The sequence below is a fragment of the Wolffia australiana genome, chromosome 20 (genome assembly GCF_029677425.1).
Source record: "Wolffia australiana isolate 7733 chromosome 20, ASM2967742v1".
Taxonomy (NCBI): domain Eukaryota; kingdom Viridiplantae; phylum Streptophyta; class Magnoliopsida; order Alismatales; family Araceae; genus Wolffia; species Wolffia australiana.
Genome location: NC_135854.1, coordinates 103,229 through 170,903, shown reverse-complemented (window position 1 = coordinate 170,903; position 67,675 = coordinate 103,229). Strand labels below are relative to the sequence as shown.

Here is a 67,675-nt window from a genome sequence, read left to right as displayed (position 1 = left end):
TTGTCGCTTTAGATAAAGCAAACAAGAAACATATCAATGAATAACAGTATTTAAGCTTCTGAGTAAGTTCCTAATTTTGATTTGAAATTCCAGAACACCAAGGCCTCCAGAAGGATAAACTTTAAATTCCCTCTTTGAGTTAAATCTTATGGTCATATACCAAATTCTAACTGAAATTGCATTTTGAAAATATCATAGATTTTATCAGATTCTGACTTTAATCAACTTAATACTAAAAAGTTTCAACAGATATTGATATACTCAATTTATGGTTGAACTTATGTCGTTATAGATTTCAGTTTAATAAATCAAATTTATAAACTGATAGCCACATAATCATTCTAGATTGTGACGAGTATGAATCATCTCCATAGGGAACATATCTTGGAGATTTTATTCTCTCCAAATAGTAACTAAGGCGGAGAGACGAAAGGGTGATAATATTTTTTTGAGGTGGGGGTGACGGTAAAAAATTAGAGGTGAAGGTAGGGTGACATGAATAGGGCTAATGGAAGTGACAGAGTGAGATAGACACATACATAGGTGTTAGTTTAGATGGCCAAGGAATAACCTAAGGGGGGGGTGAATTAGGTTCTCTATTTATATTATATTTTTATTTTTAATTACCCTTGGATTTTTCCACTTAAGAAATGAGGTATGGGAAATGGGAGACAGTTATTTTTTAAGACAACTTAGGCTAATCCTTAATGATGTTTGGGGGTATCCGTCCCAAAGTGATGATGTGCCCTTACCAAGTTTGTGTGAATGTCCCCAAAGCAAATTACTTGGAAATAGGGCTGAGCAAGGATACCAAGAAAAAAGAAAAAGTCGATGAAGCTTTGTTGTCCTCAACCCCCAAATGCTTCCACGGAATGATGTTGCTTGATCTTCTTCAACTTGGCCCCCCAAAGCCTTCTTCTTATAGCCCCCAAAGCCTTAACCTGAGCGATCACAAATATCTAGCAATAACAGTATATTTCTGAATAATATATTCTCCTCAACGACACTTAGTATTGATGGTTACTTAAAATAGTATTCAAGATAAGGACCAATTTTAAGTATTTCAACAAGAATACTTTTATGTCAAAATTTTATTAATTCAGAGATAAAGATTCATGAATGTAATTATGAATTTCCTTCAGCAGTAGCTCCTTATTTGTGGTCATTCTTTCTTCAGTCCTCTTATCCTCCACGTTTTTCTTTGGATAAAATTCTTGATTCACATTTGACCTTTGATGCTTAAAACTCCAATATCTTTTTCAATGCTGCACCAAATGCAATGATTCCACCTTAAACGGTTTTTTAACACAATTTCTCACATCTTTTATCTCACATAAAGTGTTCAAAAATAAATTAGATGAATCTCCAGAAATCAATCTTTCGATGTCCTTTGTTTACCACTTGATTCCTCAGTGTCCAACTTTAAACCCCTTTAACTCTTTTCGAACTCAACTAAATGAAGCGATTCAAATTTCTTTGATTTTGTATGGATGTTAAAATAATTCATATATTGAAAAAAACTCAACAGCATTATAAAACATATCCTAAAAATTATAAACTTATCATATGGTCGAGGATGTGCGAACTTCGGATCCCAGCTTCTTTTCTTTGAATCTTGAATACCCCACACCAAAAACCACGATTATAAGTTTTATGAAATTGGATTGATATTAGGAACAAATGATCTCAAGAATTCTCAAAAACTTCTTGAAAATGGCTCCAGGAATCGAGAGATCTCTCTAGCTTTTGGATTGCAATTTTCCATGGGCAAGGAGAAGGAGGATTGAAATTAGGGCTCAAAACTGCATTTATGGACTTGGAAATGATAATATTTCAAAAGTTCAACAGTAATATTCATTGATTATGATTAAGAAATATAAAATAATAATCATTTTTTTTTATTTTTTTATATTTAAAATTTTTTCATCAATTTGAAATACCTTTCAAGAGTTAAGAGCAAAAACTAGCCTTCATGCCAAGGACTTGAGATTTAAAATAATATTAAACTTTTAGATATGTTACCACATCATTCAAATAAAAATATCACTATTGGATACTAATATATTCATGTAATTAATTTTCATTAAATCATCAATAAATTCAGCCTTAAATACTCGAAGGTAGTAATTAAGATTTTGAACAAGTTATTCGACAAATCAAATGAAGACAAATTCACATAAATACCTGAACAGTGCTAAAAACTATATTTATCTTCGTATCATAAAATTAAAAGTCCTAAATACATGATTTGACTTGTTCAGTGCATGGTCAAACTAAGTAACCTTTTAATATATCTAAGGCTCTTATTTTATCTTCACATACAATCAGTCAACTACTTGACTAAGGGCCTATTGTGCTTTGATCAAAACCCATATTGACGCATGCATCACTTTGAACATTCATCAAAATACACATTAAAGTATTGTGTTAAAAATACCCTTAAAGCTTAATCTTCAATAGGGAATGATGTGGATGTAGTGGATGAGGAAGAAGAGAAGAAGGTAAAATTAGGAATTTTAGATTTTGTGATTAGATGAAGGTGACGAGATTGAGATCTGAGGCAGAGGTGGTAGGATGAGATGATGGAGGATGGTGATAAGAATGAGAAACCATTGTAAAGATATATATCTAACTAAAGAGGTGATGATGAAGATGAAGATATATATCTAAGTAAAGAGGTGTGAAGGAGAGGAACCATTGTAAGGAAAGACTCTAACCTTAGATCCCTATGTTCTTCTCGAATCAGTACAATTTTTTGAAACCGTTCAGCCTCTTGACTTCTCTATTGATCTTCTCCAATTACTCAAAACACCAAGAATGCCTTGATGGATCATTGAAACCCTCAATCTCTTTCAATCAGCCTTTATAGGAGGAAGTAAGTTCAAAGATAATATTTATAAAAATCTAGGGCTAATTTTTTTAGATTCAACCATACAGATGGATAAAGGGGAGAAAGACAAAGCTTACCTCAAAATTTCAGCATAATCGACCTTTTGGATCGTTGGATATTGATACTTGAAGTTGGAAAATTGCAAGTCGTTGATTTAAACAAAATAATTCTCTTTCCTTATCCTCATTAGCTCCACCACATTAATTTTAGGGTTTTTATTTTGGTATTAAATGTAATTATTGGCCATGATTATTCCATGGCATCCTTTTGTCTCACCATATCTCACTACATGAGAAAGAAAAAGGAATAACAGTGTACTTTAAATAAAAATAATACTAAACAAAGGGTCATGTGATGTTATGTTATAAAAGGGCACTTTTAAGAAACCCCTAAAGGATGATGGATTTCTTGATGCCACTTGTTCACATTTATCTTGTGATACGTCAGGTAAGTGCTGCATTATGTTACCTGACAGAATCCTATTAAATAATTAAGTAATATTATTTAATAGGATTTCCTCAGTCGCCACATCACATATATTGCAAATCAAACTGCTCCTTTTTATTGGGCCATGTCATCACTACATATAAAAAATTAAGAAAGGCGTCAAGAATTAATGCTCATTGTGGCATCGCTAAATGTGATGCCATAACAGCATATTTTCAATGATTCGCTTATACTAATCACTAATGAAATTCAATGATTGGTTGATTCAAATCATTAATGAGGATGAATTATTAGTCTCCATTTGACAAATTGAACAGCAATGCGTGGCACAGAGAATTTGGAGACTTCAAATATTTAACAAACTGATATAAAATCAACTATAATTCCAAAAAATAACAATAAATATATTTTAGGAAAAATGATATGTTCATGAATATAATGTCAAAAGTTTAGGAAACATCATATTCCCACTCACTAAATAATTTTTTTCAGAATATCAGGTCAGGAAAAATTCCTAAAAGTCAACATCGTTCTTAAAATGGATTTAATCATTTTAGGCTTGATAACACATATATCTAACTAATTTAGTGCAAATAAACATATAAATACCATCATAATAATGTATTAAGAATGTGTGCTATTAGATACACATGAAGAGATACTTAAGAAAATTTGAAGAGATGTTTGATCGTATTATAATTGTGACTTTGATCAATTCCAAAGAAGGGGAAGAATGGTGCACTAGGGGGAAGGGGAAGACATATGCGAGAAAGGAGATGAAGAAGAGAGATGACAGGGATGATGAGAGTGAGGAAGATGATGAATGGTCGCTTGGAAGATGGTGTGGAAGATGATGATGTGAGGAAGAAGAAGAGGAGGTCCAGAGTTGTGTCTGAGTTATAGCTGAAAAACTTATCGATTTGCAAAAATCACACCTGGATTTGACCAGCATGATTCTTTGCACATTTGCTTCTGGGTGTCACAACCCCCCCTATAATGTTAGAAGTCCTTGCTGGAATGAAAAATCACCATTGAAATGAAAGAAGCCTCGTTGGAACATTGAATGCCATTAAATTTATGTTTATTGCTAAATATTTTCTCAGATTTTGCACATTCAAACTACACATGGATTTGGGTGATGTGTAGTGCAGTTACACTACAGGTGTGTGGTTTCCCATTGGAACACTTGAACCAGACCACGCATCACAGGAATTTTGCGCCAGTCACATGAATAGCGCTAGCCTAGGTTAAATTATAGTATTCATTAAATCGGAAGTCCATGCCAATTTTTTTAATTTTGACTTTTCAGAACTTTTAGATAGTCGACTGTAATGTTTATGTCTTTGCTAAATATTTGGATTATACTGGGACCATCAAATCCTAGATGTTAATGTTTATCAATAATTGTCCATGTTCATGTAACTTTTTCCTAAAATACTAAAGAAATAATTCATTTAGTATAGAATTAACCCTAAATTTATTTTCATATTTAATATTTAACTATGAATAAAGTGAGTTTGTGAGGAGTGTTATAAATTTAACAGAATTATGTCCCTATTGTAACATTACCAAAAATTAGGATTAATCATGCTTTGTTCATTTTTTAATATTTATTTATTACATATAATTCTGATGTTATCATTAATAACATACTCTGGAATAGTTTAAAGTCATTGTATATTTACTTTTATTTCAAATTTTTTCTATATATCTTCTCAAATATCTCAAATATTGATTTTTTATAATTTATCCTGAGTTTTTAAGGGTTGTAAATAGTTTTACATTTAATTGGATTTTATATTTCATAGCCATGTGTTGAAATCCACTTTATTTTTTATGGAAAAAAATAGGCCTTTTACTTTAATGGTTGGTAAATCGTATATTAATGTTGTCAAAGTCCTTGATTAAAGAACATTTTTCTCAAAATTATATGTTATTTGTTAATGCTTTTACATTCCATCAAATCCTTTAACTTGGCATGTTCTGAACAAAAACAATTTTCTTCTGAGACTTTATATTTTACTGATAATAACCTGAGTCCATGATGACTCATGTTTATTTTGATGTCCTTTAATACTTAGTTTGAATAAATTTTAGGCATGACATTTTTCATTTTCTCAATGATCATAAAATAATAAGGTTTAGCTGACCTGTAGGTTTCAGTTTGATTAAAGTTTGAAGTGATTTTATGGAGAAGAAATAGACCAGAAAAACTCATATGTAGTCTTTAGGATATTTATGTATTCTTTAGTACATTAGATCAGAAAAGTTTTGCTTTTTATGAACACTACCAAAAACCTATCAATGTTCTCATCTTCTCCATCACACAAGGATAGGTTACATGGGCCACCCTACCTTAGGACTTTAGTTCCTGTTATATTTAATTGAGTCTTTCACAAAATCCCATTAGCTCTATAAGTTCCTCTAATACTGAACTATTAATAGTGAACATCTAAGACAATATACAAGTCTATTTAATGACTCCATCAGCTCGATAAGTTCTTATATGTTAGCCAAATATATTAACTATATCTTACATGTATAAAAACTAATGTCATATCAATTTAGCCCAATCAACAGTTTAAGTCCCCAGCACATCATATGATGTATTATATTTATCAAGATCCTTTATGGAACATGTCCATCAGCACGTCCATGTATGCATAATGTAACATCTTCTCAACTCACCTGACTGACTTTGAGCATGTTCAATGTCAAATCCTAATTAGTAATTCCAATTGGAATCATACATTTATAAATCCTAGATCAACTTTCTTTTTGTAGTTTTTTCATCTTGAATAGGGACTTCCTTGCACTGTCGTCCAAAAGCATGCCTGTATCTTCTCATTACTTTGGGGGATGATACAACATTTCACACAATTATCATTCACTTATTTTTTTAATAGCTATTAATTCTTTGGAGTCCCATGACTAGATATTCATAAGACAATACTCAAACACTCATGATGCCTCAAGATATCTTTGGTGTCTCAAGTCTACGGGCCACTTACACAATTGTGTCATGAACCAACCTTCTTTATCAAACCCTCTTCCTAAAGAACATCCACTATCCCTCCTACACTTGTCTCCACACTAATGGTCACATGATCAACCCATGATATGAGCCAGGCCATATATGCTATTGTGCCCAAGTATTTTAGTCTCCTTATTAAATATCATAAAAGTTATCAGTTTCCATAGTATGATCTTTTATAAACGAAGACTTTAGTATTAATGTCAGACAGATTGTAATGAATAATATGTGCAATGTTTAACTAGCTTAAAACCCATATAACCGTGATTATTTTCATCTAAGTCAGGATATTTATTTTTTATGAATAAATTTGATAATTTATTTGTGAAAGACATAAATTGATTGAAATGAAATAAGATTCATTGGGCAGTGGAGCTTAACGGGCCAAAGAGGAGACAAATGAAGATGTTTGTGCTGAGCCATTCCTTTTTTGTCCTAGTTCTTTATCCTTCTCATGTGAGTAAATTCCTAGAGGTTATTATAGGAGATAAAATGGATCATTCTGTTAGCTGATAATCTTCCTGGGCGGCATTTCCATCTAGCGATGGATAACACAACTGGAGGAAATCTTCCTGGGCGGCATTTCCATCTAGTGAAAAAAAATTCCCAACTTCCCTAGGTACATCTCCTTCTACATGGAGTATCTTACTAATTTGAGCTTAACAGGTTATTTTTGGTGATGAACTTTACCCTTTTATAAGTACCTTATCTTTTATAAATTAAGAAGTTGTTTTTATTAACCATTTAAATGCAATAACTAAATGCACATATACACTTACTTTTTCACAACTCTCAATCTTTTGTTACAATCAATTGAGTTCTAAAATCATGGATAACGCATAATGATTCTGGTATCAATTTAATAACAGAAGTCAGTTGCATGTAATTGAATACACCATTAGTGCATTCTTAAACATTTTAATCCAATGACTAAAAATACACATAAACTGAGTTTATCAAATAACTACCATTTTTTTGCTACAAGAAATTGAGTCCTAAAGTCTGGATAGCACCTACTGATTCTAGCATCAATTTACCTTCAGAAGTCAGTTACAAGTAATCTAATGCAGTATTACTTCGCTCAAATTATTCTAACTTGAGCTTACAGATAAGTCTTTGGGTAAATTATAGAACTCTCCTCAAGCGAGGAGTCACTTCTTCCCTCTTTAAGATGCACCTCAAAGTCGTTGTCTCCCCCTCATCATTATATTTATAATGAGATTTGACGTGGGTATTCTTCCCCTCGTTAGATTAAAAATATTGAAATAAGAATAATTCATATTTCATAAAAAAGAAAGATATAGGGATAGTCCAGCAAGAGGGTTGGGTCGACCTGGGACGAGGCTGAATCGACCCAACCGAGGGTCTCGCGTGGTCGACAAAACAGAACCCAACCATTCGATACGGCCTAAAGAACCATTCGATGCAAAAAAAAAATTCATCTCTGTCTCTGTCTCTCTCTCTCTCTCTCTCTCTCTCTCTCTCTCTCTCTCTCTCTCTCTCTCTCTCTCTCTCTCTCTCTCTCTCTCTCTCTCTGTCTCTCTCTCTCTCTCTCTCTCTCTCTCTCTCTCTCTGTCTCTCTCTCTCTCTCTCTCTCTCTCTCTCTCTCTCTCTCTCTCTCTCTCTCTCTCTCTCTGTCTCTGTCTCTCTCTGTCTCTCTGTCTGTCTGTCTGTCTCTCTCTCTCTCTCTCTGTCTTTCTCTCTGTCTCTCTCTCTGTCTCTCTCTCTAGGACTTTCTATCGCCAATTTGTCATCGCCATCCCTGTCGCAATACCCCTCGCGCCATCGGGATCGCCATCGCCGACGTCTCCCAGCCGCCGGAACGTATTTCATCAGGTAATACTCTCCTACAAATCTACTTCTCTCGCCTCCAAGAAATCCTTGCACGCACCTCAAAACCAAAGAATCACGGCCATTTTAGGAACCGAAATCTTACCCCATAGATGGTGTAATGAACCGCAGAAAAAAAAAAGGAACAAAGATGATCTGAACTCGGGGCGTCATCGAGTGGGGTATCCGATCATGGAACTCGAAGAACTGATCGGCGATGATCACATGCTCGTTCATCTGCAGAGAAATGCTCAAAATACCACCATCTGACGGCTCGATCTCTGCGGAGATCCAGATGGATCTGAAAAATCGCGACTTTCCTACAAACCACATCGACCCGAGGATTAACCAGGATCCAAAAGAGCTCTAGTATCTCCTCTCATCATCAAATAAGATTATCTCGACGAAAACTCTTGTTTTCAACGTTTCGATTGCATGAGGCGTTCGTTTTTCTCCCAGGAATAGCATTGAGAAGCATGTTCACGTCCCCGGGGGAGAAGAACAAGGCCGGAGGGTGCAGCAGCCATGCAGATTAGATCGAGCGTGGGAGGAGACGGCTTCCGGGTGAGCATCTCGAGCCTGCCCAGCAACTCGAGCCAGGGCTCGGGCGCCGACGAGGGCGACTCGCTCGGCGACGTCTACGTCTGGGGCCAACTCTGGAGCAACAATGGCTCCTCCGACGCGCTCCTCCCCCGTCTCCTCGACTCCGACGTCGTCCTCGACGTCCAGCACATCGCCTGCGGCGCTCGCCACGCCGCCGTCGTCACCCGGCAAGGCGAGGTCTTCTCCTGGGGCGACAACGGCGGCGGCCGCCTCGGCCTCGGCCACGACGCCGACTGCCCCCGCCCTCAGCCCGTCGAGTCGCTCGCCCTCTCCCCCGTCGACTCCGCCGCCTGCGGCGAGTCCCACACCTGCGTTATCTCCGCCTCCGGCGATCTCTACACTTGGGGGGACGGCCGCTGGGCTCCCAAGAGAGTCCTCTCCGACGAGCTGCAGGGCCTCCAGGTCCTCACCGTGGCCTGCGGTCCCTGGCACACCGCCCTCGTCGCCGGTGGCGGCCGCCTATTCACCTTCGGCGACGGCACGTTCGGCGCGCTCGGCCACGGCGACCGGCGCAGCGCTGCGCGCCCGCGCGAGGTCGGCGCGCTGGCCGGGCTGAGGACGTTGCGAGTCGCGTGCGGGGTCTGGCACACGGCCGCCGTCGTGGAGGCCACGTCGAGAAAGCTCTTCACCTGGGGAGACGGCCGCCAGCTCGGGCACGGCGACAAGGACCCGCGGCTGCTCCCTTGCTGCGTCTCCTCCCTCGGCGACTACAGCTTCCAGCAGGTGGCCTGCGGGGAGACGATGACGGTCGCGCTGACTACGTCCGGCCACGTCTTCGCCATGGGCAGCCCCCGCCACGGCCAGCTCGGAAACCCCCACTCCGACGGATCACTCCCCTGCGTGGTTCAGGACAGACTGGTCGGGGAGACGGTGGAGGAGATCGCCTGCGGAGCTCACCACGTCGCGGTGCTGACGGCGAGGAGCGAGGTCTTCACCTGGGGCAAGGGTGCCAACGGCCGGCTCGGCCACGGCGACACGGAAGACAGGAAGACCCCGACCATGGTGGAGGCGCTCCGAGACCGGTGCGTCAAGAACTTGGCCTGCGGCTCGGACTTCACGGCCTGCGTGTGCATCCACAAGTGGGTGTCCAGCGCCGACCAGGCCCTCTGCTCGGGCTGCCGCCAGGCCTTTGGCTTCACCAGGAAGCGGCACAATTGCTACAACTGCGGCCTCGTCCACTGCCACTCTTGCACCTCCAAGAAGGCTCTCCGGGCGGCGCACGCGCCCAACCCGAGAAAGCCCCACCGCGTCTGCGACTCTTGTTTCGTGAAGCTCCGCGCGGCGGAGGCCGCGGCGGAGGCCAAGCGCCACCCCATCGCGCAGCGGCGGTCCGTCGACCTGCGGGAGAGATCGACGGCGACGATGGCGACGAACAGGGAGACGAGGGTCTCCAAGGCCTTGATCGCGCCGCTCGTCGAGCCGCTGCGGTTCTTCGACGCCGCCAAGGCCGCCAAGCAAGCCGCAAGAGAAGAGTCTTCACCTTCATCGCGGGCGGCTCCGGTGCAGTCGCTGCTGCAGCTCAAGGACATGTCCATCTTCGGCTCGATAAGCGCGCTTCAAGCGGCGCTGAAACCCGTCGCCACCTCGCCGTCTCCCCCAGCATCTAGATCCACTTCGCCGTATTCCACCAGGCCCACGTCTCCCAGACTCGGCAATCCCGTCTTCCCCAAGAGCGCCATGGATAGCCTCAAGAACTCGAACGAGCTCCTCAACCAGCAAGTTCTCGCGCTTAAAGCGCAGGTAAACTCTCCACAATTTTATTTTATTTTATTTGTCCTTACGTTAGCATGACCCTTTTTATTTATATCAATCAAGAACCAATTTCTTTGGCGTGTGCTCAAATCACAGGTTAAGACGCTGAAACAGAGGTGTGACGCTCAAGATGCAGTGATTCAAAGATACGAAAGGAAGGCCCTGGAGGGGATGTCGGCGGACGAGGAAGAAAGTTCAAGACTGACGTCTCTAGGCATTGTCAAGTCTCTAGTGACTAAGGTATATTTACGCAGCAACATGTTTACTTGGATAAATAATTCGAGAATCGTCTTGAAACTAATATGAATATGCCTGAGCCCATCTCCCCAAATTTGGTTTTCGCAAGAGAGAAAGTAGAGGTACACGATACTCAAGAAATCCAAGTGCACTCATTATCTCCAGTAAAATCAAATTTGTATCAAATGAATCAAATTCCATAATTTGACGTATTCATGCATATCAATATCTCTCGCAGAGAAAAGATCCCCTCGATGAAGACGTGGTGGGAACTGAAACGGGCATGCCGACGACTACCGCTGAAGAACATGGCTTGAAAATCAAAGAAAGTACGTCAAGTAGAAGACCAGAGTATCACCATGGTCTCCGAAATATCTCCCATGAGGGGACGAGGAACGAGGAAACGAAAAAATATGATGAAAATTCGTTCTCAACCCCAAATATCAACATCGGCGCGTTCGTTGGTTCCTCACCCGGAAGCCCAACGGAATCAAGAAGCCCGTCTAGAAGCCTGTCGGCGTCTCCGTTCTCAAATCAACATTATACTACCTCTAGACCTGATCATTCGGATACCAAGGAAGGAAACCAGAGAGACAACATAGACACTGACCCGGGGTCGGCACCCAAGAATGACCTCGGAGGAGGAAAGGAAATTGTGGAACAGTTTGAACCAGGTGTATACGTCACGGTTATCGTACTCCCAGATGAGACGAAGGTCTTCAAGAGAGTGAGATTTAGGTACGTTCATTTTTATATAAACTAGAATAAAAATCCCCGGGAAGGAGTTCATTACCTTTCTGTAAATTATCTTTTAAGTGTATGGGGTAAGTTTTTTCAGCCCTCGATCATTAACCATTCTACAGTAATATCTAGAAAAATATAAGCCCACAAAAACAACGTTTTTTCTCCTATGATTTTATCGCGCCTAGGATTGTGCAGATTACACCGAATTCCCTTGCGTTTTTTTATGCCGAGTAAGCCCTTTTGGTTTGATTGATTTTCTCGCCATTTACTCGATGTGATTTTCTCTTTCGTATGTTGCGGACTATAAATGGATAGTAATGTCTTAATGTTCTTATTAACCATCGTCAATTCACTTGTTTTGGCTTATTTAGCCAGTCCTGGTTTGTCTTAATGTTCTTATTAAACATCTTAAATATTTTCAAGTAGCAGGACCCATTCCTTGAGAAGCCCACAGACAAGCTAATGTTCGTCAAGCCTAATACTCAATGATCTATTTTTTTATTAACAAGTTTTTTTTTAAATTATGAGCAAAAAACGTAGGAACTTGTCTCTTAGGAATGATCTATATTTTGTATACTTGGTCGGATTAAACAACTATTCAAGGTTGAATTATCTCACCATAGTTATTAATGCAGCCGAAGGAAATTCAGCGAGCAACAAGCAGAAGACTGGTGGAAGGCAAACCAGGACAGGTTCTTCAAACACTACGCCCGCCCATCCACGCGTAGTAATGGAGCTTTATCTTCGTCTAAGGTAGCCACTTCAGGGGCTGAGGGTGATGATCCCTCTCAATCCGCAGCCTAACTTTGCCATTAATTGATTACTTTTAAGGCCACATACCATTAAATTTATTCATATGTTGGTAATTATTACCAATCTCTGCTTCATGGAACACGAGGGAGGATCCCAAATATGAGCATTATTGCATTTAAGCATAACTGAGCCCTAAGAGATAAAAATTGACGATATATAAGCCGCGGCAACGAACAAGATCATGGCAGCCGGTACAATATGAATATTCTACATTACATTATGATCCACCAGCCTACTATGTAGTCTTAACTGCTACCGTAGCAACACAATATCAGAAATAAATTTATCTAATAAATCGTGTTTATGTAAGAAATAGGTTTTGTGTCCACTTTGTATTGCGATCCACAGTATAAGAAGAGCCAAAGCCCTGGGCTAAAATCACAAAATAAAAATAAATAGTAATTTGAAAATAAAATCATAACACTTAATGTTAGATGGATTTTACTTTATTTATTTAAAATATTTTAGTGGTTTAAATATAAAAATATAAAAATCTTCTTAAACTTCAAAAAATACATGACAATTTATGTTATTGCTAACTAGTTCAATTAGATTTTTCTTAGGATGATATCAAAAGAAACTCTAAGAGGCCAGTATTTATCCAATGCTTGATAAAAAATACACAAATAATAAAATATATGTGACCTTGAGACATTCAAAGTTACGACGTTCAAACTCTACTAAAAAAACTTTGATCGACATGGAAACAACATCATTTATATACCACTCTTTAATATTTGTAAGCACCTCTTGCTTGGATCATACACATATCTATCTCTCTCATCCTCTCTATTCTCATACATTCCTCAACACCTAAAGCCTAAACACCTTAGTGTGGATTCATTCTCTTAATCACCACTCAATTAACTAATCAATAGAAAATGAACTTAGTTAAAGACTTAAATTTGAGCATACATGACACTCACCTATTCAAAATATGCCATTAGTTAAAACAGAAGGACAAATATTCAAGTCCAAGTCAAAAACAATGAAGACTCCATTAGAAATTGAAGAATGCATGTGTTCTATTGTATTTTTGTATTTAAGACTCTGTAATCTCTTGTATTGTTTCATTAAACACAAATCATTAAGTATTTGTAAAGATCCCCTTAATTGGAATGTTTATACTTAAACACTTAAGATAGCTATTAGGCCAAGCACATTTCTTTTGTAACCAGTATGTAGACATGTGATGGATATTATGTGGCTGATAATCCGATCACACTTCCATTTAATGTTTTAGTTTATCAAAACAAATAGGTATTCCTTATTATTATCGTGTGATGTTTATGATGAAGTCCATAAATCAATGCAACTACTTAATAAATTACAATGAGATAATAATATAGTTGTCACTCTCTAAACATGTACTCAAAATATTTATATTCAAAGGAGACTTGAGATGGACATTAACTCTAGTAAGAATATCACTACCTCATCCTACACAAAAGTATAGCAGATCCTATGGCCATTAGTGTAGAGATGCTAAATACTTGCGATGACTTCTCTTTAGGGAAAGATTTCACTCAATGAATTTTTATGAATGGTTGAATGTAATTATACCCAAATTTCAATCATGTTAGTTCGTGGAATGGTTGTGTAAGTGGTCAATAGAATTGAGGCACCAAAAACATCTTATCAATGGACTTATGTTTCAACTATAACATACAAGTCCCCAATCACTGGATCCATACTAGTCTTAGCTCAAATATACCAAGAAGTATATGAAGGTGATACAGTGTTCCAGATGGGAATCGCCACACTTGATAAAAGAGAATATTCACTAGATGAAGAAAATGCATTAAAATCCTAACCAGGAGACTCGGGATATTAGAGAGGATGTCATCCTATGATATCTATTATGTAATAGTAGTAACTAAAATGATGGATTAAGTTTGGCATGTAAACATAGCCTAAATAATTTGGGAGTCTCACAAGGATGACGAATTATACATCTGCAATAACCAATAATGGTGAAGGTTCCATGAGAGAGTTCAATTACTACTATATTTCTTCTAGAGTACAATTTATAGCTTGATAGCCCATGGGCTAGATATTTAACCTATCGACTGGGTTAAACTGGTCCTTGAGTTATTAATATATATTCCAATAAAATTAATTAGTAAAGTTGGTCATTAAATATTTTTGGGTCATTAAAATTATTCAGTAGACTTATTGATGGGCCTAGACGGTCATAGACAAAAGATCAATGGATGTAGATGGATATAGATATATTACAAGGGATTTTAAGAAATGTTCCAAAAAACTATACATAAAGCCAAACCATTTTAGGCACCCATGCCATGCAAATCTAAGCACCCCCTCCTATTTTCTTGTCTTCCTAATGATGATAATATGAGGCCATCAAGCAGAACCACACCACCATGTTTTTATTTAAGATTGTTGAATAAATTATTAGTTCATTATAATTCAAATGTGATTTTTAAAATAAATTTCATGAATACATACAATAACCTAGAGAATATGATGACATCATAATACTGTAATCGTGTGGTCTTTAATCATGTATTCTAAATATTCCTATTCGATGGATTATTGAGATGGGTATTAAATTATCTAGATAGAATAGCACTATCTGATCCTACTTATATGATAAGTATGATTGATCATGAGGTTGTTAGTATGGAGACACTAAGGACAAATGGTGGGTGCTCTTTGGAGCAAGACTTCACTAAATTAATCCGTATGATTCAATTTACATCAATCTGAATGGTACTATACCAAAACGTCAATCAGGTTAAATCATGACATGGTTGTATATATAAATGATCTGTTGACTTGAGATACCAAGGATATATTGTGGATGGAAGACTATATTTTGACTACAGCTTACGATTCTCTAATCATCGGATTCAAATGCGTTTTAGATTGAAAATAGTCAGAAACCCATGCAGATGATTGTGTGGTTAAGATGGGATCATCCACTCTCATTATAAGGGGAGTTTGACTCAAGAAAGATGGTAAAGCTAAATCCCTATCCACGGTAGTGAGGATATTAGAGAAGATGTTCTCCAATGATCTTGATTATGCATTAGTACTAACCAAATTATGGAATAGGGCTTGAAAACTAACCATACCCTAAGTCATAGGGGAGTCTCACATGTACAAGGATTATACATGTACAGTAACCAAAGACGGACAAGGCTCCATAAGAGAGTTCAAAGACTACTCTATATCTTCTTGAGCACTGATAACACCCTGAATTATGTGCTTAATTCAAGTAATTGGCTCAATTGTATCCATTTAAAGAGAGTAAAATAGGGTTCTTATCATATATTTACATGTTAATTACTTTTCCAAGTAAATTCTGTTTTTTCCATAATTTTATGTTAATCTATGAATTTTATTAAATTTATTCAAGTTTGGAACAACTCTATTTAAATGAAAATAGAAAATTTAAAAATTAATTTTAATGATAATTAATGTGGGAATGAATTACAGAAATTTCTAGAATTTTCTGCAATTTTATTGATTTTTTTGGTAATTTTTTTGAAGAAGAAATAAATTTTTAAATGGAAAAGATATAATATAAATAAAATAGTAGTTTAAATTAATTTCTAAAGGCGGAGTGACTTTTCTGAAATTCTGGTTGCAAACAACTAATCAGATGCACATTACACGCGTAAAAATCCAATAAAAGTATTTACTGGGTATCGAATTAATCGTGATTTTATTTTTCTTAGGAAAATATGGAGGAGAGAGAAATTGGATGGGCATATTTGCAATTACTTTTGATCAGCATTGTGCGCGCAAATAAAAGTAGGGGCTTTTGTGCAAAAGTTCAATAAATTGTTTTTGCGGGGACACGTGGCCAAATCTCGGGCCGACGAAAGAGAATCTGACGACTTAAATGTGATCTGTGGATGCATCGTTGGAGGGCGGTAAGTGCACTGCCTGCGCGGTGCATACAAAGATGCACGCATGGGAGGTGACGTGGCAAACGCAGATTGGGTGAAGGAGGTAAAAACGCACAGGTAAGTGCATTCTGAAATGTACTTCATTGATTTTTCTCTTTCTTTTAATTTCAGGAAAGGGGGTACGTGGAACGTCGAGAGAGGATGTGCAAAAACAAGTATAAATCTTGCAAGCCAATCGGGAAGCGACACGCGATTGCATGTCATGAGAAATTTAGATTAAATAAATGAATATTGATCCAACGGCTCTGATTGGTCAATATTCATTTATTAATAACTTTTAATCCTGAAGTCGGATTGAACTCAAATTTTCATGGATTTTCTCGTATCAACTCCTCTTTTTATCGGTATGATCATTCAGATCAAGCCTACGTTGACAGATAAAAATTATTTATTTATTTGGGGTAAATTGGCAATTTTTATCATTTATCATAAGTATAAAAGCAGGAATTTGAGTTGAGGAGGTCATTTTGGAAGGGGCTCTTTCATTGTTGCAAGACAGAGAGGAGAACGAGCCTAGATCATTTGCATTTGGTATTTTTTACTTCATTGTAGTTGAATTCTAGTGTAATTTGGATTATGTGTTAGTGAATTTTTTGATTGTGCTGCTTGATCTTGGTCTGAAATTCTAAATCGCTTGGCTTGATTGAATGTACAAGCCCTTATTAAGAACAAAAAAATTAAAAAAAGAGAATAATTCTGTATAAGAATAGATTAAGTTTATAAAAGGTAGTGATTTAGTTTGGATATCAGTTCCAACAAAGAAACAAATTATCATCAAATATTCTCTTAACCGCTCTATTTGACTCCTTTGATCCTTTTTATTGGATCAAAGAACGCAATTTAGAGATCCTTACTTCTTTTATTGTTCCCTCTCCTCTACCCTCTTTTCTAAATTCTTTATCTAATTAGAGTGATGTCATCTTCAGTGAAGATTAAATTAACTCTAATTAGGGTCAAATTATTCAAGTCGATCACTAATTGAATTACCTTTCTAGCTTCTATTGGACGATACTTATACTTATCACTACACATCATAAGTTAGGGTTTTATAATTTTTTCGTAAAAGCTAATCTTTAGAACGATAAGGGATTTAAATTATATAATTCACCCCTATTTTTGACTTATCAATTGACGTCGTGTAGCTTGGTACCACACGGCTTTCAAACTTAACCTATGGATTGGATTAAATCGATCCTCAATTAATCAATCCATATGTTGATATAATTAATTAATAAGGCTGGGGAATAAATGTTGGGGACCTGAAGTTATTAACTAGGACGATATATGGGGCTAGAGGGTCACACACATAAGACTAAAAGAACGTTGAAAGATGTACTTTATTTTGAGGGTTTTTGTAAAAAAACTTTATTAAGTATAAATAAGAAGGGCACCTAGTTTAGCTGCCCAGACCAAGCGAGATCTGGGTGCCCCCCCCTTATTTCTCCTCTACCTTTTACACTCATTCCACAAGTCATTTTTGATGGTGAGAAGAATCACATGATCTTCAAGAATAAGTGGTGAACAAGGTGAGGAGATCCAGTAATCTTCTAGTCATGCGGATAATGCTGGAGGCCGAGCAATTGATCAGCTTGAAGAAATTCCCCTAGGAAGCAAGTCAAGGGTAGAAACAGTCCCAAATCGTATTCAATGCAAAACAGTTTTTAGAGGTCATTTATGAAATGATCTAATGCTTCCCCTGCTGAAAAAATGTTTCACACATAAAAAACCATAGCCCTAAAATCTAACACCCAAAACCTCTCTCCCTCAAGCGTGACTGGATGGTGTGAAGATATACTAGATCTTGAGGAAATATTGAAGAATTTCAAGAGGGCATCCTTCATTCAAGTGATCACATGGATACATCTCGATTTTCGGCATGTGAATGACTTGAAGAGACTCTTATAATGAGCTAAGTGGGAGTGGAATTATTTCCACATAATTGGTGAGATCATCTAGGGTTTAAATTATCAATTCTTAAGTGATTTCCAATATTCCACTGCAAGAAATATGATGTCAAAAAGTTAATAAAAGCCTTAAAAACCTAGAATACGTTTTGTACTTGATAATACATTATTTTTCTATTGGAGAAAACCCTTATCTGAGTGGCGGCCATGCATGTATTCTTTTGAGTAAGAGGATAGTTGTTTTCATAGTCCTAGAAAAATTATCGATATTGGGTTCCGCGTCTATGATTGACTAATGAACCAGAATTATGGTTGATTTTTTCATACAAAAATATATTTATTTTTATTACAGGCATAGAGCAAGTAAGGGTTGAACCCATAGGTTTTGAATAGGGGAATTTGAACTGTAATTTAATTTTTGGGAAATTATAGGAATTTCTTGAGAAAATTCCTTATTTGATACCATAGATGGTTCTTTAACAACATCAGGTGCTAGTTGATAGTAATGGCATGAATGGAGTAAGTGGGTGAGTTTTACCATCATGGATTGTTGCAGGCATGGCTGTAGACACGTAACAACATAGGATGTTGACTTTATAATAACTTGGGATGACATAAATGGAGTTGGATATGCTCTCTCCAGCATCTGATTTGTTGTTCATATGCGTGATGGTGGAAACCTAGGCTATCAGTGATGATAACTTATTTTTGAAAAGGACAAAGAAGAAGATTCCACTAACATCATCGCCATGTGCCCAATAGGCTGAGTGGTGTTTTTTTGTTCTTGAGTCCTGATATGAATATCACACCTTCAATTCTTCAGTTTTTGAATGCATGACTCTAACAGGATTTTTAATTTTGTTAATCGTATTTATGAATAAGATCTAAGGGTGGTGATAACATGCACTTTTAATACATTAACATAACAATAGTTACATGTTTATTTGCATTAAATTTATCACATATGCATGTTATCAAACTTAAAATGATTAAATCTCTTTCTAGAATGATGTTATAAATTTTCTGCAATTTTATGTATTTTTGGGGATTTTTATGATGATAGATTCTGAAATTATAATTTTCTAAGTCAGAATATGATTTTTTGGAATTTTTGACATTAAATTTGGAAATATAAGATTTTTTAAGTCAATATATATATATATATATATTTATATGTATTTTTTAGAATTTATTTTTTTAAATATGGATTTTAGAACTCAATTTGAATATCTAATTCAGCAACGCCACGTGTCCCTGCTCGATTCGACGAACGATAACGAATCACAGCTTACAATGATGATTGGCGACAACCAATCAATAACTCAATTAATGATTGGTGTCAGCCAATTCTTTAGCCGAGTAGTCATGGCATCACGTTTGCCATGATTGCATTTATTATTAATTTATCAATTTTTGAATTTTTGAGGTCAAGGGAAATGTGGACCAATAAACAAACAAGACCTTTTTATTCAATATATGCACGCATGGACGAGGCAGAAAATCTAACTTTTTCCTTTTCTTCTCCATTAAAAAAACGCCAGGAGATGGGGCCACACAACATGACACCACGTGTACGCATGGCCCACACATGTAAATGTGGCGCTCGTGTGTCAGCCATTGATTGGATTAAAAAAAGGAAGAAGTTGATGTGACAGTGCGTCATATTCGTATTATTTAAATAAATAAAATAAAAGTGAATCCTAATAGATTTATATTATTTAAATATTTTTACTTACTCATTCTCGCACTCCTAACGACGTAACGATTTAACGAAAACAGAAAATGAGGAATCGTCAACAACTCTAGCGAGGAGAAAGAAAAACAAGGGTTAGGATTGCTCCAACTTCAAACGGCGATATCGGACGATCTACAGCTCTGATTGAGTTGAAATTTTCAGCAATGCTTCGTCTCCCCTCCTTTTTCAATCCATACCCTCCGATCTATAAATAGAGGCCTAGATCACTTTGAAATTTATTGTGAACTTTCTTCCTACTTGTGTGGGCTGATTGAATGATAGTGAGTTTTGAGATCCATCAGTTGTGTTCTTGGTGTCCTGGGTTTGTATGAAGAAGCATTAAAGAAGAGGGGGAGCTTACCAACACTCACAAACCTCCGTGATTTGGGTGGAACATAAGGATCTACGGTAAGCATCTTCGCCTTACGTTGCTCTTTTCCCGACATCATCGTTAGTTTAATTAGGGTTTATTATTATTTTTTCACCATCATTTCACTGCCATACATATCCATTATCTCGTCTCGCAATCTACCATCACATTGTTCACGCACTCAATCACTATCATATTCATCACATTTTCTACCTTATTCTCGCAACATGTCTCGAAAGTCTACTTTTACTTCCTCTTTTTTCTTTGATAATTTTAGGTTTGAATTATAACTATCTCCCTTATTTCACTATCTTGCTTTTTACCTTTTCTTCTTTATCTTTATTTGCTTAAAGACCGTTCCCTATGGAGACGATCCGTACTCATCACTAGCTAAATATTCCTAAGTGAGGGTAAATATATTTTTCATTGAATAATCTCAATTACTTACAACGAACTAAAACCCTAAATTTGAGATTATCAGGTGGCATTTTGACAAATATGGGAAATATATTTTTAATTTGAGACCTATATAGATAGAAAATATTTGGACAATACTACCTTTAAAATTTCAACACAAAATTTCATTGGGATGGGTAGATATGACAATATGAATTTGTAATAAGCACCATATCTATTGATATTTTCTCTCTTCTAATTGTGGATCACCAATGTAGCACATGATCGTCAGATTTTCTAAAGATTTTATATCATAGTTCAAATGTTAGTGCATTGTTCAGTTACGGGCTCACATGTTTTCTGAATTTCCACACCAACTTTCCACTTATTAAACCATTTTCTCACCTTCAAAAACAATGATCCGAATCATCATTTGTCATGAGTACATGCAAAAAAAGAAAAAAAAGAGAATAACAATGTGAATACATCTAAAGGTTCTGTGTATACATACACATTTTCCATCATCTGTGCATGATATTATAATAAATATATTTACTCATGAAATTTCATATCCTTATGCCGTTAATTCCAACACATAAAGGTACGCTTCTTTAGGAAATGAAAATAAGCCAAGTCACACTAAGAATCTCAAAATTACCAAGTAGCCTAGCATTTAATGCAAAAAATGTCAAAATTATTTCATTGTTCCTGTGAGAACATTCGTCAGCTTCATCTATTGCAAACAAAGGTGGACGCCTTTGAAATGCATGTAATGCTAAAAGTTCATGATTCACATCCTGCCAACTGTCCCTTTGACCCTTAATTGGATCAAATCATTAATTAATTTGGCACTATGATTCATCTTCCAAAATGATTGGCTGTGCCAACAATATATGTTCCATTGAGTGGGAGAAAAGTGGCTAAAAGAGACATCTACATGTGCCGAGCAGATATTTAAACTCATAAAAATTAAATTAATTTATTAAATCTACAAACATCTTTCCCCATCTCTAAACTATTTTTTTAAATTATTCATCACAAAATTCTTGACAAATATGTCAAATCCTAGAAAAAATTATAAATTCGTTTGTTAATTGTAAATAAATATTTTTCTGACTAGTAAAATTAATTTTTTGATGAATCTAACATGAGAACATTGTTTAAAAATAATGGAAATTCCAAAAAACTTATCATGATCCTCGATTAATTCAAAAAATAATATATGACTTGCAAAAAATGATTTCTTAATGAATCTAAAGTTAAAAAATCTTTCAATCAAACATCATTAAATCAAAGTAAAGACTTTCTCCTATTTATGCTTAAGAATAATTTTTTGAATAACGTGTAAACTTTGAATTATATCTTCTAAAATCAAAATGAAAAAGTTCACCTAACACTCTAGGCCTATGTATCAGTGTAGTTACTGTATACAATTCCTTATAACATGATAATTGTTAGGTTATCATGAAATTAGCGTGTTTTATACATTAAAATTGTATTTATGCATTTTATGAAACTTTAAATGGTTAGATCTATTTTTGGAGTGATATTATGGTTTTTGGGGATTATGGTATTTTTCAGCATATTATTAATAAATTAGTTTTTTGGGGAATTATTTTGACAATAGAATCACGGAGATAATTTTTTATATATTATTTTGATTACTTCAATTTTATTTTATGAAACTTTTGCAAGGCTTTCCCAAGATTATTTTCTATCCTTCTAGGTGTTGCCATAATCTATTTGAATGGTGACAAATCATCACGCTACCTAATGATTATTACCGCTAATTTTTTTAAGAATAATTTGAAATAAATTCTTTTATTTCAATGCATTTTAATTCTTTTAACCCTAGGAGTGGATCAGGAGAAATATAATTTGAAATAAATTTTAATTAATTTTATTGCACAGAATGAGAAAAAAAAATTTATGTGTTAGTTTATACTTGACGAGTAAAATGACAGTGGATATGTGGCTTTTCATGATTGGGAGAAAATGGTGGTTGTGATAATGTGGTGGACATAAACCGTGTTGCCATGTCATGTGTTTATGTTGTCAACCATTCCACATGACTTTTCAGGGCAAATATGACATGTAGCAGCTTGTAATTAATTGAAAGTAGGACATGTCACCATGGCACTACAATCCATGATGTCATCATGTGTATATAAAAATAATCTTCATACAGCTTTTCCATGTATTTTGTGCATGACATGTGTCCTTCTCAAAGTCTTTAATCATGGATGACATGGAAAATAACAGCCATTGGTTAAAAAAATTTTAAGCTCATGAAACTATCAACAGATAAATCTGAAGGGCAGTGGAACTGATGAGGAGAGAGGTAAGATTTAATCAGATAAATGTTTGGGCTGTCCTAACTACAAAGCTTGACATCTGACAATGAAGAAGATAGATCAAACTTAAAATTTGAAGGCAGCTTCATATTTATCCCCTTTTTCCATCTGTGCCTCCAGATTTATAAATTGTGCCTAACTCTATAAATATCATCCTTAAAATTGTTTCTTGCATTTGTAGGCATTTTTTAAAGAAAGTAAGTTTTAAAAATTAAGCATTTTCATGGTGTCTTGGGTGTATGAGGAGAGGCAACAGAGAAAAGGAGGAGCTTGCTTTCACTCACAAATCATCATTGTCTTGGTGGAACATAAGGATCTAGCATAAGTGGCCTTACCTTTTATTACTTGTATCGATCATCATATATAGATTTAGAGTATAATCCATTTAATTACATCATGTGCTTCCAATTTCTATCATGTCTTATTCCTTCATTTCATCATGATGCCAAGTTGCTGCTATCCCTCTAGCATAAATATTCATATCCTCATATACTGATTGATATATCTATATATCTTCTTATCTCATCATTTTTACTCGATCTTTCATGTTTCTCTTTCTTACTACCTTGCTTATGTTACTATCTAATATCAACTATCCTTCATATTGAACATCGTAATCTAATTAAAAATCATTTATTTCCTTAGTATCATTTATAGTTCTAAAGTATCATTTTTTATTTGATCTTGATGTTCATTGAGCATCTCTTGAGACTAGAGACAGTTATGAAGAACTTAGGGCATACATTGGTTCAAGCAGGAGTGCAGATGATATAATGTTGGGTTATAGAGACCTTGATTTAGATGAACAACTCAAAACGATCCTTAGCAGAAGACTTTAATGAATCACAATGGCATTAATAAAAACATGAACCATAGATTAATAAAAACATGAAGTCCTTGTGCGAGGAGTATTGTCTGAATTGGTGATGCCATAGATGATAGTTCCACTTTGTTAGCTTTAAGCTTACAAGAGAAACATGGCTAGCGACACCTTGCATAGAGGGAGGATAATGTGATCTTTTTCCGCGCATGTGTCTTTATTTTACAATGGTATTGTTTGACCTATAGTCTTCATGACCAGACTCTTCATGCTTCAATATCATGATAAAACTATAGAATGAATTATGAAAATAAATGACTTGTACATAAATAGCAAAGATAATGATCAAGAAGATGAGGCACATAAAACCACAAAAGGTGTATACGTCTACCTATCATGCATCCAGGTGGGATAAATATCCTCAAGCAATTGAGATGTAGCTCTGCTCATTTTCATACATGCTAGAATAACCACAAAAGGAGTTCAGTATATCCTTTTAATTCATAGTATTTTTTCTTCATTAGTTTATAGAAGTATAAATTTTAAATTATCCTGGAACTAATATTTTCATGGATCTTTTAATATAAACGATGTATTGGTTTAAATATAGTTTATAAAGTTATTCCCATTGTTCAGGCAATGTCTGAATGACGTTGATTCATTTATCGTGAATTCTGGATTCATTTTTTTTATTTTATTATCTTTGAAAATATAAGTTCCATATTCATATTTACTGGTCGTGTGAGTTCTGAATTTTTTATATGGCTAGAAAACTACAAGTACATAAAACATACAATAAATTTAAATCAAAATATAGCATATATATATTCATTTTGACATTCTTAGGATGTTATCAAAACCATATGGCTAATTTTTTAAACATATCTTTATCATATAAGCTATGCAATAAAGTATTTTTAAAATAAAAAACTAAAATGTCCCTAAAAGCACATATCGACTTGAGAAATCATGCAAGTATTATAAAATAATATATTAAGGAAAATAGAGCCACAAAATCCCAAAAATTAAGTGATACCATTACCAGGAGATGTGTTTCTATATTTCATTTTTTTATGAACTCACATTTAAGAGTTCTTCCTCGCATGGATTTAGAACTATCCTCTGAACATCATAACCTGATATAACAAAATTTTTATTGAAGTGTTAAATATGATAATTTTACTAGATTTTCCATAGATAAAGAACTACAGAGTCCAAGGCTTTAGTTCATCTTCAAAAATAAATAAAAATCTATTAAAGTCACACAACAATAACTCTTCAAGATGATTACACTAAATAATTAGTAACATATATCGCTAGGATCTTAAATATTATTTATTTACTAGAGACACTACCGACCAAGTTTCTATTGGAGTGACCGGAAATGATTTTCAGAAATCCAAATGGTTTCATAAAGACAATACTAAATATCTTTGACTCTCTATAGGAAGTAGCTTCTACATCTACCAAGTATCACAACCCACCTAGTAGAAAAAATACCTTAAACTTAGGCTAAAATCATTTGCAAAAATAAAAAAAATATGAAAAATAGAAACATAAGTATTGATAATGCATATAGTTGTCACTTGTTGGAGATTCATCAGAAACGTATCATGAGTAAGTAAGAAGATCACTTAACGGAAATGGAGTGGTACGACAGAGTTAGGTACCATCCTGAATTTACTCAGGTATATCAGGGACAGTGACTGCTTTATTTGACATAGTATTAGGACCGTGGAGACAATTTTATTGATCTCCAGATTTAGGTCTATTCCGCTGATGAGTATAATGGAACGGATACGGTTGTACATGAGTAAGTGAAGGGACAGGTTCTACCGGTGGAGATTCCGGAGGATCCAAAGGGGGAAGATCTCTAAGAGAATCATCAACAGACTCCGAGTGTGGAATTTCAGTACCTAGTGAGTCAAGGGGTGATAAATACGTAGGCGAGGAGGATACAATTCGTGAATTATTATCTTCATCATCATTTGGTTTAGAATAATAAAATTTAAGTTCATTGAATGTAACATCTTTGGAGACTAGAATACGTCTCGTAGGGGATAGCAATTATATCCCTTTTGTGTATTAGATTATCTGACAAACACACAGGTTAAGGCGCGAGGAGATAACTTATTCGTCTGATGTGGATGTAGGGGAACATAATATTCACATCCAAAGAGACGTGGCTCAAGGGGGGATTGGAAACGTGTATTTGGATAATTTATTAGCATCATTTCTAAGGGGGTTTTCCCACCAAGGATAGAAGATGGTAATCGATTGATAAGATGAACGAAGTGCATAGCAGCTTCACCCCCAAAATGTTTTTGGAGTATGGCTCAAGATTGTACGGGCTCTAACTTTTTCCAAAATATGTCCTAACTTCCGCTCAGCTACCCCATTTTGTTGACGTGTATATGGACATGAAGTTTCATGAAGTATACCTTGATCATGAAGCATATGCACTATATCAGAGTTGATAAATTCATGTCTGTTATCAGTCCGTAACCTTTTAATTTTCCCCACAAACTGACGATGAACCATAATTAATAAGCCACAGATAATATTAGGTACTTCAGATTTGTGTCTCATAAGGTGAATCCAGGAAAAAATGGCTCACACCATCGATAAAAATCAAAAACCATTGGAAGCCATGAAGATCTGAGAATGGAGCTGGTCCCCATACATCGCAGTGTATTAGTTCAAAAACTTTTGTGGCATTATGGAAAGAAGAGGGATACATGGTGCGCTTGTGTTTAGCCAATTGACAGACATTGCACACTAAGTTATTCATGTTCAAATGAGTACATAAAATCAGGAAACATGTCTTTCATACTGGAAAACGAGGGATGTCCTTATTGACGATGAAGAAGCCAGAATTATTCGTCGCTAGTAGACGCTGCAATCAGAGTTTGAAGAGAAGCCGCCGAGGTCCCATGTCGCTTGCATAAGTAGTAGAGGCCTTCCGAAATTCTAGCTAGTCCATGCTTCAGGCCCACCACCTTGTCACAAAGAAATAAATCAAGGCCATCAAAAATTCATTTTTCTGATGACAATTGGGCAAGAAGCTGAACAGATAGTAAACTGATGCATAACTTTGGAACATGGAGGATAGAGGTAAGAGATCCTATTGGAGCAACCTTTATGCTACCAATGCAACTACGGGAAGTAGGGGTACCATCGGCTGTTTGAACCTTCTGACTACCAGTGCAAAGCTCATAGGTTTTAAAAAACTCTCGAGAGGGAGTCATGTGATTAGTGGTTCCCAAGTCGAGAATCCATACATTAGACCGATGATCCAGCGCTCTAGTTAAAGTATAGCATAAAGAGTTACCTGAGTGAGCAAGAGACATCGAACCAATAATTCCGGTTGTAGACTTCAATAGACTCTTGAGTTGAAGGAGTTCCTCTTTACTAAGATTAAAGTTTTGTTCCATAGATACTGTTTCCTTTGGCTCAGTTACTTTGGGTTCTTCACCTGTCAAAATAACGTTATGACTTTTGCTCACTTGGTTTGTCACCTAGGCAGGTCGACCATGAATTTTCCAACATGTGTCCTTTGTGTGACATGAACTTCCACAATGACTGCACCATAGATGATCCTTGTCATCTCCTCGAGGGGGTTTTGGCTGGAATACACCTTGATTACCCGGTCCAGATTGTTTTTTCTGATATGTCTTAGATAAGGTGGAAGGTTATTGCACATCACATGCAATACTCCCAGTCAACCCATGGTTCTTCCCGAGTCTTCTTTCTTCTTTGCACACTTTAATCACCGTATCTTTGAAATTCAGTTTACGTTTGCTGTTGAACAATTGTGCACGGAAGGATTCAAGCTCTGGTCGCAGACCCTTAAGATAACGATAAATTTGATCTCGTAGGGTATAACCATGATCCACTGAGTTGCTAGTAGGGGGCCGATAAAAATCAATCTCTTTCCATACTGTATGTAGTTCGTTAGCATAAGTTAGAGCTGTGCGATTTTTTGCATAAGTCGCATGGAGTGATCAACCTGATCTGCAATGCGAGATTTGTCTTCCCGCATTGAGTAGTGTTTGATAACATGATCCCATACATCTTTGACAATGTCAAAGTCCATGTAATGTTGACTCAGATCCGGTGACATAGAGTCTAACATCCAGGTAAGCAAAACATCCTCCTCGCAATGTCATTTTCTGATAGGATGAATCGGATTCTGCCAATGGGAGCTCTGTTAGGTGATGGAGTTGCCCAAGTGATCTAAAGGTAATTTGAATGTACTTAGTCCATTGGTATAAATTGTGTCCCGTAAATGGATTACGGGGCATAGTAACTGGGAGATGAGTGTACCATCTCTCTCCTAGATGAAACTGTCCACCACTTGGACCAGCATTAATCTCATATTTGGCTTCTCCTTAAGCCATATAATTCAAATGCTATGATAGGCAAGAACAGTAAATTCAGCTGGAATAAATTGGAACATCGCACCTGGTTCAGAAGAATGTTGTCATCCAACCCAGCTCATAAGAATAATCACAGATAAAGGATCGCTGTCTTCGAAGTCGTCAACGTCCAGGTGTCGTCATTGTCATCAACGTCAATGGAATTCATATCCGTCAACGCGTATCATCAACCACTTTTGTCAACTTCATCGCCTCGTATCCCCACTGATACAATACAAGCGGTAATCTTTCAAGATCGCCTTCATCTCAAAATAGGGCACCAGTAGTAAGCCGCCCAGCTCACCAGCAGTTACAATCAGCTCCGTCTCGAGCGAGATGCGTCCAGCGGTAAGTTGCTGAAGAGGAAACTCAGTGAGGAGAAGATTCGGCCAACGGGAAGTCGTCGACATCCAGGTTTACAGATCTTTCTCCTTCCGACGGTAAGATGTCAGATGTTCACTCGAGATCAAGAAAGCTCTGATACCGTGCTAAGATTCATGTACGTTGGAGAGAGTAGAGAATAAGAGAAGGTACAAGTAGAGATCGGCATTGGTCGTCCGTCACGTCACACGTCACCATGACGGTCACGTGGCGAATGACATGATGGTGACGGTGACGTATCAGAGGGTCCGTGACGGTGATGGTGACGGTGACGGATTGCCCGTTACGGTGACGGTGTCGGTGACGGGGTGGTTCGGACGAGTGACGTGACGATTAATCTGTCACGGATGACGTCCTTGATGGAATTTTTCATACAATTATAATTTAATATTAATTGTGTGCTAATGATCAAATTGTTTAAAATGAGATGTATGGTTTAAAATGTTATGATAATAAAATTATGGACCTAAAATTTCGAATGTAGATAGTTTATAATTTAAGGTATTGATTGAAATTTTAAAGAATTTAATGAATTATTTATTCACAGAAAAATGGGACATTTATATATTTTTTATATGCAGGTTGGCAACTAATTTGTTGAGGCTTGACAGGGGATGTAAGAATTTGTTTGTACCAAGTAGTTTATTGGCAGTGAAATTATGGACTTACAAACGCAAAGCCCAGAAAAATTGAAAGTCTTATTTTTACATTTTTTAAAATTTTAGTTACATTTGGAAAATAATTAAGAATTATCCTACTAGAGGAATTTAATAAATTTATATTCTGTTGGAAGAATATAGTATTTACTATCTTATGGTTTAATATGTTAGGATACCAAAATTGTTGACATCATATAAGTAACCTTAAATTTAATTGCTTGGTTGGGAATTTAAATATTACCGAAAATAGTTTGATTAAATCTGATTTTTTTTAAGGGTGTGAAATAACTAATGTAATAATTAACCTGTTGACGCATTCGTCAAGAAGTCATATTAATATATTAATTTACTAATTTATTGAGCCATTTTTTAACTCAAAAGTGATAGATAGAGGATATAATAAATTTATATAACAATTGTGAAAATGCCAAAATTTAGAAAATGATTATGAAGAAGGAATCTGTTTTGAAGTTTTCTTGTTCTCATAAACTGATTGAAACAGATTTAGAGAGAGTCAGAAAGTCAAGTCAGTAAATTTGACCGAGTGAACACAGTATTCTTGTTCTTATGGGGAGTTGGCGGCGCTATCAAAGAACCGCGGTTGCCGATCTTGAAAGACAAAAATATCATTTTTGAACAAAGACGGCGCATAGACTCTGTAGATTAGGTCCTTTCCGAGGGGCATGGTGCTGAAAAGAAAGACGCGCCCATTTGCCGTCGACCCACCTGAAAATGCACGCAGAACGTTGACGTTGAGTTCTTAATGATAGACGGAGTTATACAGAGAGATTAAAAAGAAAGAGAAAAAAAAGAATCTCCATTCTTCTCATTATCTCATATGTCAAAGCTAACACGTTGAGTTTTTATAGACTTTTCAAGCCTTAAGACAGAGACGAACGGTAAATAGAAAACAAAAAAATTCACTACCTTCTGGATCAAATTTCCGATCAGATTGATTGAGGAATGCTTGGATCATGCATTACTCTATGAATAATTAACAATTTCACTTCTAAGTTCACTACATTATAATAAATTTAACATAAATCCTTGATATCAATTTTGACAAGAATACGTAATCGGCTAGAAGTAACTTATGATGTCAATTTTGAAATGACCGTTGCTGAAAAATTGACGATGCTGCAAAAAAAATGACCACCAGACCGATGATCTTGCAAAAAAACTGACCATTGGTTACGTTGCAAAAAAATTTACCACAGCTGAAAGAAAATAAGACCAAAGACTTACACTAGTCTTCATCGTTAGGAAAATCTTCCCCCCTATCTCCATCGCATAGCTGACTATTCTCGACACGTAACCAACACTTCACTGTAGCCAGAAGCTTGATGCTTTCAGCACTAAGACGTGCTCGTTTGAAAGTGACAACTGACACGTCCGGCCAAGAATAAACGTTCTGCTGGTGCACTGGTTCACATACTGAGAGGAATTCTTGCGCTAGTGTAGAAAGCGGAGGAATTGGAGGCGTATCTACAATCAACGGAGAGGAAGGACAACGAGACAGCATTGGGATGGTGGGCACGTATTGGTGCATGAACCTACCCACGGCTTTCTACACTAGCGCCATACAAGCCCTTAGGGCGACGAGAATAATAGGCACAAAAAACTGGTATCTATTTCATAGAAAACAAGAGAATAAATACACAGAGCCGTGTAAGGGCGAGTAGGGTGTATCATGTGATGTACTCAAGTGTACGCTCTAACAGTATGTATTGTTTATTATTTTTACTTTCTACCTTTTAGTTTTACATACACTGTAGTGCTTGTAAGGAGTAATGAATTGCTTAAGACTATTTTATCTATTATTATTTTAGAAGTATTTTCTTATCATAAAATCAATTAAATTAAATCATTTAAATAATATTTACGCCCTAAGTGGAAATATTTAAGCTCATTTCTCATTACAAATAATCACTATATAGACAAACTTAGTTGAAGTACGAAGATCTGAACTAATTTTTTATGTAATGTAGGACAAACGTGGAGGAGAAATACCCAAACCTAAATTAAAATACGAATTCAAAACTCAATAAGTAATTAAAGGTCTTTGGAGGAACTAAAATCCTTTAGGTTCTGTGTTGTGAGCACATGTGTGGCCTCGGAGGAGAATAATGGGGATGCGTTTGTATCTTGTGAGGTACTTGGAGAAAATTTGTTTGGAATCACATGAAAGTTGAGCAGAAAGTCAAATGTTCATTGGGAGAGGCATACACAGAATATTCCATGAGTAAAATTGAATGCTATATTTTCATCTCTCACTAAGTAGACATAACTTTGTGTGAAGTAAGTACATGATATGTATATTTGTGAATACTATATGGAGAGTATAATATATCTACCTTATTCAACACAACATACCTATAACCACTAAAATAGCTTAGAGGCAACTTTACTTATAGAAAAATATGACATAATGAGGCCTCAGTGATGCATGGTTCCACTCAAAACCACAAGGTATTTTTCATGTAATTTTCAAGAGTTTGTAAATACTCAAAACCACATTTATTTTCATCTTCTTTCATCCACTAGGACTTCGAGCAAGTTGCTTTCATCAATGGTCTACATTAAGGTTTCTTATTTACTTTAGAGGAGAAGATGAATCAACGAACGACCAAGGTTCTAATACTTTGAATGTTATATTCCGTATAGAGTTCTGACTTTCTACTGTTATCTTCCTTTGTTGAGTTATGATTCACCTTCTTTGTCCCACTAGGACTTTGAACGAGTTGTTTTCATTAATGGTCTACGTTAATGTCTCCTACACACAGGAGAAAATGAAGCAACAAACAATCAAGGCTCTGATACTTCGGATTTTCATGCTATGTATTTCATTACGCTGTCGGACACTTAAGATTAACCAAAAACTTGATACTACAACTAATGGAGTACCACATCTGCACCAAAATCCTTCCATTTCCCTTGAATCAAGAGATTATAGGGACGATGACACGGAAATACAAGGTTCATTTCCTGCAGTCCCTTCCTCAAAATGAACACCTTAAAATACGCCTTCGACCATGAAGGCCAGCAAGTTGGGTTCATCACATAATCATAAAACCCCCAAAATTCACTACGATATATCAAGCTCCAAATAAGCAGGATATAATGAACACATCACGGAACCTTCAGGTTAATACACTGCTCAATTATAAAGAATTCTTAATCTATAGGAGAGGAGAGGATGTAAGAAGAAATTGTACCTTATTGAAAAAGAAAATTTTAACCCATTCTCGCTTATTGAAGTAGGTTTGTCTTTTGGATTATGGGGAGTAAGCAAAAACACTGTACCCGAGAAACATTTAAAGAACCTTCATTCTTACTTGAGAACTGCCTCGTCTAATGTCATCTGGACCCTCTAGAGAGAGAAAAAAGAATTATTGGGGGATAGGCGCAACAAAAGATTACTCTCCTCTCTCAACGCCTTGCTTTCGACAGCTCTGGATCCCTGAAAGAAATATCAATGGCGGCAATGCTTAATTAAAAGGAACATCAATGTTGGAGATCAGTCATCTCAAACCGTATGACAATACATGAATCAACTATTCACAAATCCAGAAAGAAATAAACGAGAACCCACAAGAATAAATAAAGATTTACTAATAAATAACACACCTTCGGACATGGTCTAAGATGACGAGTCGAGGTCCTGGGGGGATCCCAACATCTTGAAGCGCACTGAAAAAAAAAGGTTTTTCATTATATATCTCGCAATGCTTTGATCCAAAAGCGGTTAGACCGTCTTAAACAGTGGGTTGTTCCACTTACCTGTCAGTCAGTAATGGGAGGGTCGCATCTGTGAGCATCCCTTTCCTGAAGTTCTTCTCGTACCTGTCCAAGCCAAGTCTAAGAAGCATGCTCCTTCCTTGATTATAATAAATATCTTCGCTAGAGCTTGCTCCCTTCGGCATCATCTCTCCAAGCTACGTACAATGGAGAATAACCATAATTGGGATCATAATCACAATGTAAAACATAAAGTTTTTAAGCAGAAAATCGATTCTGTAATGACAAATATGATACTCTATTTGTTTACCTTGTAGAACCCACCCTGAATGAGGGCGAAGAAAGCCCCAGTACCAAGAGCAGACGCCACATTTGGCCCACCAGGCGAGCTCACCAACGAAAATGTGAATCCAGAACCGAAAGCCGCAGCCATGCTAAATACATAGTAGAAAGTTATCAATCTTTAACTGCTCATCCCAGGACTATGCACTGATATTTGAATGTTCGGCTAAAGTAGGCTAAAAATCGACAGACAAAAAAAACCAAAAATCTAGAGACGAGGTTCGCATTGAGGACATTTTCCTTTCAAGATGAACATTTCGGATGGCCCTCTAATTTATAGATACATGCAAATATATGTCAGAATGCAAGAAGGAGGATTCATGAGGCAGACCTGTTCTGGATATCATCGACACCCCTTATTCTTTTCATAGCAGTGGAAATTCCTGCGTTGACACCAGTCAGGACGGCAAAATTTCTAGCCTGTGCCAGAGGACCGCCAGCCATGCCCTGCAAACATTGATTTCACAAATCAAATTACACCAGATCAAGCAAGAGAACGGCAATAGTGCACTCATTGTAAAAACAAAAACAGCCCCAATTCAGCGGATTCAACATGCGTTGAAAGAGAATAACGGCACTTCTGCCGGGCGCGGCATGCTAGAGTTAATCAAAATAGCAAAACTAGAAGGACAGGGGGGAGGCGTTATGAGCACCTCGGGCTGAAGAAATGGGTTGGGCGGGCCGGTGTCCATGCCGGGTGCGCCGCTCTTGGCGGCCTCGGACTGCAAATCCTTACTGAGCGTGCTGATGAGGCCGCCGAGGACTCCGCCCTGTATAGCGCCGAGCCCGGCGGTGATGGCGGCCTCGACCGGAACGGGCTGCAGCGCCATCCACGCCTGGAACCGTTCCTGCTTCTCCGTGATCCATTTCTGCGCCGCCGCCAGCGGCGACGCCGTCGAAAGAAGCGCAAACGGCGGCGAGAAGGCGGCGCCCGCCGCCTCTCTCTGCTCGTCCCTCCTCGCCAGCGCCTTCCCCCCTCCTCCCATCTTCTCGCTCTTCCTTCTTCCTCGGCCGAGCTCCTCCCCTTCCTCCACTACTACTCCAGATAGCGCTGAGAAGTGAAAAGCGAGCGAGAAGTCTGATGATTATTTAAAAGAAAACCAGGGGCGTAAACATAATATAACTTTTTACAGGGGAATCAGGCAACTCTAGAGTGCCCTTGGGGGGCTACTCGTCATTAGTAAGGTTCGGTACGGGTAACGGATGACAGAAAATGGACGGTGAGAGCGGGCCTTCCGAGGTCAGGACGGATGACGGAATCCGTCCCCGACTCTTTCTAAATCCTGCAATTTTCCTAAACGTACAAGAATATTTTTTATGTTAACATCGAACCCTAAAAGAGATGAAATTTTATAAAAGTGTCCGAGTTTAGGGTTTTAGTCTGCTTCGAGCCTGGTCTGGTCTATTTCTCCCCAAATTGTCCTCTCTCCCTCTCTCTCTCTGTCTTTCTCTCTCTAGTTCCTGGTCGGGGAAGGAAGCGGGAATGGCGTGGAGGGGGCAGATTACGCGAAATTTGAAGGAATTGCGGTTCCTCTTCTGCCAGACGTCGCCGGGGAGCGCTGCGACACGGTAACTGCTGCTGTGGGCGGTGTTCTCTATTTTACTTGGCTTCTTGCGCGGTGATTGAAGATGCATTGGCGTTCTTCGGGGGATTGCAGGGAATTTGTGAAGAATCATTATAAAGACCTCAAGACGATCAACCCCAAGTTCCCCTTTCTGATTCGGGAGTGCAGTGGCGTGGAACCCCAGCTTTGGGCCAGATACGGTAAGAGACGCGCTCCCGTTGCTCATATATTGAACAGTATTTACCCTTGATCTGATCGGGTTTTGGCCAGGTTATTGAAATTTTTTTAAGTGCGTCCCGATTCTGGATATGAATTCCTTTTCAATTGTAGAGATTTTATGTATTCTCCGTTGCCATTTCAACCGCGGATTCTCTTTCCAAGGAAGTGATCCATGATTTTTCGCCGATGAGCACCAAAATCATGTCTTTCGTGTTTGATCGGCTCTCTTAAATGAAAATTAGACTATCAAAACCTAGAATTTTATAAATCTTTGTGAAGCAATCTCAAAGATGAGATCTTGCATACCTGGTTCATGTCCACGACTTCACTGTGCAAGTCTCTCTTTGGTCCCAGTAAACAAAACTTGTCTGTTCTTATCAATCTTCTATGACTCTAGACTCATTAAAGCACAGGTTCCTTGCAGAAAAGCAAACCATTTCTTAGCTCTCTCTCCCTCTCTTGCAGAAAAGATGACATCTCTGCCTTTGTTACATGAATAGCTGAATTTTCTGTAGATGAAACTCCTCATTTCCATCTTCTCTTTTTAAAATTGTAAAGTTGGCATCTCGTGTTTCATAAATCATATGCGTAGCTGTCAATTTCTAAATATGTCTTCATTTTACTGGTGTACTATATTGTATTAAATTGTGCTTCCAGGATGTTTTTCCCGGTGCGTAGGTTCTCATGAATTTGGACTCTAGGAAGAATTTTCCCCCGGAAAATGCAAAAAAACACTTCTGTCTCTGTTTTAGTAGTCCTCAAATTCGAGTGGTAGACTCGTGGGAAGTAGGAGAACTCATGCAGAGTGGACTCGTGGAAAATGGAACCATGATATGAGAGAGATGATTGAAGTATGTTACGATTCCATTTTAAATGTGTTAATTTGGGTTAGGATTGCATTTGCGCAATCACTAGAATAATTGCGCTGCCTATTTTTCTTGAATAATATTAATTCCTTTGCTGTTCTCTTTGTTTGTCGTCAAAATTATCACCTTTGAATAACACTTCTTGCCGAAGGAGTTTTGTGGAAATGATATCGCGATCATGGATTTCGCGATTCTTTTCCTTTTCTCAGACCTGCAGATTATGGGTCTCTCGTTTTTCCTCTCTGCCATTATCTCTCTCTCTCTCTGTACCTCTACTGTATCTTTCTACCAGCACTCTCTCTGTCTCTCTGTACCACTAGTGCTCTCTTTCTACCAGTTTTCTCTCTCTGTACCACTTCTACTCTCTCTTCCTACCAGTTCTCTCTCTCTCTCTCTCTGTACCACTACTACTCTCTCTTCCTCTCTACCAGTACGCTCTCCCACGTAACACTACTCTCTCTTTCTACCAGTCCTCTCTCTTTTCCCCTACAATACTCTCTCTCTCTCTCATGCTATTTCTGCTCTCTCTCTCGCTCTCTCCCTATATCCCTTGTCTCTCTGTCTCTCTCTAACCCGGTGGCTGTGGGTAATGTTGAAAGCAGACATGGGGGTGGAACGATGCGTCCGGCTGGAGGGGCTGACGGAGGCACAGATCGAGGGCAAGCTGGAGGACCTCGTCAAAGCCCCCGCACCACCATCCTAGACATCATCATCATCATCATCATCATCATCATCATCATCATCATCGTGTCAGCCATCTCTCTCTCTACCCTTGGTCCCCCAACAACAAATAAGTGCGCGCGCCGCGGAGAAGAGGAGAAGATACTCTCCGACTCTGGACCTCTTTTTTCACTACCGATTCATTCATCCCCCGCCACTCATTTTCCTCTCTTTTTCTTTTTCAATCTCCGTCGGTAAAATAATATTTAAGTACCAAGCCGAGCTGGAAATTGTGCCCAAATCTCGCGGGCAGCACAAGGCCGCGCTTCTCTCCCTCTCTCCGTCTTTCGACCTCTCCCTCATTCCAGTTTCCAGCCATGTCCGCCGCCGTGCCCCCCTCCGCCGGCGCCGGTCTCCGCCTGCGGCCCGCCGCGGGCGGCCGTCCCCGGGTGGTGGGGCTCCCCCGGCGCGTGTCGTGGGGGGGCGCGCGGGGGGGAGGGGCGGTGAGGTGCTGCGCGGCGGCGGGGGGCGGCGCGCTGACGGCGGAGCTGCGGGCGGCGATCGACAAGGTGGTGGGGTCGAGCAAGGTGGTGGTGTTCATGAAGGGGAACCGGGACTTCCCGCAGTGCGGGTTCTCGAACACGGTGGTGCAGATCCTGAAGCAGTCGCAGGTGCCCTTCGAGACGGTGGACGTGCTGGAGAGCGCGCTCCTCCGGCACGCCCTCAAGGAGTACTCCGCCTGGCCCACCTTCCCCCAGCTCTACATCGACGGCGCCTTCTTCGGCGGCTGCGACATCACCGTCGGTCAGCCCCCCCCCCCCCTTCTTCATCCCTATCATCTCTCTCTACCTGTCTCTACATCCTATCATCTCCCTCTCTATTTCTACATCCCTGTCATCCATCTCTTTACCTCTCTCTAGCTGTCTCTACATCTCATCATCTCGTATCTACAGAAGCGTTCAAGAGCGGGGAACTACAGGAGCTGCTGGAGAGGACCATGTGCTCTTAATTCCTTGAATCTTCTCTTCCCGGTGAGCTATATTTCTCTCTCTGCACATCCATGTCGTTATTCCATGGATAATGAAAGATTATTTCTACGGTGAAATGGGTTCATGGGTTTGATCATTTCGATCACGATGTGGGAATTCATGTATCACGGTTTGCTGAAATGGGTTGATGCATTTGATGACTTCGACTTGTTCTCTCTCTTGGACTCTCGATGATCACGATGATGTCGAGATTCCATGGATGATACTTACGATGAAGAAATGGGTTCACGGATTCGATTATTATTTAGACTCTTTCTATGTCTATGTCTCTCTCTGCACGTTGATATCGATGTTGTATTTATGCTGGTGATGATGAAACTGGTACATGGATGGTCGATGATTTCGACACATTGCCTGCTGTTCGGCTATGGCTCCGTCAACATCATGGAACATACATCTTATCATGGTATCATCAAAATTTGTGAAAAAGTTACTATCAAATTGGATGAGCTTCGCCTCAGGAAAGAAAAATAAATATGGCCGAACATCAAAATCAAAGAATAAATTGCAGACCAAGTAAGATCAGAGCAGATGAGATCAGATGAGAGCTTGGACGTTGAGCTGCTGCATCTCCCGCAGTCTCCAGGTGGGGTGGATGGCGCCTTCTCCGAGCTCCTCCACGTCCATCAGCTGCATGGCCCATGCATAATACACCGTCTGGATCGTATCCTGCAGCCATCCATCCATCCATGCCGGTGACAAATGTCATATTTCAATTCCAAGCATATGATATCAAACATTTCATCACGTTTTTCATTCATTTCTACTGGTTTCCCTCACCTCGCCTCCTGCGGTGATGGCACCCTGTCTGTCTCGGACGCAATAAATCTGCTGGGTCTGGAACTGAAAATGTATTTGAACTGGTTTATTAAGAACCGCAAGTTCATGACAATCAAGGTGATGATGATGGTGATGATGATGATACCATGCATGACGAAGAAACCCGCTTAGGTCAATTATTATGATGGGAGAGTATCCCATCATCGAAATTCAATGGTAAACTTTAGAGAAAGAAATCTAAGTAGAAGATAATTATGGCGATGATGATGATCATGATAACGATGTGAGATTAAGAGGCTGGATATAGCAACTATTATGATGGGTGATGATCCCAAGTTCATGATGATGACGGCGATGATGAAATTATGCATGACGAAGAAACATGCTTAGAGCAATTACTATGATGAGAGAGTATCCCATCATCAAAATTCTATGTTAAACTTTTGAGAAAGAAATCCATGTCAATGACGACGATGACGATGATGATGGTGATTATGATTATGATGTGCGATTAAGAGGCTGGTTTGTGGCAACTATTATGATGGGTGATGATCACATTAGCAAAAGTCAATGGGAAATTTTTTAAATAGAAACCCAAATTGTTAATGATGAAGTAAAATGAAGAGGAAGGCTTTTGATGATTACGGCAACTATTATGATGGGAGAGGATCCCATCATCTTTGTCTCTCTGACGTCGACGTCTGATATATGCAATATCTGCGCAAAAACCCGCAGAGATAAATAGAAGTCCAAGCCAATGATCTTCAGACGCCTGTGATTTGATAAAAATGGAAGAAATGATTCAAGATACTGCAACACGTTACCTTGCTATCGAAGAACATTCCCTGAGTTTCATAAGCCGCCCGCTCTCCCTTGCATCTCTCGATCACTTCTTTACAGCAGGTCTCTTTTAATTCATCAACTTCACCCTACAATAGTTTTTTTTTTAGTTTTAATACGTCTAAACTACTCTAAACATTCAAGAGATCGAAATTAAAATACGATAAGATAAACGATTTTACTCAATGGGCCGTCACAATTACTACATTTTATTGCATTAACCAATCACCTTCAAGTAAGCCGTGAGCGTAGATCGGACCATTTCCTGCACGTCTGCCACAAAATCTGGCAACGAGAAATAACTGCCACGTCGAAAATCAAAAAACAAAAAAAATTAAATAAGCTAACTCCTAAACATAGGGTAGATAAAAGGAAAGCTTTTTCTTAAGCAACTTACGGGTCTCGGCGACGTATCTCTTTGAACGACAATGCAGTAGATGTTTCCCCAAAAACGGAGTCACCCAGGCTACATTTACAAAATGACGACGCAGTTATTTCATCTCAAAAATATATCAAGACAGAAATCAAGAATAAAAATCTCTAGTAAGGTGACATAGTCAAAAAGGTATCCCAAAGTGTTAAATTAGTCAAACAAGTACCCGAAGAAGGAATTATTTCATTTCAAAAAAAAATATGACGACAAAATAACGAATAAAAATCTTTGGCAATTCGACATACTCTAACAAGTACCCTAAAGTGTTAAGTATCACCAATAATAAAAATGATAGAATGCTAGCCTCAAAAACCAAAAGTCAAAAATCTTCTATGACATCCAACGTGTATTAATAACTCGCGTAAACTCGTAAACCCTGCATCCTTAGCACTTCACCCTAAAAGCTCAAGTACTAACCCCAAAACCCTATATCTTAAACACTAAATACTAAATTCTTAAACCAAAACACAACTAATTATCAAAACTCAACTAAACATAACTAAAAATCGTAAAGCCCAGAACCTTAGTACTTAAATAGTAACTCTAAATGCTTAGTTCCTAAATAGAAATCCCAACTCTTAAAATTTCCCAATAATCTGCAACACCAAACTACATTCCTTGATCGATTAAGCATTGTTATCAAATCCAAAATAAACTCCGCAACTCAAAGAACTCCAATTTGAACGTCATTTATGTTAACATAAACCCATAAATATCAACGTGTCAGCAAAAAGAAAAAGAAATGAACCAAAAAAATCTTACTCTTGAATTTTGTGGACCACAGGATTGTCGCTTGTCTCCCATCGGTCCCGCACGTCATCGGCAATCTATTTAATGCATGCCACAAATTTAATAGAATCGTGTAACCAGGACAATAGAAAAGATTGCCAGCAGCTTTTACCTCCTGTCCTTTTGAGACGATGGGCTCACTCAACCCACTAACCCGTTTGAAGACAGGATGGCCTCGCATCTGCAAGACAAAAAGGGAGAAGAAAACGGCTCTCTTGACCCATCGATTTCAGGTGGAAAACACGAACATCAATCAAACTTACAAGAAGTTGTATTTATCCGACCTTCTCTTTAAAAGCTTCCCATTTCTTCCCGAGTCTGGATTGTTTCGTCGGCACGATCACAACATCTTTTCTTAAGCTGATCTCCTCACCTGATGATGGCGAATGCGCAGTTTGCATTCGTTTTCTTCTACTTGCCGGACTGCTGGTCAGCTCATCCTTCACCGTATCATATCCCTTTCTTGCTAGATCAACGACTTTTGCCTCTTTGAGCTTCTGAAAGGCAGACGAAACCATCGGGGATACAGATGAGACGGCAGATCTGAAGCGTCCAAAGACCGAAGCCTGCTGAGAACCCTCTGCCGTACGATTTCCGCCATCCCCATGATCAGGATTGTCTCCAAAGCTAGACGAAGAGATGGACGCTCCAGATGACTCTTTCTTCCCCAAGCCTAAGGACTCTTTCACCTGATCCGTATGTAAATTTTTTTATAAATTGTTCAACAAAAAAAATTTATAAAAACGCTAGCATTAGGATTTTTAAAAAGAATTCGATTCAAACCTCCTCTGTGGCCGCAGAGAGCTTCTCTTTTGCATTAGCCGAAACCTGAAAACGTATCATGTATTACTACATAGGAAAGTTCACCCTGTAATTCCTTCGCATTGGAATCTTTTGAACAGAAATCAATCAACAAAAAGACCAGCAACTGGAGAAAATGCAATGGCAAGAAAAGTAAACAAACCAATCAACCAAAAAAGTTTGAATGTGCGAGTAAAATAATCCTATGGAAACTTCTGGGTCCGCATAATAGTTGAGTTCTCAGTCTGACCTTCTTCGTCGTAGCTTCGGCATCAGCCCACAACCCATCAACCCGCTCGTAGAGTTTCTCGGATGTTTCTTTTGTTCTGCATTCCACAATTTATCATTCCCTCTATGTCAGACCCCCACTTTATAGCTCTTAGCTTCACATACAACTGTTCTTTAACTATCAGTGAACTCACCTTACTCTCAAATCCTCTTTGATCCCTCCAACCTTCTCGTTGAACTCTTTGAGAGACTGCTGGAGATCCTCGTTGCTGATCCGGTGGCAAAAACAAAAAAGAAACAAGAGCACCAAAAAGTTTAGAATCCGAGAGAGAAAAGGCAGGAAATTCAAAAAAATTCAGGACATGATCAGTGCCTTTTAACTTCTCCCTTCAATCGCTTCGAGAATTCGTTGAAGATGCTAAATTGCCGGAGACCCAGCGGCTCTTGAGCGCAGCTTCCCAAGTAGGGCCTTCTTCCTGCTACCTAAAACAGGAAAAACAGAGTACGCGATAATCGCCAATTCTAACGATAAAGGCACATATAGGGAGTGGGTTGGAGTCAATAGAGGCAAGAGCAATCTCGAAAGCAGGAACAAAATTAAAACAATATGTCGAGCTCAACAAATTCAGGGTGCTCGATCGATTAACCCAAAGCCGAAATGCGAACAAAAGCTAGAAATTGTAGTTCTTCTCCACGCGCTTCTCCAGAGGACGGCGGAATACCTGGCGATAATGGTGGAGAGCTTGAAGCTGTTGCTTGGCTAGGAGGACATCCCGGACCAATTTTCGGCTACCCATCGTCGAAAACCACAGCCCAGAGCCGAGACCAGGGAGAACGACACAGAGAGGGAGAGAAAGAGGAGACGGGTAAGGGGAGAATATCAGGCGAGAGGGGCGATCGTGCGTTCATTGCTACAGAGCGGAGTGCTCTCGAGGGGAGTTGATTGCTCCATGCCCAGTTCTTCCTGCGCGAAGCCTCGCTGTCTTCTTCCTCAAGCTTGATTGATTATGCATCGACCCTAAAACCCTAAATTTTGGAAGACAGAGCCCTGCTCTTCTTCATCGAAGATTTTACTGGGGAATTATCTTTTGTTATATCCGCGGAAAACAGAAAAACAAATGACAAAAAATAGTAGTGTTTTTCGAGATTTAAATAACGTAATTTTTTCTGAAAAACTTGTTATCTCCTGTGTTCTTCATCTCATAAACGATTTCTTGTGAATTTTCATTACAGAAACAAAATTATATTTTTTAATATAACCCGAAAGAGAGGTGTTTCTTTGAAAAATAACTAAAATAATTACCACCAAAAAATCCAAGTCTCCTATCTTCTTCATCTGATTAATAAATTCTTCTGAATTTTCATGATTATATATTTCCCAATATTACGTGAAAGACAGCAGTTTTCGGGACATAAATAGCGTAATACCGCCAAAAAACTTGCCATCTCCTATGTTCTTCATCTGATTAACGATTCCTTGTGAACTTTCTTGGAAAAAAGAAAACTATGTTTCCACTATGGGAAAAGAATCCGAGTCTCCTTTATGCTAGTAATTAACGCTTTCTTCTGAATTTTCTTGGTAAAAATAAAACAGGAAATCGTACACTTTCAATAACTGGAAAATAATATTTTTCCAAGATACAAATAAATATTATATTTACCGATAGAAACTTAAAGTCTCCTTCTTGATGTGGTCAACGATTTGTTGTGAATTTTTTTGGTAAAAAACTAAAAAATAAATATAACCGGAAAGAGAGAGAAAACAAAAGAAAGCATTTTTTGGGATGTCATAACATATCTATCACCAAAAAATCCCATCCTCCTTCCCTCTTCATCACATTCTTCATGAATCAAGGATGAGATGGAGGCCGAGGTTGAGGTCGGAGGAGATGGAGACGAGGAGAGGGCGGACGGGGTGCCACGAAGCACGGAAGACGCGCTTCTGGTGGGCCTGAACAGATTGGGCCGGCCCGTGGGAGCCAGCCCGGATGTCGAAGATGTGGAACCGAGGATCTGCTGAGCCAGAGCTTAGGTAGAGCCCGTCTGGGGACCAATCCTGGCTCACAAGTGCCGACTGAGACTCACTACTCTCTTGCTTCCATCCCAACCACTGGACCTCTCTATCCCCTCGTCCCCTCACATCAAAAAGCCGAATCTGCTTCTCCGCCAACCTGCTTCTCCGCATCAACACCAACAAACATGATGATGACAAGTTAAAGAGGACCGACAACCCAAAACCTTAAACCCTAAACCTTTTAAATACAAGAGACGAATTAGAAGGCCAATGATACTGAAACCTGAAACCCTAAACAACGCACGATGCTAACAAGACGACTGCATACCCTAAGCAAAGCATGCTGCTAAGTAGAAGACTGCATACCCGAAACAATGCATGATGCTAACTTTAAAAATAAGACACTAAAAAGAAGACTGAAAATCCTGGATCCTACACCCTTATAACCATAAAAGAGAGCAAGAAAACTGACCCTGTTTGCACCATGAAAAGGTTGAAGTCAGAAGGGTTAGGCAGCACGCTCAGGCACTTGGAGTCAATCTGGTGCGTAAACTCTCTCCTGTTCACGGCCGCGTCAAAGGAGCAGATTCTCTTGTCCAGGCCCACCGAGAGGACCACCTTCTTCTGTGCCAGCCCCGCGACTCCCATTACAGCAGCGGAGTGCAAGTTCTTGTGCAGCTCCTTGGGCTTCCATTCGCTAGTGGCACATCCCTGCTGCTTCCAAAGAACCACGGCATGGTCGCTTCCTCCTGTTGCAAAGGAGATGTCCACTGCACCAGGGAGGAAGCTTATGTTGTTTATGATCCCCTTGGAGTGAGGTCTTCCCTCCAAGAATTTCACCTTTCTCTGCCAAAATGCAATCAACACGAAAAGATTCACAATCTGTACACCAACCAATCTCCAACTTTTGAATCTAGAATGGAATTCTATTGAGACCAAGGATCAACAAAGAAGTCAGCAACCAGTATTCTGATTATTCTGTTCTCTCGTCAGAGGTGAAAACAACACAAGTTAATTTGGAGGCTATCTAATTCATGGCCGACAGCTTAATCATATCTGTATAACTTCCACAGACTCTCCTCCCTGAGCTTACAGACCCAAGGATTAAAAAATAAAAATCACAACTTTGGACCACACAACACATGGAAAGCAAAACTAGCATCAAGAGACATGATCCTTACATTTGATGACGCAACATTCCAAACGGATATCTGAGCATCGGCCCCATCAGCCGAGTAGGCAGCAAAAAGACAGTCTCCATCAGGATGCCAAGCGATGTCTTCTGGCCATCTCCTCTGCCCAGGCGATAGGCAGTCTGTGCTACAAACCAGAGAGGCGCCAGACCTGAAATCAAGAGCAAACAAATTCATTTGTGGCTTCATAACCTGGACAAGAAGTGGTACATTCCAACTAATACAAAAGAGTAACAGATGATCTTATGTTCTGAAAAACTGGGCGTTTCAAAATCATAGGACCCGGAATAGTTTTATAAAATAAAAAGCTATCTAAAATTCTTAGATCTGTACTGCAACCATGATCATTATATCATCTATAGTCACACACTAAAGGCATTCATACCCCACAATGCTGAAGGTAGTGAGGATACGTTAGATGATACGTTTGTAAACAGGACATAAAGAGGTCCCAAGAAGATCTGAGGAAGAATCCTCCCAAAATTTTAAGAACACGTGATAGAAGGATTGGAGGAAGGTGACAAAGTTGCCATCGTAATTGTCATCATCATCCACACAGATCGTCACTGTCATCGTCATTCTTGTCATGGATAAATGATGACGACAATAACTACTCATTATCCTCCTCCGGCCTACCGAGAATTGAGACACAGTTGCATTTAGAGCAATAAAAACTTAGACGGAGCCATAGTTCAAAAAAAAAAAAAAAAACTTAGACGGACCCGATTTGTATGAGCCAGTATATAACTGACTGAGATGGTGACGATTGAACAACTTCTGTGCTTTAGGGTTCTGTCTAACCCTAATCAGAAAGGTCGCAGCGGTGTCAGGAGGAAGACAAGGCAGATAGTAAAAACAACAATAAAAAAACATAAAACGATAAAGATAACTCATTGTGAGAAATTTGCATGGCTTTGAACTACCGATTCAGCTCCTCGTTGACAAAAAAATCAGTGACAACTATTGCCCATGATCCAGTTGGGCATGATACAACGCTAAGCATCAAGGGGAGGCAGCAATTAATATTAGAAAAATTGGACAGTGTCCCAGCATTTTTACAAGGGAAACTCAAGACATTACGATTTCACAATCTACCACACAAGTTGAGGTTACAGAATCTTTATTACTCATCTTAATAGTCAAATGTGATTTACGAACTTTCAGACCTCATAACAACATTCACACTCTTTGTGTATATTTGATAAACGCCCTTTGCGCACTTATATGTCAAGGAAGAGAAAGGCAAACAGCCTTTCACGTGTGAAGTAATCCGCACGTGCAAGAATTTGAATAAGGCGGGTATCCGAATGGCAGGAAAGGGATATAAAAAGAGTAGAGGCCAGCAAGAAGGGGGCATCGACGATATTGCGGAAACACTCGGTCGCTTCAGGAGATTCTCCCGTGCCAGGACCGCCGATCAGGCCGTCCAGTCCTCGGCATTGAACATACTTCTCTGAGATAATATCTTCCATCTCTCATCTCATCTTGTATTCTCTTCTCGCACTGGATTGTCTATGATCGTTCTTGATAAACCCTCGGCCCGGCGAGTTTTCCTGTTGAATCTACGGATATTGTCGTTTCACTGATCTCAAGTGTGGATTACTCAGTGGATTATGTTCCATGATTGAAGCATTGACAAGGTTCCAACAATATTATCATCAGTCTATTGCATCAGATTGATTATAAGCCCAATAAGGCTATATTTCTATCGTGTGGGATTCGAAGCTAAGAGAGAAGAGGTTTTTTTAACTTCACCATAGAGGACTACCTGCCGTGAACTGATTAATCCCGCTAAAGAATGATGAAATTCTACAAGGTGATACTAACCATGGCATCTTGGAACTGATAAGATCCTGAATGTATGCTTGTGTGGGGGAAGGGAATAGACGAGGGGGAGAAGAGATTCGCAGGGTAGAGAGGAGAAATGGGAAGGATCTAAGGAAGGGTAGAACGGATGAGGCAGGGATTGACTGGGGATGAGCCGCCTGAAGACGCTGTGAGGTAGAGACGATCACGAGGATGGGGATCGTAGAGGGAGAAGGAGCTTGGACATAAGAAGAGAGGAGAGGAGGGAAACAAGTTAGCCACAAAAGATCACTTCCAGTCCGCTCTCCTAAAAGGAGAGCTGTGCTATTTAAAGGAAACATGGGAGGGGAAGGGCCTTGGTGCTTTAACGGTAAAAAGATGAGGCTGCCCCCAACAAGGGCCAGGGATCCAATCAAGAACAACATTCAGATTGACTTTGAAAAACATGGCCAATATCTTGTCCATTGATAGACACTAGTCAAGGACGTCATGCTCCACACACACAGTAAAGTAACTGTTAATCATTCCTTTTTAGTACTCAATTCTTTGAAATCCATCTCTACCTCAAAGACTCCAATATCTAATTTTTATCACTGGAAATCAGTAGATATGCAACCCTCATCCGCATCAGACGGCATTGAAAATTCTTAAATAATCTATCGGTGAGAATCTCTAAGAAAGGAATCATGATACGAAGCATACCCAGTACGCTGTAGTTTCCACAAGTTTACAACGCCATCCAATGCACTGCACAATCCAAAATACACAAAAGGTAAATACAATGGATCAACAAATGCAATGTGACATAAAACAAGCGTGTCTCAAAATACTGTTCTGCGCGATTCAAAAATATAAAACGGCCACTATGATGGAGAGCTATTCAACAGAATTCAACTCTAGTCAGGGATAGTTTGCCTGATTAAAAACTGGGAAAACACGTATCATTCTTCAAAATATGCTCTCAACGCTTCATATTTATACAGCATGAGGATTTTACAATAAATGTTTTAAAGATAGAATATAGCTTAAGAGAATCCAAAACAATCAAAGAAATTATTACTGAGAGTGGAACGCGCTCAAAGCTGAAAACAATTTTAAATGCAGGCTTTGCGGCCCAGCCAGATTAATGGCAGATATATCGTGGTAAATCCATTGCTCGACATTGCGGCCTATAATTTTCAGGGAAAACAGGTCCAGATATTTAAAATCTTTAGTCCAGGAAGACCCTGAAGAAGGTGGCAATCAATTGTTTCTCATATATGGAGCTAATTCTTCTCTAAATAACCGCTGGCAAGGAAACCCAAAGGAAAGAGTTGAATATTAAACAAACTGGTAAACAAGAAGAGGCTTTGGCTGGGTTGTACAACTTGTGGCCAATAACAGGTGACCAAGAATAGGTAAGGATACACAGATGGAAGATCATGTCATGTGTACATAATACAAGAAATCGTACGTCGTGGCAAAGAGTTGATCATCACGCTTGTTGATCTCGAGACACCTCAGCTTCCTCTTATGCTGACTAGAAAGCAGCATTCCCGACTGTATACGGATCGGCGTCGCCGCGGAAGAACCGCGCACTGTAGAAATCAAGTCTCTATGCTCCTGTTCTGCGCATTCTTAACACCGATACAACCAAAAAACAATGTAAAAAAAAAAGATGCAAATTTGAGTCATCTACGAACGCGCCGAATGAAGATGATCGTACCCATGAACCAGAATGACAAGATTTCACTAGCCCAGAACGAAAAAAGCTCACCTCGCATCCGCTTCGGAATTTTAAGTTCACCGCTCCGCTCGGGGCTCGGCGTGTGAGAAGCCAGGCGCTTAGCCCGGGAAGAAGAGGCATCAGATTGAGAAGGAAGCGGCCGAGGTGTGACCCTGGTCGGCGCATCAAAGGACAAAGAAGGTTTCGCAGAGGAAGAGGGGCCCGCTCGAACCAGCATCCGGCCCTCCCCAGACGTCGGCGCCGCCGCCATTGGCCTCACCGCGGGAATGATGAGCGGCGGTCTAGATTGGGTCGGCGGCTCCGCGCGAGGGGCTTGCAACCGCTGGGACGGTCTCATATCAGAGAACCGCAGGCGAGACAGCTTCGACTGCGCATCCTTGAGCTTCAACGCCGCCGTCTCGAGCTGGAAGAAGAATCGATAAAATCCGACGCGAAGTCGAGAGTTGAAGATCGATCAATCCGCCATTGAAGAGATTCGAGGGAGGAAGCGACTACCTGGGATTCGAAATCCCGGATCTGAAGGTGGAGGCGCGCCACCGTAGCAGAGTAGTGATCGACGAGCGCGACCAGCTTCTTCTCCTCGTCGTCGTCCCTCACGGCGGCGCTCGCCGGGGGCGACGGCGGAGCGCGGCCGCGGTACATGGAGCTCCGCCGCCAACGAATGGCGGGAAAAAACAGTATCTCAAATTAGTTAAGAGATAGGTTAAGAGATGGCCGCAGGGCGTGGGGCCCACGTGGTTGTTAATTCAAGTAATTAACAGTGGGTTGGTCTTTAGGTTAAGCGATAGGCGAAGGGTGTGGGGCCCACTCGATGTTACAGGGCGAGATTTTGGACTCGTCGGGAACCGCGCCATCTGACCGTGCTCTTTAACAGCAGTTTGACCCAAATTTCTCTTCTTAGCTCGCTCTTCTTCTCCGATTTCCTCTCCTTCTTCGATTTCCTCTTCCGTCTTCTTCTTCGATTTCCTCTTCCTTCTTCTTCTTCGATCTCCTCTTTTTCTTCGACTTCTTCGACTTGTTCTTCTTCTTCTTCTCTGTATTTGGGAGATGATGGATGAGGAGGAGGGGATGAGGTGCACGAGGCATGGGAGGGGCGACCCAGAGGGAGGGATCTGCGCGCTGTGCCTGCAGGAGAAGCTGAGCCGCCTGCTCTCCGCCGGCGGCGCCGCCAGGCCCTGCGCGCCGCAATCCCCGCCCTCCCCCACGCCCGGCGCCGAGCCTCGCCCAGACTCCCCCGGCGGCGCCACCCGACCCCGGACCGCCGCCGCGACGGTGAGATTTCTTCCCTTCCTTCTCTCCCGCCTCGCCGTTTCGAAGACGAAGACGAGCGCGAAGAAGACGGCGAGCTCGGCGTCTGGCGGCGAGCAGGCGGCGAAGAGGAAGGGGCGCTGGCCCTGGCTCCGCGCGCCGTCCTCGGCCGTGTCCGACAACCGGGAGAGGGCGTCGGGAAAGGGTGGCTGGGGCCTGGAGAGCCAGGGCTCGGGCCGGCGCCTCGCGAGGTCTCGGTCGGCGGGGTGCGGCGTGGGGGGCGCTGGCTCGGGCGAGGGCGGGCTCCAGCGGGTGGAGTCCCAGCGGGAGTACCGGGCCGGGGCGGCGGTCCGAACCCGGGCGCGGGGGGGCTGGGGGCTCCTGGCGCTGGCCACTCCCGTGCGGGCCTTCCGGGCCGCGGGGAGGCACCGCGGCTCGGGCCCGGTCGACGAGGACGGTACGGAAGGATGATGATGATTATGTGGGGTTTTCTTTTGGTTGGAAGAGGGCTTGTCTTCCCTTTTGGGAATACTAAGCTGCTTCCTCGGCAGCGATGTCAGCAACCGGAGAGATGTGGACTTGTCTTGTGGAGAGAGAGAGAGAGAGAGAGACCGACAGAGGGACAGACCAGAGTGTAGACACAGAAGAGTTGCACGTTTTTGCTCCCCCCGGAACGGCATTATTGACTGTCTCTCTCTTACTCGACCTTGGTTTTGTGGCTTGCGTCAGAGTCTTCTCTCTCTCTCACTTTCGCTCTCTCTCACTCTCCTTTCTATCACTCTCGCCTTTCTCTCGCTCCATCTTTCTTACTCTCACTCTCTCTCCTTCTCTCACTCTCTCTCTTTCTTGCTCTCTCTCTCTCTTTCTTGCTCTCTCTCTCTTCCTTTCTCTTTCTCTCACTCCCCCTTTCTTTCTCTCACTCCCTCCCTCTCTCTCTATATCCGTCTCTTTCTATCTCACTCCCTCCCTCTATCTCCCTCTGTTTCTATCTCACTCCCTCCCTCTCTCTATCTCCCTCTGTTTCTATCTCTCTATTAGGCATCGGGGATCGGATCGGATCGGATCGTCCTAATCTTGATCAACAGATTTGAACGAACAACTGCTGATTCGAACAATCTGATCGAATCTTTCGCTCGGACAGACCCTTTTTTCGTGTTAGATCAAAAGTTTTGAACGAACAATTTGGTTCGTTCGTGTTTGATTGCCATTTGTTCTACCTTGTTTGAACAAGTTCGAACAATTTCGAACAAATGGCCAGCTGCGCCAGCGACTCTCCTCTCTGGCGGTCGCTGGTGGCCGCTGGCGCCGCTGGGGGTCATTGGCCGGCCGCCGCTGGCAGTCGCTGACGTCCGCTGGCCGAGGCTGGGGGCCGCTGACCGGCGCTGGGAGTCCGCTAGCCGGCACTGGCGACTGCTGGCCGGCGCTGGCGGCCTCTGGCCTACGTTGGCGGGCGCTGGCGGCCTCTGGCCTACGTTGGCGGGCGCTGGGCGGCGATTGGGCGTCGCTGGCCACCGCTGGCGCCGCCGGATTCGAACATTCGATTCGATCCGATTTGAACAACGTGTTCGAATCAGATCTTATTCAAACATTCAATCCGAACAGCCATCTTGTTCGAACAATTCGATCTGAATAGACGTGCTGATCGTGTTTGGATCGGATCTGAAGTGGACAGATCGGTGTTCGGATTTATTCGTTCGAATGCCCGATTCGATCAAACATTCGAACAATCTGTCCAAATCCCTACTCTCTATTTCTCTCTCTCTCATAGTCACACACACGCAAACTCGCACAAATCACCCAAGAGGAGTGACGGCCACGAGGGGCCTCATGGAAAAACCCAACTTGCCATTAATAGACCTGCGGCTCTTAAGTGAATCTCGGAATGGTCTATCGAAGTCTTTGAAAGTTTGAATGAGAAACCTATCTAAGGAGGATCATAAGTCCATGAAATGACAGCATTAAGAACATAGGAAGAGAGACAAGAACTCCTTTCCGATTCATCGGCCAAGTCTTTCCCCTCCAACTTTTGCTTTCTTCCAGAACACTTTTTTTCGTCTATTTAAGGGTCTCTTTGGACCAAACAACACATGTTGAAGACTATCCTAAATTTTATTACAACTTGTGTCCGGCTTAGTATTTAGATGTCCGATACCCAACATCGGACATCCGAAATCCGGAAAAAATCAGGATGGTTTCTGATACCGAATATTGGATATCGAACAGATATTGACATTCGTATATAAAACGGATATCTACTTTATGTAAAATGGATATTGTGACGGATATTGATTAGTTAAGGACGAGGCGGATATCGGATACAGGATATCAGATTCAGTGTCCGGATATCGAAAACTGATAACCGGATATGTTGTGGTTGGAATCTTGTAATCCCTTATGGAAGAAAATCAGAAATATGAGGGATCTATATCATACAAGTAGGGTTTGACGGTCCTGGTCGGGTCCGTACTTTTAACAAGTACCTAAACCTTACTTAAGGATAGGTCTGGTTTCAGACCAGTCTAGTCCGGTCCCGGTCCTGTCATGTTGACTAGTCAAAGTCAAAGAACAAAAAGTCAAGATAAAAAAAATGGTATGGACTTCTCATCAAAGGGAAATTTTATTGCAAAGTCACTTATGAAGCCCATCCTGAAAATTGAAAAGAACAACAAAAAAAGAGAAAAGTAAAAGAAGATTGAAAGAAGAATAATTGAACAATAAAAAGAAGAATTAAAGAAGAAGAAAGAAAGAAGAAAAGGAAGAAGGTAAAGACACATAATGAGAAATAAGAAAATCAGGAGAAAGAGGAAGAAGGAAAATACTAGAAAAATGGCAACAAAGCAGAAAAAGTAAAAGAAGACTTGAAGATGAGAAAAAGAAGAATAATGAAATAAGAAGAAAAGAAGATGGGAAGAAAAAGAAAGAAGAAAAAAATATGAAGAAGAAAATAAAAAAAAGAGAAGAAAAAGAGAATAAAAGAAGAACGGATGGTTAGAAGAAGAATAAAATAAAAAGACAAAAAGACAATGGAGAAATGGAGTGTAAGGTGATAGAAGATAGAGAAAGAAGCCGGTAAACCAACAATGAAACAAACTTGACAGAGTTGGAGGGGAGAAAGAAACTAGGATAAACCAAACATTCTCCAGATTGGGAGCAAGAAAGATGGACTCAAAGAGTGGGAGAGAGAGAGAGAATGTGAGAGTGGGACAGAGTGAGTGTGTGTGTGTGAGAGAGAGAAAGACAAGAGCGTGAGAGAGACAACGGGAGAGAGAGAGAAGAGAGCACATGAAAGAGAGAGAGAACAAGAGAGAGAGAAGAGAGCGTGCTAGAAAGAAACAAAGAGAATGGGAGAGAGAGAAGAGAGAGTGTGAGAGAGAGACAAAGAGAATGGGAGAGAGAGAGAGAGAATGAACGGGAGAGAGAGCATGCAAGAGAGAGAGAATGGGATAGAGAGAGAGAGAGAGAGCGTGCAAGAGAGAGAGAGAATGGGAGAGAGAAAAGAGAGAGAGAAGAGAGAGAGAGAGTGCGAGAGAGAAAGCGTGCGAGAGAGAGATAACGGGGGAAGAGAGCGTGCAAGAGAGAACAAGTAAGAGAGAGAGAGCATGAGAGAGCATGAGAGAGAACAAGAAAGAGAGCACGACAGAGAGCATGAGAGAGAGAGCACGAGAGAGAAAGCGAGAGAGAGGGAGGGAGAGAGAAAGTGAGGGAGCTAGAGGGAGAGGGGGCTGGGGGAAGAGGGAAAGCTTATATTATATTTTTATTTATTATTATTATTTAATCCAGTCCCGGTCCAGTTTGACCATTGAACCAGATCCGGCCCGACTAAACGGGTCCCGGTTGGGTCTGGACCTCCCGGTCCCCCATCCAAAAGGTCAAACCCTGCATACGAGGTAAATTATCTCATTGAAATGTTAAAATGTCGTGTTATAAAAATCACAGGATTTCTACTACAATATGAATTAAAATGGTAAAAAACTACATAAATTATATAAAGTATATCATATTTTCTACATTTAAAATTTATAAGATTTCTATACTCACACTTATCATGCTGGAAAATTCGAGATACTAATGTAAACCATTATAATAATTCAAGATACCAATCCCATTTAAGTTGTAGGATTTTATTCCAACAACCAAGATTTGGCCACGTGGCCCCACCATAAATCACTTTCTTTATGTTTTGCACAAAAGTCCCTACTTTAATTCGCCTGCGCAAATGGACACTGCCCAAAAATAATTGGAGATATGCCCCTCTGTTTCTCTCTCCTACATATTTCCCTAAGAAAACCACATAAAAATCTAAATTGATTCGACAAGACCCGTAAATATTTTTATTGGATTTTTATGCCGGCAACGTGCGACCGAGAGCTTTTTTAAGCGCATATTTGCAACCAAAACTTAAAAAGAGTCCCTTCGATTTTAGAAATTACTCTAAAATCCTATTTTTCTTATAATTATATCCTTTTCTATTTAAAAATTCATTTCTTCATCAAATAAATTCCTGACAAAGTCAATAAAATTCTAGAAATGTCTAGTAAATTCAATAATTCATCCCCACATTAATCAACATTGAATTTAATTTTTACACCTGCCATTTCCATTTAAATAGAGTTATTCCAAGTTTAAATAAATTCCATTAAAAGTATAAATTAACAGAAAAATTATAATAAACTCAGAATTCAATTGTAATAACGATTAACATTTAAACATATGATACCAACCCTATTTTACACTCTTAAAATGGATAAAGTTGTGTTAATTACTTGAATTAAACACCGAATTTAGGGTGTTATCAGCTTAGTTGTTAATTTAATCTGAAACTAGATAATAATTATAGTAGTTGTAAATCTTAGGACATTATGTTGAAAATTTTAGGAACATTATTCATTAGGCGCTAGGTGGGTTTATTATTAGGAAAAATAATATGATTCCAAGATTAAATTGCTTATTAGTCAATTGGATTTGAAAATAGATAATAGTTATAGTGGTTATAAATCTTAGTCTAGTATGTTAAAAAAATTAGGAACATTAGATGTTAGGTGGGATTATTAGAAGAAAAAATATTATGATTTTTAGATTAAGTATCTTATATGTCAATTTAATCTGAAACTAATATATTCCATTATAATAATTTGACATGCTAAAATATAAAATTTTAATTCTACATTTCCTATATGGAGAATTACGAAGTGGCATGTATAATTATATTTTTCATCTTTCATTATTAACCTGTAATACTCCATTATAATACGAATTAAACTAGTAGATAACTACATGAGTTATATAAAGTTTATAATATGTTCCCCACACTATGTATATTTCTAAATTTTAAATTTTTGTAAATTTTCTATACTTCTAACCCCAATTATCATGCAGGAAAAATTTGAGATACTAACATATAATGTTTAATTTTACATACCCTACATGGTTTAAGTGATGTTAGAATTTCAGAACTATAAAATGTTAAGAAGATTGACATAGTATTTTTGCAACAAAAAAGCCTCTTTTGTAATCTTTCGGCCACAAAATACGCCCTCCGTTATAGTATATTTTTCTCCATGAGTCCATCAAAGGTTTGTACTTACTTGGTCATCACCTACATAGTCAAAGACAATAAATACAAATTTTGATGGTTATTTAAAATATGCATTACATGGTCAGGGATATTAGGGATGTGTACCTCGACATGATGCAGCGACCCCATCTTCGCCATCCTCACCATCCCAATCCAGCTGGACATCATTTTACCATTGCTTATTGTCTGCACATGGTCAATACTTCACAGTGATGAGCGTTTCAATGCTTATTGGTGATAAACGTGCTCTCTTCTACGTGACAAGTTCATGCCCTACAGAGAACATTTGCTTTGCGTGAGCACTCGTTGCACAAATGGACAATAATTCTCTTGTAGTTGAGTCAAGTAAAGGGAAGCGTTTTGCCCCTGTACTAGCCCACTAAGATAGTGGTGTAAAAACTCCCTCATCAGGCATGACTTGTGCCAGATATTGACATAACTCATCTAAGGCTGACCTCGCTGACGCTGGTTTACGTTGGACTTTTTGCATAGTGCTCTATAGCCAAGAGTCCAACTCTATTCCTTTTGGGTGATCTATTCCAACGGGACTAGCCGTTGCATGTGTTAGCCAGTCACATGGCAAGAGAGATCGTATATAGGCAATTGTTGAATCTTTGATGCTCTCACCAAGCATGGATCCTTTGTGGAATGGGTCCATTAATTTCGTTGTAGTGATTGATACATTTGCCCACAGGACTTCTGCATATTGCACTAACATTACATTGCATCGCCTTGTACGCTTAGGCCATGTTGGAGCGATCTCCTTTATGCAAGCATCGAACACAAGAGAAGAAGGTTCCCTCTTCAATTTGTTGGACTACATCATCCATATGTTGTAGGAGACCTTCGATGATGAACAACACATCACATATGGCGGGCATATCTATCCGGGTGACATGAATAATAGAGATGCAAAACCGCCCAAGAATGCGACAGAGTTCTTTCACCAACTCCCATTCATCCTTCGACATCTTCGTTGACTTCCCTTTTGTGCTAAAACTCTTTGACACTTCATCAATCACATCGTGTTTCTTCACAACAGCAGATAACATAGTATATGTGTTGTTCCAACGGGCCGGACAGTCCAATGTGACCATGTTACTATCTTCACCGCCAGGGTCTTCTTCATACATGTTGGTATACTCCTCTCATCACTGAGTAGAGCTTTGAATGCCAAGCAATAGCGTATGCACCTTCACTACTGCATCTATCAAATATAACAAACAACGCGATCCATCAGTGTCATCGGTCCCTCAAAATATATCTCAATGAAACCTGTCCTAATTGCTATCAAACTAATCAGCGGTTCTCCCCACATTGCTTTCTTCGGGCACTATTGCGTGGGCTGAAGGAGTGGCAAAGCTTTTAATTGCCTCTTGAATGACAAGGTTAAATATGTGTGCGAGACACGGGACATGTTGCTTGACGCTAAACATTGGGTTGATGTTCTTTATCTTCTTCACAATCACTACTAACATCCTCTTATTAGCGAAGGCGTTATCAATAGTCACAACATAAACCTACATAAATATATGTTATGTATAAAATCATTTTTCTAACTTAAAATAGGGGTTTGTTTTCGAATGATGACCTTTGGACGTAGGCAAAATTATTCCAGGATCTGGACATTGATGGATGTCATATTCTCCCCATCGTGCTTGCCGAGCATCTCTCGGATGGCAAGTACTCGCTCCCGGTACACTCACTTCTCGTCCACCCAATGAATGGTGATGTGATAGCATGCATTTTTAGTACCTTATATGATCACATTTACATGTTTATTTGCATTAAATCACTCGTATTTGCAAGTTATCAAGCTTAAAATGATTAAATCTATTTTTAGAATGATTTTCTGAATTTTCTACATTTGTTGGGATTTTTCTAACAATAGATTCTATAAGAATATAATATTTGAGACAAAATATGATTTTTCTGGAATATTTTGACATTAAATTTGGAAAGATATGATTTTTTTGAGTCAAAATATACATTTATGCGTATTTTTTGCATTTTATTTTATTTAAAATGAAATTTTAAGTATTTTTTGTTTTTTTATGGCATAGGGTGACGTGGCGCGCCGATGCGCCGCCACGTCAGCGTCGAGAAAGAGATTTTTTCTTTGTTTTTTGTCCTTTTGCATTTGTACATGTGGCACAGAATGCGAAAAGCCATGGAAGACAAAAAGCCAAGGAATACGAAAAGCCACAGAATATGAAAATCCACGGAATACGAAAAGCCACAGAATACAAAAAGCCACAGAGTACCAAGTGCTTTGACTTCTTAACATGCACGAAACCGATGACATTGCTGAGGAGGATTACTTCAACTTCCAACGACCATAACTTTTGATCTTGCCCTCCTCTCTCTATCCATACCCTCTGATCTATGAATAGAGGCCTGGATCATCATAAAAGTAATCTTGAACTTGCTTCCTACTTTTGTGGGCTGATTGAAAGATAGTGAGTTTTGAGATCCATCAAGAGTGTTCTTGGTGTCTTGGGTATGTGGGAAGAAACATAAGAGAAGAGGGGAGCTTACCTGCACCCGCAAATCTCCATGATCCTGGTGGAACGTAGGGATCTAAGGTAAGTATCTTTGCCTTACGATGTTTCTCTCCCAACATCATCGTTATCATAGTTATAATTTTTTATCAAAGTTTCATTTATCACTTCACTTACGTCCCCATTCTCTCATCTGTCTATCCTTGCCATCGTACGACTCCATATCCAACCACCATCCTCGTTCATACTGTCGTTCATCATCGTGTCAGTCACAATCACTTACTCTTTTATTTAAGTTAAAATAACATATAAATTAAGTACTTCTAAATCGATGTCACGAGCTCATATCCTTGAATCGTGTTTTTGTCGATCCTCTCATTGATCATCACTAGTTTAAGAAAGTTATTCCTTAATCATCATTCCTGTGGAGACGATACGTACTCATCACTAAGTATTTTCAAGTACGGTTAAATATATTTTTATTGAATAATATCAATCACCAACGACAAAATTTAACCCTAAATTTAGATTATCATGATGCCTAGAAGACTAGTACCATTCTCTGCAGTCCATGCATCTTTAGTGATAGATACTCGGTCGACACTATCCCATAGCTTCTTCAACCCTTCTAGTGCTTCATCACCTTTGCACTCGGGGGGTGATAAGCCAAAAATAGGGGTAACTTTTATGCAATTTTAAACCCTTGTCGTTGTCAATTTTAGTTTATGCAATAAAATTTATAAAAACTCGACTTAAGATGTGTAGTGATAAGTACGAGTGTCATCCGAGGGAAGCTAGTAAGGAATGCAATCGATGTTCTTCTTGACTAATTTGAACCTAATTGGGGTTAATTTAATCTTCAACACAGATTAAATCACCCTAATTAGATGAGAAATTTGGAAAGGGGGGTAGAAGAGATGAGAGGAGTAGATGAAATAAGGGGCTCTAAGTTGAATTAATTGATCCAATTGAAAGGATCAAAGATTTCAAATAGAGAGATTAAGAAGAAAATTTAGAAGTGTTTTGGTTGGTTCTTTAGATTTGACAATTCAGTAATAACTACTCTATTGGATAATGAAATGGAAAATTTAATATCCTAGAATGTTAACCCTTTTATAAGTTTTTTTATAGTTTTCTTTTATATGCACTTGGAATAGCTAGGAAATCTCTCAATTTCTCCTCTAAATCCTAGTCAGGGATTTTACATTCTGCTCAAGCCAAGCGATTTAGAAGTTCAGACAGGGATCAAGAAGAAAGATTAAGAAATTCAACTAACAACATCCAAAATACACCAAAAGTTCAAATACAAAGAAGGAAAAATTACCAAATAGGTTGATCCAAGCTGGAGCTCCTCTCTGTCTTGCAGCTGTGGTATAGCACCATCAATAATGAGCTCCCCCTCTCAAAATTTAGCTTTTATACTTAGGTTACATGGTAAAAATCACCATTTTACCCCCATTTAGTAATTAATTTTTATCTATCAATGTAGGCTGTACCTGAATAATCCAAACATACAGATAGAAAGAGCGAATCAAGACGAGCAAATCCAGAAAAAAATCATCTCAATCGCACTTCAGGATCAAAATTTATTAATAAATGAATTTTAAACCAATTTAATCCATTGGATTCAAATTCATTTATTTATTCATTTCTTTTTTTAACATGCCATGACGTGTTGCTCTCTCATTGGCTGGCGCATTTTGAATTCTCCTTTTTGCAGAAAAGTCCTTTTAAAAGCCTGGAATTGCTGCTGGACGCCGCCCAAAAGTAATTGCGTATATGCCCCTTGCGCACTCTCTCTCCTTTCGTTTCTCCTAAAAACATTAAAACAAATATTAAATAATTGCAATAAAACCTTGGAACCGTTTAAATTATATATTTACGCCTGCAACCACGACCGAGAGCTATTTTTGAGGGCATCATTACAATTAAAATTTACGAAAAGCCCCTCAAAGTTTGAAAATAATCTTAATACTCATTTTTTCCTTATAAATATATCATTTTTTCTTCATAAAAATGCATTTTTTCCTCAAATAAATCTCAGAAAAATCCAATAACATCCTAAAAAATCCTATAAAATTCTAGAAAATTCCTTGATTCATCCGCGTACTAATAAATCTTGAAATTAAATATTAAACCTGCCATTTTCATTTAAAAATAATTATTTCAAGCTCAAATAAATCCCTTAAAATTCATAAAATTAACAGAAAATTAGGAAAAAATCAGAAATCACTTGAAAACAGTATTTTCATGTAAAAATATGATAACAAACCCTTTTAATCTCGTTAAATGCATTAAATTGTGCTAAATTAATTGAAATAAAAACCGAAATTAGGGTGTTATCAGGGGGTCTAAGTCCACGTGTGTTACATTGCATAAGCTCTTTGAATGCGACATTCTGAACGATGTTCCAAGGGAATCTGTTAAGTAAATGAAACACACAATGAGATCTTATGTCTCTTCAGGGGTATGCATCTTTAAAGGTCCTCGTTAGATCCTCCCTCCATGTGGTTGGTCATCTATAGCCTAGGTTATTAGTGGCTGCTTCTTGTCGACAATGCCCTTAGCTCCGCATGACGTGAAGGATGAGAAGAGTTGAAATGTCTTCAAAATACATTAGAGCTCATGTAATGTTGCCGCTTGATCGCTTACTTCTTATTGTGAGGTTTCTTTTGACGACATACTAAGCATGCATAGTACCCATCACCAATAGGTATGAAGTAGACTACGATGGAAGATCTGTTTGATCGTGGATGACTATGTGCACCAAGAGATGTTCCGATGTTGGTATCCTGATGATCTTGGGACCCTGCCTCAGAGGTGACTTGGGCCAAGACATAACTTTTAGATGCATTCATACTTCTAAGAACCATAATCGGGTTATCAGCATTTGTTTCTACTAGAATACATGAACACGTTATGATATGGTATGCAGAGAACTCTAGACAAAGAAGACAATAGTGAAAATATTGAAAAAATCCTAACACAATCAATTCCAAGATTAATCTTAGAATGATAAGAAGCCTAACACGAAGGAGAAGACAAAAAGAAACCACGAAATAAGAATACAATAAAAAGAGAAGAGAAAAGGAAGAGGAAGGAGATGTCAGAGGAAACAATAGAATTATAGGAAGAAGAGGAAGAAAAGGGAAGGATGAGGAGGAGGAGGAGAAGAGAGGGAAGAGAAAACAGATGAAAGAAGAGGAAGAGGAAGCGGAATAGGAAGAAATAACTAAGAGGAAGAGGATTGAGAAGAAATAAAGAAGAGGAAGAGGATTGGGAAGAAATAAAGAAGAGGAAGAGGAATGAGAAGAAATAAAGAAGAGGAGGAAGAGGAATGAGAAGAAACAAAGAAAAGGAAGAGGAATGAGAAGAAATAAAGCAGAGGAAGAGGAGGAGAAGAAGAGAAAGAAGAAAAAGAGGAAGATGAAGAAGAGAAAAAGAAGAGGAAGAGGAGGAGGAAGAAGAAGGAGGAGGAGGAGGAGGAGGAGGAGGAGGAGGAGGAGGAGGAGGAGGAGGAGGAGGAGGAGGAGGAGGAGGAGGAGGAGGAGGAGGAGGAGGAGGAGGAGGAGGAGGAGGAGGACGAGGAGGAGGAGGACGAGGAGGAGGAGGACGAGGAGGAGGAGGACGAGGAGGACGAGGAGCAGAAGAAGAAGAAGAAGAAGAAGAAGAAGAAGAAGAAGAAGAAGAAGAAGATGATGATGAAGAAGAGGCCTCATTTTACAGATCTCATTTAAAAGCCAAATAAGAAGAAGAAGAAGATGATGATGATGATGAAGAGGAAAAAGAACAAAAGATGACAAAGAAGAGGAAGAATAAAAATGAGAATAAGACGAAAAGAAGAAGAAGAAGAAGAAGAAGAAGAAGATGATGATGATGATCATGATGATGATGATGAAGAACAAGAAGAAGAAGAAGAAGAAGAAAAACAAGAAGAAGATGAAGAAGAAGAAGAAGAAGAAGAAGAAGATGATGATCATGATGATGATGATGATGATGAAGAAGAAGAAGAAGAAGAAAAACAAGAAGAAGATGATGATGAAGAAGAAGAAGAAGAAGAAGAAGAAGAAGAAGAAGAAGAAGAAGAAGAAGAAGAAAAGAAGAAGAAAAGAAGAAGAAGAAAAGAAGAAAAAGAAGAAGAAGAAGAAGAGGAAGAAGAGGAAGAAGCAGAAGAAGAAGAAGAAGAAGAAGAAGACGAAGAAGAAGAAGAGGAAGAAGAAGAAGAGGAGGAAGAAGAAGAAGAAGAGGAAGAAGAAGAGAAGGAAGAAGAAGAGGAATAAGAATAAGAAGAAGAAGAAGAAGAAGAGGAAGAAGAAGACGAGGAGGAAGAACAAGACGAGGAGGAAGAAGAAGAAGAAGAAGAAGAAGAAGAAGAAGAAGAAGAAGAAGAAGAACAAGGGGAAGAAGAATAAGAAAAGGAGGAGGCAGAAGAGAAAATAAGGAGGGAGGAGGAGGGAGGAGGAGGGCATGATGTTGAAAGAATAAGAAGAAAAGGAGGGAAGGAGGAGGAAGGATACGACAAAAAGAAAAGAAACGAGAGGAAGAGGAAAAACACTGAACTCTTCATGTTGTTGCCCCACTGTTGCTATCGCCGCGATGCCATCGATGCAACCGTCCCCCGATGCCGCTGTTTACCGATATCAAAACTCAGGTATTCATTTCAAAAAATTGAGACTTAAGTTGTCCACATTGGATATCGAAATCCGATATCCAACTCCGATATCCGCTATCGTCATCCTTTTTGAGAGACAGAGGCGGATGACGACATCAAAATGGATAACGATATCGGCTATCGGTACTGTTGTAACCGATATCAGATATCGTGATCCGATATCCAGATACTGATAAAAATGGATATCGAAAATGTGATTTCGGATATACGATTCAGCATCTGTCCCGACACCGTAATCCGATATCGGTATCGAGACGAGCGAACAGTAGCCCTGCTGGATTGGTATCGTGGGAATAACACAAAGTTAGAAGGTCAACTGTTGTGGGTATAACACAACGTTTAGGTTTGTGGGTGAACCGTAAGGGTTGCTTGGATGTACTTCCTGGATTAGTGTTTGGGTAAAAAGCATCAGTGAATCAAGCTGGATTTCTCACTTTATCCAATCATCAGCAATTCTAAGATATTTGTGTCTTGTAATATCAAAAAGATATCCTCCCTCATTTATTATCTTACATATCTTTTATCTCTCTTTCTCAACGCCATTTCTATCCACCAATTAATGCCCCTCTATCATTAGATAATATTTATAAAGCAAGCAATGTCTGCTAAAAGATTTTAAAAGCCATCTTTAGAGTTGATAAAGGAAAAATTATGGTTAAACATGTCGTATAAGGCTTATGATGAATGTGATGACCTTTACTGTTGATTTACAACACATAGAAAGATGGGGTTCAATCCATAGGGATCAAAACTTAAATTTCAAGCATTGAAAAAATAACATAATTTTAAAGTTAATTAAAAGTAGATATCTGAATCAGCTTTGCACATATCTGATCCGTAATTTTTTAAGTTCCTCAAGCGAGATGGGTGAGCTGTGCATGTGCACAGTCTCCTAATGTATCCATGTGATCCTCATATATGTTGAATTTCCTCTTTCATCTTGACAATGTCTGTTATCACTCCACAGTTGTCATTATACTATAACAATCACATCAAAAGGAGAAGTGATAAGAAGGATGGGCACCTAAAAAATTATGGACTTGCATTATCCAAAACCTAGAAGGATTGGATTTTTTGATAAAAACCCCTCAACTAAAAGCGCGTCTTCTGATGCCCAAAAGACTATTTGTTGGTGATCCTCGAGGCCTATATATTAGTCATGTTGACAACTCCAATGGGCTGATAACCTTTATAACACAGCCAGATTAGGTATTTCAATTACCGTATAGATTAATTAATCAAAGATTGATTTAACCCAATTGATAGGTCAAGTTTTCAGCCTATGAGAGGCTTAGCCTTGCGCTCTAGATGGTATAAATAAGTGGTGATACACTCCTTGAACATTTCTTTTATTGCTTATTGTGTACGCATAGTCTGTGATCTTTTGGAAAATCGGGCATCTAAGTTAGTAATAATGTGTTTAGATATGATTTGAGACTTCTTCTTTGATATTCCAATACCTTGGCCAAGGACTTCATGACATAATCTTTATTGATTTATCTCCTATTATACCAAGCACAAAAAATCCCTTCTTGACCACTGAATCATCTTCGTTAACTTCTTTCTACACCTAGCCTAAGAGAGTTTTAAATTCCATGTATAGAAACTTGTAGGTTATCGTCGAAGTAAAATCATTTATCCACAATATTTATTTTGCTTCTTATGTCTAAGGACCACTTACGCAATTGTGACGTAAATCAACTTGATTGAAATTTTGTTATAATGTCATTTAAGGATTCATATGGATCAATTTATTGACCACTGTCTACTAAATATCATCCACTATCTATCGTAAGTGTCCCCACTCTAATGGTTGTGGGTTCGAACAAACTCATCATATGAGTGAGAGTTCAGAGTAATATTCTATCCATATATTTTGATGTAGTTGTGGAGTATCCCCTAAATAATAATGTTTAGAACACATGCTTAAAAATTAGTGATATATTATAATCTCATCATAATTCACTAAGTTGAATCATATATTTTTTGACATCATCATAAGGGTCACAAATGAATTAGAAATGAATATATATTTATAAATGAATACTAAATAAGATATGTTTCTAATATTTTGCAGAATTTTTGTGCTGGTTGGATGTAGTAGGTGCAAATGAAGTAGAGCTTATGAGCAAATGAATGTTGTTGATTACAACAAAGATGATAGTAGTTGTGTGACAGCAACTAGTGGAGTAGGAAAATTATATGGTAGTCCCACTAATAAAAGAAGCAGATATGGAGGTGGGTATGCATTTTCAGGTGTCAGAGTTGATAGTGGTGTGTAGTAAGGTTCAAATGTAGAATATCCATGACTATGATAACCAATGAAAATGACAAGAAAGTGTTTCTGTCAGTTCACAGGTCTTGATCACATCATTTTTAAGCAATCCTTAGCTCTAGAACTCAAGAAAATATCCAAATGAGAGTTTGGATGAGAAAATCACTCTGCTAATTATAATTATAAAAAATTTTAAGACATTCTTTTACACTAATGGGACTATATTCATTGATCTGAGATAAATGGATAAATAAAGTAAAGAAAGAGGTTCCCTTAAAATTTTATTGTAAAACTCTTAGACTATTGGATATTGAGTTTTAAAGTTAAGCATAAGTGAGAATCATTGACTTTTTCTCTCTCCTCTGCAAAATTCATACCAAACTGTCAGCATCTCAAACAATCCTAAAATTTCTTAGAGAATCTGAGTCAAAATATCAATTGAAATTTGAACTTAATTTATGCACTAAAACACGTCCCAAATACAAAAAAGTTCTCCAATCATTGCATACCAATCCACATCTTCAATCTAACACATACATGTGTCTTTGAAGGTTCTAAAACGGCATCAATCAATATTTAAAACATTCTCCCAATGTCTTTCCACCATATTTTCATCAAATGAAAATTAGGCAGGATACTTCAGCACAAATATTAAATATTTTCATGCATTAATTCTCCTGATGAAATTTATGCCCTTGTGAGTTGGCTTTTACTGCAAAAAAGTTAGTCCATCTTTTCTATTGAATGCTCATCATTTCATATAAAAGGTTTAATAATAAATATATAAGTAGCACGACACAATATTTTGTTGATACCAATGATTAGCTAACAAAAATCATTTGAACCGTACAATAATTTTCCAATGTCAATCATTTGCCACAGTCTGAATGAATTGGACTGGAACAACAAGAGAGTGGATGAAATTAAATAAATTTACATTATAAATCTTTGAAATATTTAAATAGATAAAATATATATTATAACATGTAAAATTATTTTTTTACAAATATAATACCATTATAAAATTATATACTGACATAATATTCTGGAAAGTACTACAAAATTAGGGAAAATACTGTAAAGAAATATAATAAACACCTTTATTTTTAACAAACCTAATATATATTGGGTTTTTAAATTATTTTTATTTTTAAATTTAATGAAAAAAGTTCTTAAAATAATATAAAAGTGAGGACAATAAGTGAAATTTATGAAAATATAATAATGTATGACAAACTTAAATAAAAACCATTAATGTTAAAAATAGCATGATACTTATGATTAAGAATAATCCATAACAAATCATTGGCAATCAACGAGTAACCTTAGAGAACAGGTTGAAGTAGAAAAAAGTTATATTTTCCCTCGTGCTTGGAACATCCTTTTTAGAGGTATCTAAGAGGTATGTAGGGTCTACCCAATTTTTTCATAATTTTGATCTATGAACTAGTCTTATCTTTCATATATTGATTATATAGATATATTTTTCTTCTTGTCATCGATGCATGTGTGGAATTATGCATCCAAGATGTGTATATTATGCTATATTTCATTAATGACTTGGCTTCACATGATTAAGGTCAGTATAATATCTTAGTGGATAAAAAATAGTAAAGTGTTGGGGGAATTGTCATGATTGTTGGGTTCGATGCCTTGTTTCGTCAATGAAAAATACATTTCCATGAATGTGGAAGCATGAAAATCAATTCACAATTAATATTTATAATAAAAAATTGAATGTACCTTTTGGGGAACTCATTCCACCCTTGACCTTGACACTCCGAGATTGTTCTGAAGCCATTCACGCGTCTGGCCTCTAGAAGTATCCACGCGATCACTTGACGCTTGGATCTCCACCTCTTCCTCTTCAACTCTTCTTGGAGACTCTCTCCTTGGTTGATGTAGAGAATGAAGAAAGGAGGGGGATCTCAAATCATGCTTGCATGGGTGCTTAAAATGGGACCCCTTTCCCTCTTTATATTTCACTTAAGGGTTTTCTCAAAAAATCTCTAAAGTAAAATATATCCACCAATGCCCTTATGACCTTGTGCGTGTGACCCTCTAGGCCTATGTATCGTTCGAGTTAATAGCTTTAATGGCCGAATAACATGTGTTGACCAACCTTATTAATTAACTATATCAACATATATATTAATTAAATAATGATATATTTAACTCAATCGATAGGTTAAGTTTCCAGCCCGTGGGGTGCCAAGCTACACCTCGTGCTCTAGAAGATACTGAGTAGTCTCAAACTCTCTCATGGAACCTTTAGCGTCATCGGTTATCATATACGTATAATCTATCATTCGCGCAAGACTCTCAAATGACTTAGGGTATGGTTTATCGTCAAACCCTAATACGTCATTCGACTAGTACTAATGTGTAAGGAGGATCATTGGAGAACGCCTTCTCCAATATCCTCACTACCCTGGCCAGGGATTTTTCTGCATCATCTTCCTCGAGTCAATCTCCTCTTATATCGAGGGCGGATGATCCCATCTTGACCACTCAATCGTCTCCGTAAGCTTCTTACTACATCCGATCTATAACTTATTTGAATCCCATGATTTGAGGCTCGTAAGTCATAATCAAAACATAGTCATCCACTCACGAGATGTCCTTTGAGTCTCAGGTCAGTGGATCACTTATACAACCATGACTAGAATCAACCTGATTGACGTTTAGGTATAATACTATTCAGGGATTCGTACGGATCAATTTAGTGAACTCTTTCTCTAAAGAGCACCCACTATGTCCTTAGTGTTGCCACACTAATACCCATAGGATCAGCTATACTTATCGTATAAGTAGGATCATCTAATGCTATTCTATCTGGATAATTCAATGTCCGTCTCGACTAGGAATATTTAAAATACATCAAATAGGAATATTTAGAATACATAATTTAATAAGTCATTGCATATATTCATGGACTTCATTATAAACATCACATATAATAATAATGAATCCAAATATTTTATTCAATGAACTTAAATAAACATGGTAGTTTGATTGGCTTGACGGCCA

The 67,675-nt window shown here is 38.8% G+C and overlaps 7 protein-coding genes across 10 annotated transcripts; 4 read left to right on the top strand and 3 right to left on the bottom strand.

Moving 5' to 3' along the window:
* Positions 1-8,076: 8,076 nt before the first annotated feature.
* LOC144716260 (PH, RCC1 and FYVE domains-containing protein 1-like) lies at positions 8,077-12,409 on the top strand. 3 transcript variants are annotated; one of them, XM_078591366.1, is made up of 6 exons: positions 8,082-8,207; positions 8,334-8,570; positions 8,661-10,544; positions 10,653-10,796; positions 11,032-11,531; positions 12,173-12,409. In XM_078591366.1, exons 3-6 carry the CDS (start codon positions 8,727-8,729, stop codon positions 12,339-12,341), a joined length of 2,631 nt encoding a protein of 876 aa, XP_078447492.1. In that variant the 5' UTR covers positions 8,082-8,207; positions 8,334-8,570; positions 8,661-8,726; the 3' UTR covers positions 12,342-12,409. The 3 variants fall into 3 exon arrangements, with proteins under 3 accessions (XP_078447494.1, XP_078447492.1, XP_078447493.1); XM_078591368.1 differs by lacking the exon at positions 8,334-8,570 and having other exon boundaries at positions 8,077-8,207; XM_078591367.1 differs by having other exon boundaries at positions 8,334-10,544.
* Positions 12,410-32,634: 20,225 nt separating this feature from the next.
* LOC144716247 (chloroplastic import inner membrane translocase subunit HP30-2-like) lies at positions 32,635-34,460 on the bottom strand. Its single transcript, XM_078591353.1, has 6 exons — positions 34,059-34,460; positions 33,737-33,852; positions 33,374-33,497; positions 33,106-33,260; positions 32,953-33,015; positions 32,635-32,785 (listed from the first exon to the last, which is right to left on the bottom strand). The coding sequence occupies exons 1-6, from the start codon at positions 34,389-34,391 to the stop codon at positions 32,755-32,757; spliced, it is 822 nt and encodes a 273-aa protein (XP_078447479.1). The 5' UTR covers positions 34,392-34,460; the 3' UTR covers positions 32,635-32,754.
* A 354-nt stretch (positions 34,461-34,814) lies between these two features.
* Positions 34,815-36,992, top strand: LOC144716004 (NADH-ubiquinone oxidoreductase B8 subunit). Its single transcript, XM_078590993.1, has 3 exons — positions 34,815-34,974; positions 35,064-35,170; positions 36,658-36,992. Exons 1-3 carry the CDS (start codon positions 34,889-34,891, stop codon positions 36,756-36,758), a joined length of 294 nt encoding a protein of 97 aa, XP_078447119.1. The 5' UTR covers positions 34,815-34,888; the 3' UTR covers positions 36,759-36,992.
* Positions 36,993-37,092: 100 nt separating this feature from the next.
* On the top strand, positions 37,093-37,904 carry CXIP1 (CAX interacting protein 1). Its single transcript, XM_078590992.1, has 2 exons — positions 37,093-37,519; positions 37,669-37,904. Exons 1-2 carry the CDS (start codon positions 37,093-37,095, stop codon positions 37,722-37,724), a joined length of 483 nt encoding a protein of 160 aa, XP_078447118.1. The 3' UTR covers positions 37,725-37,904.
* Positions 37,905-38,146: 242 nt separating this feature from the next.
* On the bottom strand, positions 38,147-42,687 carry LOC144716001 (mitochondrial import inner membrane translocase subunit TIM44-2-like). Its single transcript, XM_078590991.1, has 14 exons — positions 42,358-42,687; positions 42,009-42,118; positions 41,830-41,904; positions 41,658-41,733; positions 41,390-41,434; positions 40,891-41,295; positions 40,719-40,787; positions 40,580-40,644; positions 39,782-39,850; positions 39,614-39,686; positions 39,369-39,473; positions 39,190-39,261; positions 38,545-38,607; positions 38,147-38,433 (listed from the first exon to the last, which is right to left on the bottom strand). Exons 1-14 carry the CDS (start codon positions 42,430-42,432, stop codon positions 38,302-38,304), a joined length of 1,434 nt encoding a protein of 477 aa, XP_078447117.1. The 5' UTR covers positions 42,433-42,687; the 3' UTR covers positions 38,147-38,301.
* Positions 42,688-43,393: 706 nt separating this feature from the next.
* Positions 43,394-49,038, bottom strand: LOC144716212 (transducin family protein / WD-40 repeat family protein). Of its 2 annotated transcripts, none has more exons than XM_078591306.1 (7): positions 48,870-49,038; positions 48,405-48,777; positions 48,102-48,264; positions 47,351-47,395; positions 44,831-44,993; positions 44,122-44,495; positions 43,394-43,806 (listed from the first exon to the last, which is right to left on the bottom strand). In XM_078591306.1, the coding sequence occupies exons 1-7, from the start codon at positions 49,014-49,016 to the stop codon at positions 43,479-43,481; spliced, it is 1,593 nt and encodes a 530-aa protein (XP_078447432.1). In that variant the 5' UTR covers positions 49,017-49,038; the 3' UTR covers positions 43,394-43,478. The 2 variants fall into 2 exon arrangements, with proteins under 2 accessions (XP_078447432.1, XP_078447433.1); XM_078591307.1 differs by having other exon boundaries at positions 48,102-48,255.
* Positions 49,039-49,257: 219 nt separating this feature from the next.
* Positions 49,258-50,309, top strand: LOC144716213 (uncharacterized). Its single transcript, XM_078591308.1, has one exon. It carries the CDS (start codon positions 49,422-49,424, stop codon positions 50,091-50,093), a length of 672 nt encoding a protein of 223 aa, XP_078447434.1. The 5' UTR covers positions 49,258-49,421; the 3' UTR covers positions 50,094-50,309.
* Positions 50,310-67,675: the final 17,366 nt, after the last annotated feature.

Bases quoted from the DNA above. Each gene is read 5' to 3' on its own strand.
- LOC144716247 (XM_078591353.1), bottom strand. From the start codon at position 34,391: ATGGGAGGAGGGGGGAAGGCGCTGGCGAGGAGGGACGAGCAGAGAGAG. The intron at 33,498-33,736 runs GTCTGCCTCATG...CTATGTATTTAG, and splicing joins GTCGATGATATCCAGAACAG to CATGGCTGCGGCTTTCGGTT. The intron at 33,261-33,373 runs GTAAACAAATAG...CATTGTACGTAG, and splicing joins TTCAGGGTGGGTTCTACAAG to CTTGGAGAGATGATGCCGAA.
- LOC144716004 (XM_078590993.1), top strand. From the start codon at position 34,889: ATGGCGTGGAGGGGGCAGATTACGCGAAATTTGAAGGAATTGCGGTTC. The intron at 34,975-35,063 runs GTAACTGCTGCT...GGGGGATTGCAG, and splicing joins CCGGGGAGCGCTGCGACACG to GGAATTTGTGAAGAATCATT. The intron at 35,171-36,657 runs GTAAGAGACGCG...TGTTGAAAGCAG, and splicing joins CCAGCTTTGGGCCAGATACG to ACATGGGGGTGGAACGATGC.
- LOC144716213 (XM_078591308.1), top strand. From the start codon at position 49,422: ATGATGGATGAGGAGGAGGGGATGAGGTGCACGAGGCATGGGAGGGGC.
- LOC144716001 (XM_078590991.1), bottom strand. From the start codon at position 42,432: ATGGGTAGCCGAAAATTGGTCCGGGATGTCCTCCTAGCCAAGCAACAG. The intron at 39,687-39,781 runs GTAAGTTGCTTA...TCGACGTGGCAG, and splicing joins GAGATACGTCGCCGAGACCC to TTATTTCTCGTTGCCAGATT. The intron at 38,434-38,544 runs GTGAGGGAAACC...GGATGGCTGCAG, and splicing joins CCATCACCGCAGGAGGCGAG to GATACGATCCAGACGGTGTA.
- LOC144716212 (XM_078591306.1), bottom strand. From the start codon at position 49,016: ATGTACCGCGGCCGCGCTCCGCCGTCGCCCCCGGCGAGCGCCGCCGTG. The intron at 48,265-48,404 runs GTGAGCTTTTTT...ATCGGTGTTAAG, and splicing joins AATTCCGAAGCGGATGCGAG to AATGCGCAGAACAGGAGCAT. The intron at 47,396-48,101 runs GTACGATTTCTT...TGGATTGTGCAG, and splicing joins GATCAACTCTTTGCCACGAC to TGCATTGGATGGCGTTGTAA.
- LOC144716260 (XM_078591368.1), top strand. From the start codon at position 8,727: ATGCAGATTAGATCGAGCGTGGGAGGAGACGGCTTCCGGGTGAGCATC. The intron at 10,545-10,652 runs GTAAACTCTCCA...CTCAAATCACAG, and splicing joins TTCTCGCGCTTAAAGCGCAG to GTTAAGACGCTGAAACAGAG. The intron at 10,797-11,031 runs GTATATTTACGC...TATCTCTCGCAG, and splicing joins TCAAGTCTCTAGTGACTAAG to AGAAAAGATCCCCTCGATGA.
- CXIP1 (XM_078590992.1), top strand. From the start codon at position 37,093: ATGTCCGCCGCCGTGCCCCCCTCCGCCGGCGCCGGTCTCCGCCTGCGG. The intron at 37,520-37,668 runs GTCAGCCCCCCC...TCGTATCTACAG, and splicing joins CGGCTGCGACATCACCGTCG to AAGCGTTCAAGAGCGGGGAA.